The sequence below is a fragment of the Haliotis cracherodii genome, unplaced genomic scaffold, assembly GCF_022045235.1.
Source record: "Haliotis cracherodii isolate W230 unplaced genomic scaffold, xgHalCrac1.p SCAF_12, whole genome shotgun sequence".
In the NCBI taxonomy this organism is placed as follows: domain Eukaryota; kingdom Metazoa; phylum Mollusca; class Gastropoda; order Lepetellida; family Haliotidae; genus Haliotis; species Haliotis cracherodii.
Window position 1 is genome coordinate 17781524 of NW_027266267.1, and position 72089 is coordinate 17853612.

The window sequence follows — 72089 nt, forward strand, 5'->3', positions numbered from 1 at the left end:
CTCCATTGTTGGGTTATAGTAGCACGGGATATTTTATTACATCCACACGGATAAGTTGACGTATGGGGTAAATAATGACATTTCAATGTGTTTAGGTGCTGAGAGCGATTACTGATGTGTACAATCAAACAAGAAAACCACTTCTACATAAATATGATTAGGTTGTAGCTGTTCGTGGTTCACCCTTACTTCAAGGCTGTGCTAACTTATGACGAGTGATGTTGTTGCTCAAACTCTGGTTTACAGTGTTAGGTCTTGTGATATAGATCCAATTGGTGAATACTCTTATAACCTGCGCAGGTCATGTAAACATTTTAACAAACACGAACATTTTCATTGATTTAACCATATTTTATTAAGGAAAATGATTTGGCATAAGATTTCACAACTTACGCAGACCTCTCCAAAACATGTTTACAACATTGACATATATACTACTCAAAATTTGATAAGGATCGTAGATATTTTTCTTAATAAAAAAACAAAATAACTGCATAACTGGCAATATTGTGTTCAAGTGAAATCAAAAACGTCTCCAACACACTTGCACGCGCATTTCATGCCATGGGAAATGCGTTGCACATCACAGTTCATGCTTTTGCTACCATTGCACGATTTCCAATCAGGCAACGGTGTCTGATTCATTCTGAAACTTTAAACTCAATTTATCTACGCAATGCCCCCTCAACGTGTAAGGCGTCGCCTGACGACAGAACAACTGGGCAGATGTATTGGAATGCTTGATGCTGGCTATTCACAACGTGACGTTGCCAATGCACTAAACGTCAGCCAGAGCGTTGAAAGCAGGGCCTGGTACTGACAGCAAAATTTTGGTACAGCAGCACACCGACATGGGGGTGGTCGTCAGAGGTCGACAACCCAACGCCAAGATCATTTTGTGGCTCTTCAGGCACGACGTCATCCCTTCTGGACAGCAACCAGCCTACGTAACGACCTCCTGAACGCCTCGGGGGTGAATGTGTCCACTCAGACGATACGGAATCGTCTTCACAATGCAGGTCTCTACTCGAGAAGGGCATGTGTCCGAATCCCCCTGACTGTTCGACACCGGCTGGAGCGATTGGAATGGGCTGAAGATCATGTCACTTGGACACGGACCGATTGGGTTCCAGTTCTGTTCACCGATGAGTCCAGGTATTGTTTGGACTTTACAGACAGGAGGCAGCGGATGTGGCGACGACAACGTGAACGTTTCCATGATGCCAACATCAGTGAACATGACCGTTATGGTGGTGGTTCCATCATGGTCTGGGGTGGAATCAACAGAGATGGAAGGACAGATCTTCATGTCCTGGAGAGAGGAACAATGACGGGGGTGAGGTACCGGGATGAGATCCTCGATGTGTACGTCAGACCCTACGCTGGTGCTGTTGGCCCTGAGTTCATCCTGATGGATGATAACGCCAGTCCTCATCGCGCCAGGGTGGTTGAGCAGTGCCTTGAGCAGGAGACAATTGTCCGCATGGATTGGCCAGCGCGCTCGCCGGACTTGAACCCGATTGAGCATGTCTGAAACATGCTGCAGGTTGCCCTTTCACGCCGTAGAGCACAACCCACGACTTTGGCAGAGCTCGGACATGCCCTCGTGGAAGAGTGGAACAACCTTCCCATTGGGAACATCCGGGTGCTTATTGACAGCATATCTCGACGTTGTCAGGCCGTCATTGATGCAAGGGGAGGTCATACTCGATATTGACACTTCATCGACCAAGTGTAATGATGGACTATCCCTCATAACTGTGTAATTCTTTCTCTTGTTTGCTGTTAACATTTTTTAATGAAATGCCTTTTTTTCAGATTTCAAACATTCCATATTGATACAAGTTCATGCCGTTCATGAATTTTCATTCATAACATGATTAAACACGTTTCTGAGTCAGAGTCATGTCTTTTGTTATGTTTGTGGTAACTTACACACATATCACCTAGTGATCCTTATCAAATTTTGAGTAGTATATGTACAAAAGTAAATACAAACAGAGATGGCTTCACCTTTACATAAATCTATTACTGAGGTAGATATACTTATGGAGTCAAACAACTGTACATGTTCGTTGTAGCTGATATCAGAGATCTCATTTAACAATATTGACATATCAGGGATCAGCTTGGTTTTACCCATTTCAGTTATACTATTAAACATTATTGTTCTTGCAGGTTGATAAAATCGACGTTCGAACGAGTAGTGATAATCGATTTTACACGGATAACTGCAGAGACCATTACAGTTTGATGTCGCCAGAATTGTTTCATTCTGTCTGATGGTTACCTCATGTGAAAAACAAGCCTGTAACTCACAATATTAAACTGCACATGAATTATGTTGAACTGGATTTAAAAACAATATTCTACGTTGAATGTAAAGATTCACAATCAACAGTGTCATTATATGACACGTGGTTATGTCTTGGTGGATTACTGTTCTAAACTTTTGGAACCTCAGTATTCATCCCATAAATGTTTCACCTTATAGTCAACAGCCGTGTCCTCCTGTCTGAAGCTATCCCCTACAGTTGTTTGAAAGGTTCACCCTGTCACATACAGTACCACCGCTCTTATCAACTGAATCTAGTGTCAGAAATTATTAGGTGTGTGAGGGAGTGAGTGGGGTAGGGGGTTGGTGGGTGGAGAGGGTGACATGAATAAATTACAACATAAAAATGGAGCAAAAGATTGATTAATGGAATCAAATAATTCAGTGAAAGGATGGGACCAACATATGATTTTAATGTCTCTCTGGTAGACATCGCAGAGGTCAGTTTTCAACCATCGCGGATAGAAGAAGTTATAGTCATTGAGTGCAGGATGATGTACTTTGAAATATGTCATTAGGACTTAGTCGCCCTTATTGTCTTTGGGTCAAGCCACAGTAATGGGCGGACTGCATATGACAGTCGGGTGAAACAATTTACACATCTGGGGAACTGTCCTAGTTTGACTGATTCATATGGGTTTACGAAACAAGTACCAGTGCACGCACTAGTAACCAATCAGAGAGGGTTATTTTATTGCAAGATAAGACACCTGAGATGGTTCATATTCAAGTATCAGATCTACATCTCCAGCATGGAATGTGTACTCGAGGTTATCACTGTGAACCTGAATGAAGCGATAAATGTTGAATAGACTTGATTTGATCATACTGTATTTCAACGAGGAAAATTAGATGCAATGCATTGACTGTGAACATACACATTGTCCTCTATTGCGTGTATGTGTGTAAAGTGCTGAAGAAACTGTATTCAAACATATTGTAGCTTCACGAGGTAAACTGGACGCAACATACATATTGTCCTCTAGGAGGTGTATATAGAGAGTAGTTTACTGTCAATGCAAGTTGTTTGGAAAGAGAACAATACACACGTCATGGAGTGGGTGAGTCATTATAGCCATGGGGACACGTAAACAGTTTAAACAGTTTATCAGGATAAAATGTATATGTATACAAAGTACTCACAGTCAGGAACTAAAAAGACAAAATCATATGTTTGCTAAATCAAAGTTTTCAAGTTTGTGTAGGCGAAGCTATGGTGTAAGCAGATTTGAATATGCAATATGTAGTGTTTTGTTTTGATTAGGTTGCCAAATCAATGATTCTCTTTGATGTTAGGCATTATTTCAATTGATTAAATTGTACCAAACATCAGATCGTGATTGAACAGAGATATAATTTACTGACAAAACAGAACAAACTCTCCGCCTCCTGGGGTATACAGTTTGCATTTTCCTATTTTATTTTTGTTATGATGGATCGTGAGAAATATAAGTTACTAAATGAGTCACCGTTCTATAACTTATGTCGTTACAACGAGTTAATCTTAAAACGTATACTAGTATACGAGTTGTGATGAAGGCGGTATCTAACGGGGACAAGACAGTCTGGTCATTTCTTTATTATTCACTTAAATTTTTCATATAATCGATATTCAATGCCGAAACAGGACATTGTTTGTATAATGGAGGTGTATGTATAGAACATTCATAGACGATGTTTCGACCAAACCTGATCAACGGAAGTGCGTAGATTTGTTCGCGATCGATTGTAAATAAAGCGACAAAACCGATTCGAGTGTACAATTCCGACAATATCCTGAGCATGTCCTATCACTATCAAATAGTAATGTTACCAGGTGAGCGAAAAGGTGAGCGTATCCTGCCCCCATTCGGTCTTATAACAATGTACGCTGCTACTCAAACTCTAGCTACCTATGTGAAGTCTATTGTCATAGAGCCAATACTCTTACAACACAACCTTCTCTAGTCGCTTAAGCATTTTGTCAACAAAGACATTTCCATTTAAACGTATTTTATTTAAAAGGATTTGGCACAAGTTTTCACAACGTATGCATAACTCTCCGACACATTTACATGGTTAGCGTTATAAAGTAGCAACATTGACACAAGTACAAAGGACATAGTATACAGAAACATATATAAGCACAGCAACGAGTACGGTGTTTTACATTTACGTAAATCTATTATACTGTGGTTGATATACTTATGGACAGAGTCAAATAACTGTTTGAGCTGAGGTGATAGCTCCCATTTAACGACAATGACACATTAATGACCAGCTTGACTTTACACATTTTAGTGATGCTACTTAATATTATTGTCCTTGCATTTTGATAAAATGGACATTCGATTGAGTTGTGACAATCGATTTCACACATGTAACTACATAGACCCTTACAGTTTGATGTACCCAAAATGTGTTCCATTCTGTCTGATGGTTACCTCGTGCGAAAGACAAGCCTTTAACTCACAATAATCAATTGCACATGACAGTTTCTCCGACATTCCAATCCTATATTGCATTTGCTTGACCAAAAAAACACACGTCACAAGGAGCCTTCAGGGTAAACGTACATATCTGGAGGTCAACAATCTACAGTGTCATCTCACGTCAAGTGGTTATGTATGAGTGGGTTGCTGTAATAAACAGTTGGAGCCTCAGTTTTAAATAATAGTTTCCCCTTGTAATCAAACAGCCGCCTACTCCTGTCTTAAGGTATCTCCCTATGTTTGTTTGAAAAGTGCGCCCTGTCACATACTGTGACACCGCTCTTATCCACTGAGCATAGTGTCACAAGTCATTGGGTGAGTGAGTGAGTGAATGAGGGAGGGAGGGGTGGATGGTGAGATTGACATGAAGAATTTACAACATAACATAAAATAAAATAAGTATTTGTTGCAGTATAGCCCGCTGCTACAAAATGATAATGTACATAATTTCCTTGAATTTAAGTAAAGTAGTCACACAATATTTCTATATGATATCACAAACAATTGAGTTACACCTTTACTTTTATCTCAAACGGGAAGTTTTATGTGATAGACAATATAGAATATCTTCATAAGAAAGGATTTAAATTCACAACCTACGAAATCAACATGAAGTCCGGACATAAAACAATATCCCTCCCTGAAATATATAAGTTTTTAAGGTGTTTGTGGAACATTTTCTCTGCAAGTCAATTAAGTAAAGTTCATCAAGTATCTTTTTTAAATTCAGGCCAATGGCCCATAGTGGAGTTGAAAGATATATTTTATTAAAGTCAGATGTCCAACTTGGTATAGCTTACCTGGTCTTTTATAAACAATTCGCATAAACATATAGCTACCAATCGTAAAACATAAATATCACATGAGTTAAACAGATTTGCAAACGTAATTCTTCCTCTATAATAATATGTATTGAGGTAGGAAAACTACTTTTCAATTGATTATAGTTCATACATCCAAAACAGGTATTCATCCTCTACTAAATGAAGACCCGTATTTAACAACAACACCAATGTAGATATTTCATCACCTTTCCAGGTTCACTGTCATGCCTTTAGGCACTAAAAAGTGTTTTTCTTGTGGCCAATGTGACATCGTCTTATGCTGGCTGCTGAGTCATGTAGGCATTGCAGTTAACTCAAAAGCCGATGTGGCAACCAAAACAGCTCTTGACAAACCGTCAATTGCAATTGCAAGGGATTCACAATATTAAATAGTAAATCTGAAAGATGTGTTCGGACTACTGCAGAAAGCACAACATTAGCAATATGCAGTGTATATTGACTGGAAAAGAGCATTGTAACGTTATAACGATGTGAACATCAAAGTGTGATGTGTGTTATAAAAAATCACTTATGTAAATGCGTGGCCTTCTGTATATCTGGGATAAAGCAAAGGCTGGTTTGCACAAATTCTGTAAAGTGTGTCTGAGTTTGCTATTCATGTTAAACTATAGTATCTCAGTGGGCTAGCACTGTGAAACTGGCCTAAGTTCGAACCAAAACAAGCAGCCACACTCACACATGTGCATTCACGTCGCTAAATAAATGTAATAGGCTCAACACGACGTTATATTTATCCTTACCATCTCAGTATACTCAGATCTGTCAGAATGATTATATTAGTATATAACCCTGGCATGGTGTTGACTTTTAGGTGAATGCATGCTTGTTCAGTAAAACTGGCCGATCCAAAGTAAAGGAATGCAATGCGTTGAAAGTGTTTCTTGGCTTGTAACTGAAACTGGTGTGTACCCCCATGCTCCTTCACGTATTTCCATTATCAGGACCTGAAGAATACAGAACTACAGTTAACTAAACATAGAACATGACAGATTTTTTATCAAATCACACTAGGGTGAAAAGACTGTGTATTTACTTGGATCACACAATAAAGAACATGGTTGTCCTAAATTCTCTGAAACCGTTCATACCGACATGATCCACTGTGACATATTATTTCAATCAGCAAGAGTGTTTTATGTTTTGGTTACATTGAGAATGTGCTCCAGTGTTCTGGTATGGAGATGTGCTGATGGACTCATAGGTCACTGGGGGAGTCTCTGTCATGCCTTCATAGGTGCTTGTATCTGCTGCAGCATCCGCTGAAGTTGTAATTCATTACGTAGTCAACAACAAATCCAAATCATAACTCACTTCATCTTAGTAGCACTTCAATATTACCTTCACTGGAGTACTTAAAATTAAACAGTATTGAGCAAAATGACAAAATCCATATCCACCTTTTGTATTCTCATAAATCTTCAACTGATATCATTAATTATGTGTTTCAAAAGCATGTCCAAATTATAACTCCCTTCTTCTTATTATCATTCCAATATTGTGACAGTACCTACACTTAAATGCGTGAAATTCAACAGAGCTGAGGAAAATGCCAACGTCAGCATTTACCTTTTGTATTCTCATAAATCTTCAACTGTGAGTACTGTTGTTTTTCTGATTCCAACTCCAAATTTGAATACTGAGCCGGACCACTGATCTGATCTGAAAGAAATAAACGTGGAAACATAGTAATGATTACAGTGCTACACAGGTTCAGACATAATGGTAATATCAACGAAAGGGAAAATCCCCCTCCCCCTCTCCCCCCCCCCCCTCCCCAAACAGATAAATATATATGAAAAACTAACCAGTTCTTACCTAATGATGAATATCCTCTGTTGTCAAGTTCAACAGTTTCTGGATTCCTTGTGCTGCAAAATTAACAAGGTCGATTTCTAACAATTCATTATAAAATGGACCGACAAACTTCACTATGTATTACTTGTTTTTAGATAAATAAAATGTAAATGTATTTTGTACAATGGATCAAATGGCCTTATACAAATACATCTGTCTGTCTGTCTGTCTGTCTTGTTTTTAGTTAGTTGATATATCCCTTTACCTTCATCATTATTCCACATGTTCCATACATTGTTATACATGTATTTAATGTTGACACTAAGACTACCTTTTTCGTGATGCATTTCCTGGAAAACAAGAAGAGCCACATTGTATACAGTGTATATAACACATATCACACATGCCAACAAGTCACGTTAATCGTTAATGAAATCCAAAAAGAGAAGGATTAAGTAAACTGGGAATGACTAGAGATAAACAACATTTAACAAAAATATTTACTTGTACAACTGCGGCCTTTTTCAATATTAATTCCGAATTATTCTTTTAAATTAAGAATTCCTGACAATATTTCTTTCAAACATATTCCTCAATGTCATAAGACATCGTTTTGGAAATATATCTGTTGACTCTAATCCGTATCATTTTACAACAGAACGTTAACTATGTACCTTTTAGCCTATTGCCGAACGTGTATCCCTTTCTGCACAGAACCATCAGAACAATTCCCCCAATGAGCAAGGTAAGAAGAAGGGTTCCTACTGTGGATCCTGCTATTACCCCTGTACACGAACAAGGAGTTTCGAGTTTTTGCTGATTCGGTGGATCTACAATATAAACAGCATATCAGACATAACAGACGCCTGCTTATCGTTTATCACTGTATTCGGGTGAAAGGGTGTCCTAGAGGTTAGAAGACTTGTGTCTAAGCGGCGGGTAACCACACAGAATACCTCGGTTCGATTCTCAAGCTGATTATGGGTTTTGTTCATGTCAATATTGCGAAAGGCACAGCATATACCGACTAATTCGCATAAATTCAGATACACATGTTATCTTTGAATGCAAATATTTCTTGAAATCTTCATGTGATATAAAACAAATTATACATTGGAATAATCATCGCTTGTACTTGCACAAAATTATTTCTCTATATCCAAACAGGATACTGGATAACATTTTACACTATTTTAAATAAAACCTTTTGCTAAGATATGATCAATTACTTTAGAGACACATTAAACTAAGTAAGTACAAATATAAAAAAATACCCAGAGAAAATTAAGAATAATTCTTTTTGTGTGGATCAGTAAAAAATAGTAAACATCCAAAGTCTACATATGTTTTGTCTGGATAAGTAACCAAACAGTACAATTACAAAGACTACGTATGTTCATATCATAATTCCATCTGATGCTGAAGTTGATGAGTTGGCAATTAGATTTAACTGATGGTTTGATTAAACAATTTGAGTATTTGACTAACACATACCTCCAGCAGTCGTAGTTTCTACAAATACATATCTGTTAGAATCCCCATAGTCATTTTTAGCATGTAGTCGGAATACGTAAATATCTCCCTGTGTAAGACCAGTCACTTCCACCACCATCCTCTTGCCGGTGTCTGCATAACTCTTGTAGACAGTCCATGTTCTTGTAACATACTGACGATACGCAATCAGAAACGTCTGAGGGTGACCACCATTGAACCCAGGCAGCCAAGATAGCCATACCGACGACGTTGTTGCATTATCCAGATCTCCAAACTGTGTAGGTGTCTGTGGTGGTCCTTAACAAAAAAATAAGAAAACGAGTGTTATCATACTTTCATTTGAGAATGTTGAAATGTTAAGTTCATTATTTGTAAAACCACAATGAACCTAAAATGAGCAAACAACAGATAGTCATTCAATTATAAGAAAAGATTAATCCTTAAAGCTTTAAATCAGAAATCAGAAATTGGCAACTCACCCACAGACACTATGCTGAGTATGAATGCCACTGACACGCCTACACCATTGCTCACTGTAAGACTGTAGTCCCCGAAGTCCTGTTGTTGGATGTTAGTAAGTTGTAGTCTGGCAGTGACTGAGATGTCGGAGACAGGGTTGGAGGAACCAGTGAGGTCCTGGCTGGTGCTGGAGGTTCTGCTCCAGGTGAATGTAGGAAGGGGGTAGGCCAGGACTGACACAGACACGTCCACGTTACCACCCAGTCTAGAGGCGTATTTGAGTTGAGGGTGAAATGTCTCATCTAGACGAGGAGAACCTAATACAAAACATCTCTCAATGACTCCAAGAAAGATTTACACCAAGGTATTTGGTGGACAATGCTACCCCATTGCTGTACACGTGCCTGGCCTAGTCATGGAAATCACCTATGTGGTAACTATCTCATCTATCGAGTGTATACGCTACACATACAAATGAATCGAGCATTGTATTAAAATTACTAGGTATAACTACACCAGTATATGTTGTCATGAGGAAAGAATTTTTATTTCTTAAAGCAAATCAACACTCCTTATTTTTCTTATTCTACCCCTATTACTACTACTAATACTACTACTACTACAATAGCTAATATTACAACCACTACTACTACTACTGTCTCTAGTATGGTGATCACCCTTCAGTGACTGACGATCTCTAGCCCATTTATATTGTGTTGTTCTCTAATACTTACTTACTTTTAATATTCTCAACTAGTTTTAAATCAAATGTGTTATATACTAGTTATTGTACTGTCCGTCGTTGACAGGTTTTTATTTTGTCTCAATATATGTCTTATTAATGTAGTTGTCGTCACGATATGGCTGAAATACTGCCGATGTGACGTTAAATCTTAACTCACTCACTCACTACTACTATTCACATTTGACCAGCATCTCCACCCACTGGCTGCCAGGTGTCCCGATCGTGTTTGTGGCAGTACAGGAATAGTTCCCTCTTTGTCTACAGTCTGCTGACTCCAGTCTATATTCTGCTGTCATGGAGTTATCCGCCCTTGTCAACTCCTCAGTTCCATTCAGTAATCTGACGACTGACCTTGGATTACCAGCACTATCCAACTGACATCTCAAGGTTACTTCATCAGACTCATTAACTGTCACTGAACCTGTGCGAGAGTTAGCGGTGAACATACTTATGCTGGCATGATCTGAAAAAATAACCCAAAACGCTAAACAGCACATTATGTGTACATCGGATTTAGCAGGGTCAGGCACATATGATCAGGAAAAAAGACTTTTGTGAGTGTGTTTTACAAGTTATCTATCATTTGTATATCATTTCATGTAGTTACATATTGAAGTATGGAAAAGAGAGTATATTTTAGTCATGTTGCCAGGATTTCCCAGTACTAGTGTGTGACACCCACATCATGCATTGACTGTCATTAGAAACTTATACTGGACATCACCGACAACATAGCTTATACAACAATGATACTGTTTCCATCAGGAATTTCATGTTGCACATTATTATCTGTATATTACATAGCCAACCATAGTACTTGGATTCTCAGCATTCGTCAATCTGCGTGCATTTAACGGAGGCAAAGTTAATATCCTGATCTATTAAGATCCTGTAAATAGATTCTGTACTGATGTTGTAAAGCATACTTGTCAACTTTTCATAATCAGATATTACATTTACTTTGGTATACAAATATTCATAATATTCAACCAACACAGGTACCGAGGGTAATGATATGTACACACACACACACACACACACACACACACACACACACACACACACACACACACATACATGGCCAAAAATTATACTACCACTGTACATCCACTGTCATTGCCAAAGTGTCTGAGTGTGCTGGTAGCTAGCGCTGTACACACATGTGTTCAGTATTCTAACAATGATACGTACAGTGTACACCCACAGTCCCTAGACTCGTGGTAAAGCTGCTCCCCACAAGGACTGAGTGTGCTGGTAGCTCTACATACATCCGTCCAGTCTTCTAACAATGATACGTACACTCTACATCCACTGTCATCTCACTAGACTCAGAGCGAGGTAAAGCTGTCCCCCAACAAGAGTTGAGGGTGTTGGTAGCTGTACACACATATGACCAGTATTCTAACAATGATACTTACACTGTACATCCACTGTCATCTCCACAGAATCAGATCTCACTACGGATGTCCCCCCACAAGGACTGAGGGTGTTGGTAGCTGTACACAAATATGTCCCTGCCTGTGATCTCTTTATGTTACTGATGGTCAGAGTAGATCCAGTCTGAGGAGTAAAGCTGCTGTCATCTTTCTTTGTCCAGCTCACGGCTGCTGCAGGGTTGGCATCCACAGAGCAGGATATGTTGAGAGTCTGTGACTCCCTGACAGGTGTAGACTGGGGAACTGACACTGAAGGTTTATCTGGAAGCAATTACAGATCTTCATTCTAGAGTTGCAGGGGTTAAGTAATGTCCCCCTCTGTTCACACTAGTGTCTGCGTTCATCTCCCCCATAAATGCTTGGTAGCAAACCAACTGAAACAATCATTTGATTTGTGTTACGTTTTCGAAAATAAATATATTGTAAAATATGTTGCTAGTGCTCCAAAAACATCCAAACTGTCAACACCACCCAAAGTGTTAACCATAGTTCATGAAGTGAAGCTGGACTAATTGAAATTAGATATAAAGTTACCATATACGGATATCAAAGCAAACAACAAACTGACTTATTGTTTAGCTTCATATTATTGGATATAACAGGGACATCAATTTGTTTTCTCGTGGTGTTTTCAATATATGCAAATTATACGTAATCTATGGACATGTTTTCATGACGCTTACATTCACATAATTATTGCAACATAGATTATCTTAATATTTATTTTGCCACGAAATGGATTAGCTAGTTCCATGTTACTTACACTGCACCTCCACTGTGACAGCTGACACACTAGACGTCCCTACTGAGTTCCTCCCAGCACATGTGCAGCTTTCCCAACGAACACGCTCGCACACACACACACACACATTCTTGTCTTTCAGCAGTGTAGTCATGTTATATACACTGCACCTCCACTGTGACAGCTGACACACTAGATGTCCCCACTGAGTTCCTCCCAGCACATGTATAGCTTCCCCAACACACACACACATCCTTGTCTTTCAGTAGTGTAGTCATGTTACTTACACTGCACCTCCACTGTGACAGCTGACACTAGATGTCCCCACTGAGTTCCTCCCAGCACATGTATAGCTTCCCCAACACACACACACATCCTTGTCTTTCAGTAGTGTAGTCATGTTACTTACACTGCACCTCCACTGTGACAGCTGACACTAGATGTCCCCACTGAGTTCCTCCCAGCACATGTATAGCTTCCCCAACACACACACACATCCTTGTCTTTCAGTAGTGTAGTCATGTTACTTACACTGCACCTCCACTGTGACAGCTGACACACTAGGCGTCCCCACTAAGTTCCTCCCAACACATGTATAGCTTCCCCAACACACACACACATCCTTGTCTTTCAGTAGTGTAGTCATGTTACTTACACTGCACCTCCACTGTGACAGCTGACACACTAGATGTCCCCACTGAGTTCCTCCCAGCACATGTATAGCTTCCCCAACACACACACACATCCTTGTCTTTCAGTAGTGTAGTCATGTTACTTACACTGCACCTCCACTGTGACAGCTGACACACTAGACGTCCCCACTAAGTTCCTCCCAGTACATGTAACGCTTCCCCTAAACACACACATCCTTGTCTTTCAGTAGTGTAGTCATGTTACTTACACTGCACCTCCACTGTGACAGCTGACACACTAGACGTCCCCACTAAGTTCCTCCCAGTACATGTAAGGCTTACCCAACACACACACATCCTTGTCTTTCAGTAGTGTAGTCATGTTACTTACACTGCACCTCCACTGTGACAGCTGACACATTAGATGTCCCCACTGAGTTCCTCCCAACACATGTATAGCTTCCCCAACACACACACATCCTTGTCTTTCAGTAGTGTAGTCATGTTACTTACACTGCACCTCCACTGTGACAGCTGACACATTAGATGTCCCCACTGAGTTCCTCCCAGCACATGTATAGCTTCCTCCACTGCTCTTGGAGACAGGGCTCAGGCTGTACTCTCTTCTTGATGCTGATAGGATAGGAGAACCGTTGTGTGTCCAGATGTAAGATGTCACTGGTGGGTTTGCTGCCGTCACTTGACATATTAGTTGAGCATTGGGCTGCCCTACATAGACTGTGTGTGGTTGACACGTGAGGCCCAGTGTTACCTCTGGGACATCTGAAAGAACAAGTTCACATACAGGTTTAATTACATTAATAACTGAGTTAATCTTCATGTATAAGTAAGTGATATAAGTATACACTATCAATTCATGCAGCGCCTACTTCGTTAATATGTACACAGAATACTAACAATAATACTAAATATACAACTATAAAAGGTATTTCAGAAACATCAGTATGTGCTACATATTAGCCCCTAACATTATTCTTACAGCTGGACCGATGCCAATGATGCAGAAAGAAAACAAAACTTGTAAAAAAAACCCAGCTATATCCCTAACGTGACATGTGACAATGTGTAAGGAAATATAGCTGAACGCAACAGGAGGTGGTGTAGCGTTGTACTGAAACATATAGGTAGCCCAACTCTGAGACATCACTATGTCGTTTAAGACAATGCCACCTCCAACTACTATGAGTAAATATACCAGATACGTCATTGCTGTTTACTGATGGCCATAATGTATACGTGGAATACACTTCAAACTACGATATCTTCATACAAGTCAGTGCACAAGATCTCCCCTCAATATCATCAAGCTCTCATCACTGTGTATCAACCGAGAGTTCTTCGTTCAGCTGACACATTCCTCCTTGCTTTACTTCCCAACACGTGTTATGCCTTTGGTGACAGATCTTTTCAACAGATTGGGAAGTACCAAACCTCTGTCTGACATTGGAGGAGTACCCGAGTACTCGGTGCTAGGAATACAGCCCTTCTGACAATCTGTATAATGCACAAGGCTGCATTGTCTTCATATTCTCCGAAGGGGCATTGGTTGCCCAGTCGTCTAAGGCTCTGCGATTCGCTGAGCAGAGTTGCGTCCCTTGGGCATGCCAGAAACCTAAGATTATGGGTTCGAATCCCGGTACGCCCCGATTATGTTTCTTGGTTTGTCAGCACCATACCCATGCTCATGGGTTTCGCTGCATTTTTTTATTTTAATCTGTACATAATAATGATAATATTTGGTTGGGTTTGTCTAGGCAGCGCTTCATGGGAGAAGTCCCATTCGCTGTCTGGGCTGTGTGTATAATAATAATAACAATACCAATTTCAAGACAGATCTCCCTGCTATAATTATTGTTTCAAGAAAAATATACACCTGGTATATAAAATCAAAGTATATTTACTGCCATGATTGGATATCATTAATGTCTTTTACGTCAAGGTGTTGGGAGGAATGTAGTTTCAGTACAGGCGAAATACTTGATTCTCATGACCATCCTGGAAATACATTTCTTTCTTGACGTATTTCCGTCCAAAACCATGACTCTATGCATCGTATAGCCAGGAGCAATGTAGTGGCTATAAAGAAGGTTTTATGTATTCTTAATTCAGTTAACACACTGACAGCATTGTTTCCTCAGCAGAGTCACGACATGTTCAACCAATGCAAAGTTTAATATCCGGTTTTAGAAACAAAATTAGTAATCTGATGTAGTTTTCTAACCCTGCATTAACTCCCATTAATATGACCTGTTTATATTTGTCATGAAACTGGAATCTGTTTAAAAGTAAGTTTATATCTTTCTATTCTTTGTTTGGTGTGTATTAATGTGTAATTTCTTTGTCAGGCGAACCCGATATATATTTTATGCATTAGTCCATTAACGTTTATTTACGTAGATGATATATCATTGCATGTAGAAACTGTTTAAGGCATTTTCTGGAAACATAATTGTGACAATTTGTATTATTATGTGCGGCAATCCAGCTTCAACCAAGTAGTTTAGAGAAAAGTAATACTGCAGACAATACTCACACGTAACATTCACTGAAACACTTGAGCTCTCATCAGTCCCGTGTGTATTGGAAGCCTGGCACTTGTAGGAACCTGTTTGTGACCTGTCAGCCACCGCGAGAGTCAGTGTAGCTCCATCACTGCTGACTGTCCCATCCTTGAACCACTTGTATGTACACGCAGGTCTGCAGGTGGCTGAACACAGGATGCTTGGTACACGCTCTTGACCTTTCCTCCTGGTGTAGGACAGAGTGGAGGGTTGTAGGGTCACAGCATAGGGGCCATCTGTCAGAACAGAGAAACAGAGTAAACTAATGTATGTACAGACAGGTGGGGGAACACAGGATACTTGGTACACGCTCTTGACTTTCCCTCTTGGTGTAGGACAGAGTGGAGGGTTGTAGGGTCACAGCATAGGGGCCATCTGTCAGAACAGTGAAACAAATTAAACCAATGAAGATACACACAGGTTGGGGAACACAGGATACTTGGTACACGCTCTTGACTTTCCCTCCTGCTGTAGGACAGGGTAGGGGATTGTAGCGTCAAGGCATAGGGGTCATCATTAGTCAGTGAAAGTCTCGTCGAAATCGGGCCAGTGACAACAGTGCATAAATGTCAAGGAGTAGTAATTCAATACTTGTGGGAAAGCCTTCACCTGAATAGAAGCATATCATTAAGGTACATTATTTTTGAATAGGTTACACCAATACGTTAAATGGTTAATTTTAACTCATTTTAATTCTCTCTTCTGTGCTTCTAAACATAAATCATATGATAAAATATGACTGTAAAAAGAGAGATTAAGGACTCCATGCAACGTCTTTGCATGGTAAAGTGTCAAAGTTTGTTTGTTTTTAATTTTGTTTTCAATTGCAACATAAAGAAAATTGTAAAAAAGAGGGATCAAAAGTCGAATGCAATATGATAGCCTCCAATTGACATTTTTTGTGTATTATAGAAGATATTTTTTTATGTATTATGTACAGATAACTTTTGTAGAGAAATAACAAGTATTTTTGCATGTTTTGACTTTGGAAGACATGTCTCCTAAAAATGCAATAGTTAAATAATAATAATTATAATAATATTAAGAATAAGAAGAAGTAAACATTTGATATGCCTAATATCATATATACATACCACATGTGCAGTGCTGGAGATGCTGGTGGCCTTGAACACACTTGCAGACTAAATTACATTATATATGCAGCTGGCATGGCATTTCCGGAGAAAGAATGTTTTTAGTAATGACGCGTACGGACGCTGCTTAGTGTTTAAAATTCTGAGATTGTTCCAAAGAGAAGTAAAAGTGACGAATACACGTTTGTAGCCACCCTTTGTAATTTGGTGCCTGCTATGATGCACTTTGAGCTGCTTAATTCCGGGCATGTAGATCGATATCTGGTGTGTCCACAATTTAACTACACCTTGCATATCAGCTGTGATAACATAGATGCAGTAACATATAAGTAACAATAAGCCGGGAATAGTGCATATAGCGGGGGCCCTGGAACTTACAGTGAATTGTTTAATAATGAAACAGGTTTTCACCCAGTTATAACGAAATATATGCAAAATGCGTTATCTTAGCTTTTGTGCTATCCTCTTATTAGTTTCACAGTGGAGTTTTTTATTCTTACAAAAAGTATGACTATTTTAAGATTTAAACTGGAGTGAGAATAAGCATTAAAGTGAGTGGAACTTCACAAAAGCCAAAGATATGAAGTAGTTCCCTCACATCACAAGTAAAGGCGAATTCAACAATAAGCTACGTCATGTCGCATGCAGTGCAGATGTCCTCTGATAATCATTTCTGGGCGAGGAACTGAAAGGAGATTATATCTACTTATGTAACAGATCCGTTCCTTACATTGAGTGTGAAATAAATAATAAAATGGATTTAACTGTTTATAAACCCGGGCGACCAGTAATATATCTCTTTGCTTTGCATCCCCCTTCAACAGGTGTTTTAGCAAGTTAATATAGAAGGGAAAAATACATTACAAAGAAATATGATATCAGTAAACATAAGTATTATACAAGTTTGTGCAGGACAATTAGTTACGAATTAACAATAACAAGCAGATAAGTTTGGTCTTAGATGACGATTTTATCTGAACGCAACGTTTATGGGAGATCTTCCTGAAGGTCTGAGGCTAACATCTCCTCATGTTGATCACACACGCGGCGTTCGTACTGATAATCTCCTGGTAGAATAGCTCGTTTTGATCGTCTGTGTCCCAGTACATAATCTAACTAGCGTTTCGTGTGCATTCCTTTTGTTCTGACTTTTCCCCACATCAGAGACCGACAATTCTCGTGTCCACTCATCTAACTCAACGGACCATATCGTTTGACCATAACAGGATCATGGTACACAAGTTAATACATATAAGGTGTCAGGGTTTGTAGCCTTTCAGGTCCGATTTTAACGTCAAAACCAAATCCAGCTAGTCTCTTGTTTTGAGGAGAAGACTGTGGCCTGTATTGTCAGATGGTTGACAGAGGAACTTGTACAGCTTGTTGCACCACAGTAGCTTCAGTGTCGGGAGAGAGTCAGTTCATGTCCATACGAAGTCGCAATTCCATGTTGAATATATATCGAAACTTAACATAATATAGTACAAACCCGAGGTCGTATTTACTGAAAAGACGCGTTTCGCCTTTTGTTACAGAGTTCACGTCACTGTCGGAGCTCGCCTTCAAACACGATTGTTATTACACCCGTTGGGCGCTACGTGTATCCAAGCTAAAGTAATTTAGCCTCCTGGGTCAATAACACTATGTTATCCCCTCATTGATTATATAATATTGTGATAACTTTTCAAATCACGTACTTGTTGTAATAAAATCATACACTGATTAAAATATGTCAATGCTGTTGACTGCATCACGAAGGACAGAGATATATCTGTAATACAAATATTAAGATTATACATTTAATTGATCTTACACTTACAATATGTATATTAAGATTATACATTTAATTGATGTTACACTTACAATATGTATATGTTTTACACACAAGACATGTCTGTGATAATAAACAGTTACAAAAATTGAATAAAATAGTCAATTAACTACGATTTCGGGAACATGGGCGAAAACTGAAGGACTCGACCGTTTACGACCGTGGCTGACTATTACAATACGGAAGTTCAATTTTAATTCAGGACCATCTTAATGCTCTTCTAAGCAACGTTTAAAAAGTCTCGAGTAATGATTTCTGCAACACCATATATATCTTGCAAACATCATATATACCTGCAACTGCAGTTGAGAGCGCTTGTATTTACACATGGCAGCACATTCAGCCTAGTGAAGCGGCCCTTCCATGAAAGAGACAAGTAGTTCTGTCGTACCCACAATGCGTTTGCTTGTTCATTGAGATACTGTCTTGGAGACCCTTTAATCGTGTGCTTAGCTCAATTGGATTAGTGATTGTGAGTTCCCCTATACGCGCACGCGCTTTGCCTTCTGTGTGCACGTGCACCAGGTGTTGTTCAGGAAGGATGTGAAATTCCATTGGAATTAGATGTTGCGTTCAGATGCAGCGCCACAGTATTGTAAATGTACATCTACACGATAGCTACATTCAAATAATTAATTCTCGTATTTTATGTCGGTAGCGTATTCTCTGACGACATAGGTATAACGACGCTGACCCTTGTATACATCGGTAGGTGATACTCGGGTAGTGTATTTGATCCTTGCTAAGACTGGTAATCAGAGCAGGCGAATCAAGACTGGTGACATGTGGCTGTAAAACGTACAAGACCTAGGGCCTAAATTAAAGCACAAAAAGTAACTGATGCTTCATACAGGATGCTTCTGTCAAGTTAAACAGTTATTGGATGAGCAGCTGAGGAGCAGTTGGGTAACATGTGTCGTTAAATGAATGATTTTTAATTGTCTGCCCTTAGTCTTGAGGCATATGAATCTGGACTTGTATACATTGACTTGTCCTCATGTATCTGAACGATTCTCACAATGTCAGTAATTGGATTGTCTGGTCAAGACTCGATTATTTACAGACTGCCGTCATATAGCTGGAATATTGCTGAGTGGGACGTTAAATATAAATTGCCAATGCAAGAGAATAACCAAAATTCCATTTTGTGTAAAGGGCAAAATAGATGAGAAAATTAAATGAATAAACCACTGAAAATCAGTGATGACTCCAGGTCTTCACGAAAAAAGGAAGCAACAACAGCAAACAAGCCAAACATATTCGTGATTTGGGGGACAGAATAATAATGATAGAACAATTATGATAAGGCTTTCTGCCATTCTGTCTTGGAGCCCCTAAGAAAAATGGTCACAGTTAATTTTGACTTAAAGTGTATACATACGATTTATTATAGCGTTGTATTGTTAAATGGTTAAATAAACATCTATTAATACACGTTACATTACTATGGAACAAAAAAATATTGACTGTGGTGGTAATTTAAATATTTGATATGCACATGTACAGCTTCCATAAACTTACATTGTGGCTCCATGTTGTACAGCTGACTCCACTCTGACTCCAGACCCTGGTCTTCTGTTGCCTTACATCTGTAGCTGTGACTGTCCCGGGAACTCACTGTGAAGGTGTAGGTAGAACCAGGGGAGGTAACTGGCGTGTCAGTGTTGTCACGCTGCCAGGTGTAGGTCAAGGTCAGGCCATGGTCAGCTGGGACAGTGGTAGAGGTGGAGCTGCAGGTCAAGGTGACTTGAGTCCCAAACACAGGGGCTGATGGTCCAGTGAGAGTTGGTTTGATAGGTTGACCTGAAAATGTAATTGTTTCTTTCATACTAGAACTGGGGCATACGTTCAAAGACGTGGTCGTCCTGTGGTCAGAACACGAAGCGCGATAGGAACCTTGTTAACTTTGCCCTGCGTAACATGTGTTTGATGGAGAGTATATTTTGCAAACGTGCACATGAGCATGATCACCAGAAGAATCTGTTTGTGTTGTAGTGATCTCCATTCTTGACGTCCTGTAAATATTCTACCACAGATACTGCGACATAAGCAAGCAGTGATGACGTCATCAGCGATAGTTATAACGTCAGTGGTCTTCAGTTATGTTCTCGGATAACAGCAGATTCAATCCGTCGTTTCATGTTAAGAGGCAATCGTTTCATGTTAAGAAGCAGTGCCATGAACGTTTTTATAACGATGTTTCTTTGGTTCATGGTGCCTCCATAATGGTCTTTTGTGCCATTCCAACGCACAAAAAGTTTGCATCGATCCACGCAGTTGGGATATGATGACATGCATCAACCATGTCAGCGAGCCTGACCACCCGATCACCTTAGTCGCCTCTTACCACAGACATGAGGAATTTGCCCCACTTGTGATAGCATCCATTAGTACTATACGTCGATGATAATGCTTATCCACACCTCGGATATGTGGTCAATATCATGATTTGAAAAACTAGGTACACCCAGGATAGAGTGGCTCATTTACTCTCTTGACCTACTGAGATGGGGTGAGTTTCAGAATGAACCTGAATGAGGTGAGGGTGACAGTGCGCCGATGGGATCTGTAACAGGCGTGGTTGCACTATATATTGACTCGTTATTACATCCTCAGCGGGACAGCACATTGTTGTCATTGTCAGCCAATATGTCTTTATTTGTGTTTGTACAACACACGCACGCATGCACAACCAACACGTTCACGGTTATTGTATTGACTACAAAAGTGATTTTACGTGATGCCATTGGGGAAACTAAGACTGACATATCCTCATAGATGAGAACCTTTTTACCCGTATGACATAATTGTTCAGGGTTATCATGTACATTTGTTAAATACAATGTTAAAGACGGACAGCTGAAAGACAAACCATGATGCTGTCCTCCATATAAAATACTTAGCACTGCCCCAGTCTTAGAATGTCGAACAAATCTGAACTGAAAAGGAGTTTGGGATTGTACTAATAAATCGAATCGGGAACACATCACAACCGGTAGTGAAGTAAGGCAGAAGAGCCCGTTACAGACAAAAATATAGACATTGGTAATGCAAGAGAAGATTATACACGATGAATAAAATCTTTGTTCTAATACTTGGTGTTAACATTTATATTTCATGATCCCCTACTTTTTTTAAGAACATAAAAATAAAATATATTTTCAGGAAATTTAAAGTTTAGAGACTTTCATATTTCAAGAGTGTGTGAGTATGGTTATTAGCAATATTCCAGCAATATCACGGCGGGGGACATACATTGTAGCTGGGTAATTAGCAACCCCACAGGATGTATATAACAGATCCCCTGCAAATGTGGCCACCAATACATTTGAGAAACCCTCAGACCCCTCAACACCAGTCTCAAAGAACATCAGACCTCTGTCAACAAACTAGACCTGATATCCTCTATTTCCGAACACATCTGCAAGAACCAAGATCATAACAATATAGGGAGCAACCGAAGTCTTGTCTACCAACAAATAACTGGCGACAATGAAAATTACAAGAAGCCTTTGACATCAATGAGTGAGTGAGTATGGTTTTACGCAGCTTTTAGCAATATTCCAGCAATATCACGGCCGGGGACACCAGAAATGGGCTTCACACATTGTGAGGAAGTGAACCCGGGTCTTCGGCGTGACGAGCGAAAGCTTTAACCACTAGGCTACCCCACCGCCCCTCCTTTGACATCAGGAGACAACAGCCAGCCACCAAGTGACCAAGGAACCGACCTGCCCAGTGTTTGGGACTTACGGCTTTGATTTTTGTCTTTTGCCCAGTGCCATTTCTCTTCAATTACCCATCAGTGCTAAATATCCCCTGCCTCCCGTTTGCCCTTTGTCCATTGCCCATTACCAATCAGTGATAATTTAAGTCCTGGCGTCCAGTTGTCCATTTCTAAACATCACCTAATAGCTTCAAATAACTGTTGGCGTCCCTTGTTAAGTTTGCAACTTCGTTATCTTATTACTTTTGTTGTTCGTAGCCTCTGCTTTATACTTTTTAAAGTATATACTCCGAAACGTTGTGTTCCTGTTGATAAAGAAGTTAACATGCATAAATTCTCTTCCTTACTTTATATCAACATCACCACCCACGCCATTCATATGCCATTTATATGCATTATTCAGAATCAGAGACGCCTGGATTGTTTTGTTCTTAATGAAATACAAGATGTTAAGGGATAGAATACAGAGTTGACAAAGTCAGCGTATTTGAGATTAAAAATGGCCACCAACATTGCTGTTGAAAAAATATGACCAATGCATTTCTAAAAATGTGTAGTATAGAGAATTGTACATATTGTAAATATTTAGTGCTAGCGATATGTGTTGGCTTTATCTGAAACCAACATTCAGATTGTATTAGTTGAATTGATTGGTTGAATCCTTTTTATCAAGTGTTTATTATATTTTTTTTCGCAAATAATTGTATCAATATTAAATAGAATTTGATGTTTCGTCGAGTGAATCTCGATTTGTGTGTATTATAATAATTTGATAAGGTGAGGTAGAAGATGTCTTACATATTCTTTTCTGCAGTCGTTTGAGTTAGACAAAATTATCGGGAGCTCAATATATGTGGTGTCTTACTCGATACATATTTGCGTTGCGATGCTCCAAGTGAAATCCCGTAAAATACATCCAGATGATCTCAAGGGTGATCAATCCAACATGATTCGTACCTTGTTACTTCTTGTTATATGTGTTGTTAGATGCCCATGAATCAAGCCATTTACGATATTTCTTCATCAAATATTTTCCAAGAACAACCAGCTTTTGTGGTGTCATAGGTAATATAACTAACCCATATTGTACCTTGGTATTGTTATATTATTCAACTTAGCTATAAATGATGCTGTTGCAAATATTCCTACAAATAACACTTACGAGAACAACAATATCATGTTTGTTATGTAACTAGCACATGTTGTACGTTATTCATGTTGTATTATTTGACTAGACTCTGTTTCTGATATGTTCACATAACACTTACTACTACAACCAGCTTCTGTGTGTCATCATAGGTAATGTAACTAACCCATTTTACTAACCTATGAATGCCACTGTTTCTAATATGTGTACACATAACACTTACCTAGAACAACCAGCTTCTGTCCACACTGAGGTATGATGTCAGATACTCCACCATTCCCACAGGTGTAGTCCCCAGCATCAGATCTGACGACACTGCGGAGCTCAAATGCCATGAACCTGGGGTCAGCAGTTAGATTCCCGGTGTAGGTGACACGAGTTGTGTAGTTCCCGAATGTCTGGTGGTTATTGACTCTGTTGGCCACTAGTACTGCAGCTCCAGATGGACTGATGACATACAGGGCAATGAATAAACCTGGTACAGCTGGTACCTGCCACCTGAAGCTGGCTGTCTCAGACTCCCTCACTAACACAGGACTGGAGGACAGCTGAGATGATACACCTGACGAAAACAATGTCTCATGTACATAGCCACATTCTTGTGCACTGATGACCTAAACGTTTGAGGTACAATCCAGCATGCTCTTTCTTCGAAGATTTCGAACAGCACCACTCGACTCTTCCTTAAACGTACTTTGATCAAGTTACAACATTCAAGGCCTCAGCCAAGCTTTCAAAACGTTTTACGGCAGACATGTGCAGTATATTTCCAAATTTGACGCATCAGTGACCAAAATGATGTTGTGATAACTACCACAAACTAATTTGTGCATCATGTGATCGGACTTTTGTATTGTTTGTTAACAATCGCGCTTATTCCGAAATCAAAGTGCTAATGGAAGTCTGTTTACAGACTGTATTACAAAAATAAAACACATCCTACGACAACTTACACCGTGAGAAGTATCACAGTGTATGTAGCCATCCAAAGATATCCAATCTTGTGGAACGAAAGAACCATTGTTTACAAAGGATGTGTGGTGAGGTATGAAAGCCACTTCCTCTACGACCTGTAAATAGTGGTCAGTATTCGTGGAAACAATTGGAATATCGCTCATCGTTGTTAATATCCTTATAAATCTATCCCACGTGATATGACCTGAAACAGTGTATGACTCGTTCCACAACAAATCTTAGTTCTCCACCGGTTATGCGCATAGGCTAGTGTATCTCTTTGTGGGATCCCTGGTTGTAGTGCGGCTTAAAGAGCCCGTGTATACAAAGAATGAATTCTCAAAATAAACTGAATGGGATTATGCTTCTGTTATGGTGTTTGGTTAGTTAGTGACCTTTACATTGTGCATCAACATTAACAAAACCATGATTTAACATACACTACTTACGTTGGACCAACATTATGCCAGACTCATAAGATGTTTATCTGCATGTACCGCGACTCCTCTTAAACACGACACAAACCACATTCAAACATATGGCTAAATAGAAAAGTATGCCAAAAACCTAAAACGAACTCTATTTACAATTGTACATCAGTTATCTCGAACATAATTTTAATCCTGAGCTAAAGAAGTACATGATCTGACAAAAGGGTACATCTTCATAAACGCCCTAAAAGTACGGAATGCCTACGTCACTCTATATTCAAATACCTACACTGCGGTTCCTTGTGATTTCAAGTCTCGGATATTAAAAGGATTACAACGAATATTATGAGTCATAGGATTCGAACCGAGCAAATGCCTTGGCATAACACTTACTGAACATGACGGAAATTGGCGTGCTTGGATTCTACAGAAAGAAACTCCGTATGTGAAAGCTAAGATGTTACATTATGAGTATTGTGCAGTACCATAAACCTACCGTTGATGCCAATCCCGATAATATAAATCATCAAACCCGTACGCAAAGATTCCGTGATGTATCTGGTCGCAGTGGTCATGTCTCTGAAATATAAATACATTCTTGTTGAATTCATTAACAATATTGTAATCAGATATCAGGTCATAATAGGCATTTCAAAAGTCCATGGACACATTTAGATTCATGGTTATTTTCTTATATACTCAATTTCTCTTTCATTTCAAGTAAATAGATAATAGTAGATAAAGGTTTGCAATAAGGTCCAAAATATTATCTCAAAAAGATCAGTTAATCTCAGACTCTAGTTAAATACTTGAAAGATGTGAATAAATTGGATCGGCGTTCGACGATGTTCATATTACGCACAACTGGTTCGTCTTGCTACCGGACACAACTATTTACAGACCACACTGTGATATAAATAGAATAAGTGTTGATGAATATTACCCATAAGGGGCACGCATCGGTGAATTTCAGAAATTCTCTCGGGGCGTTGTAACATTGCTGCGTGCTGATTGGCTAGTTCGTTCCAATTGTTTGCTTTCATTGTTTGTGAAGATGTCCAAAGCAACGCGACGTCATATGGGCGCATACTGCAAATAGTCTTCTAGTCTTCATGGTGTCACAAACATGAGATCAGGAAACCTATATGTTTCTCAACTCACAGCTCGGAAGAATTTACTGATACTGTAATTCCTCGTAGTTAGTTCGTTCCCTAACTGCCGTGTTAAGCAATTCAATGTTACTTGTTCACGTCGTTTTACCTTAAACGAAAACTGGGGTAGTCGTCTAAATGTGCTGTGAGGAGTTGCATCCCTTGGGCGTGCCAGAAACCCATGTTTGTGGGTTCGAATCCCAGATTCGCCCTGTTAATGTCACCTGCGAAATCGTCATGTGTTGATAAAGATTATCCTTTATCCTACTAAATCAAGCTATGAACGGTATTGTAGTGTGTAAGAGACTGTACAACAACAACCTTTCATCTGACGAACACGTTTGAGGAGAACAATAACTTGTATCTGACGAACAAAACTGTTCAGAAAAGGAAGGTCGTCAGTTGAGAAAGTGAGTGAGTGAGTATGGTTTTAGCAATATGCCAGCAATATCACGGCGGCGGACACCAGAAATGGGCTTCAGACATTGTAGCCATGCCGGGAATTGAACCAAAGTCTTCGGCGTGACGAGCGAACGCTTTAACCACTAGGCTACACGACCACCCCTCGACAGTGGAACACACTTTATCATTGACATCTATAGTGGAATCGAGGAAGTCGCTCACGATATGAACTTTTTTTTTCCCTTATTTATATTCAAAAAGGCTAACGATACTCTTGACAGGTTTTACCAGTAGAGTCACCTAGGAGTTTCTGCTCGCTCACTCACTCACGCACTCACTCACTCAAAGAAAACAAGACAGGCCATTTGCTTTTGATCTGTCGATATTCACAGTTCAATCATAAGATGCCAACGTGCATGATCCTATTCAATGAGTGTTAAAACTGGCCAGTGCAAAGAAAACCGGAATTTATTCGACTGCAGACGCTGAATATTAATACAAAGCACAAATATTGGACATAACATTAAACTGATTTGAATCTAGAAACCAAACAGAGGACCGAGCCTTAGTCGCACGCCCTTACAAAATAACGATTTAGATTTAAGAACCAATGTTATTGTCGATAGAGGTGACTGAAAAGGCCAACGTCCGGTCATAGTGGATCGCTGCTCGTGCTGGTTACAGTCACTGGTTTGCTCAGGACATACTTTATTTACAGGTCGAGGTGATATACTTTGAATATTGTTGACTACGGCCATGGTTGCTGAAGTTGTTCCCGGACTGGGATCCGACTTTCAAACACCGTTTTACACAAGGTTGTATACTGGATCCCTTTATGTGTTTGTTATTCACTCTTGTGGTAGTGGTGCAATAGCGACTGATTTGGTACAGCCTTTGTATGAATGAACATTTACTTACATTTAATGTGTAGCAATGACATGCATTTGTCTAGAGTCATTATTTATGAGATGCTAATCACTATTGTATTGTACATTAACTTAGGATAACATATATACACCGTTAACAAGCAGGTGATGTACAGATTATGGTTGATCATGACATATACAGGTATGAGGCAGTGTTTATACAGTTGAGTAGATTAGGATGTATACTTAACACCACAATGTTTTTTACCAAATCTGAAACAATTTCGGTTAGCAACAGATAAAATACTGCTGTAAGTGTTCAAATGGTTTAATTTGCTATACTGACTTCAGAAAATGCATGATTTCATAAAATACATGAACATGCCAAAATGTAAATTTACAAATCAATAGCGTGTGTGTCCACCTCTGGTTGCGATGCAAGCAACACATCTTCGTCTCATGGAATGGACCAGGCGTCGTACAAAGTCCTTAAGGATATCTGTCCATATCTGCTGGGGCAAGTTTCGAAGTTCCTGGAGTATCTGTGGAACACGTGGTTGACGTCGAAGGCGCCGATTCATCTCATCCCACATGTGCTCGATTGGTGAGAGATCAGGGGAGCGAGTCGTCCATGGGATCACATTCACGTTGTTTTGTTGAAGGGAATCCTGAACAAGTCGAGCAATCTGAGGCCGGGCGTTGTCGTGTTGAAAGGTGCCTGGGCCATGACGACGCAAAAACGATAGAACAGCAGGACGGATGATCTTGCGGTAGCGCTGTCTAATGAGATTTCCCTCTACCACTATCAAAAGGGTCATCTGGCTTGCTGTAATCCCATCCCATACCATAACGCTGCCGCCCCCGAACCGATCTTCTTCCATGACACAATGACTGACGTAACGTTCACCTCGACGTCGGTACACTCGAATCCGTCCATCGCTGTGGCTGAGGTGAAAACGAGACTGGTCAGTGAATAGAACTTGTCCCCACAGCATGGCCGTCCAGCGTAGGCGCTGTCTGCACCACTGTAGACGTGCTTGACGGTGTTTTCCCTGCACATCTGAGGCGGCGACATACGGTTTGTGAAGATATTCGTCGAAGGCCAGGGATGCTCCTTGCAGTCACTGTTGCTGGCTGGAATCGATTTCGTAGGTGTGTTGTTCGAATCCAGTTGTCTTGTCGATTATTGGTTACGCGTGGCCTGCCACTCCGAGGATGGTCTCTGACTGCATTCGTATGTTGCCAACGTTGCCATACACACCAAATGGTGTTTCTGTGGACTTTAAATTGTCTTGCAACATCACGTTGACTTGATCCTGCTTCAAGCATACCAATGGCTCGCAGACGCACATTTTCGGACAGGCGTGGCATTTCGTAATGTTGAATTATTGCGTAATTTTGTTGTTTTTCTGAGTGGTTGTTGTCAGCACGATGCTAAACAATGCATATGGATCCCGTTAACGCACATGTTTTTATACCCATTCTTGGGTAGTGAAATGCATGGGGTTTGCATAAAAGTTTTGGCGTTTTCTGAGTTTGAAGTCTTTATGGTTCGGGGTGGATTTTGTTCCACTAGTTGAAATCGGCCGTATTGTTTAAATTAAATGGAAATTACGCATGTCATGTTCACAATACCTCTCCATCTCCCTCTACATATGCCCTGCCTGCCACAAACCGTCTGTTTTTGTAATTTAATACCAACATCGGGTTATATTATCGACGCGCTCGGATTGGTATCGGCTCCTACAATCCAATTAACCAAGTCAGCGAGCCTGACCACCCGATCCCGTTAGTTGCCCCTTACCACAACTATCGTCGCCTCTTACAACAAGAATGGGTTCCTGAAGACTTATTCTTATTCTAACCCGGATCTTCACGTGTCTTATGTTACGTTTTGTTGTTTTTTGTTTCGCACTGAGCAATTAAAATTTCAGCTATATGACGTCGGTCTGTAAATAATCATGTTTGGACCAGAAAATCCAGTGATTGACATCATGAGCATCAATCTACGCAACTGAGATATATGATGACATTCATAAAGCAAGTCAGCGAGCCTGGCCACCCGATCCCATTACCACAAGAACAGTCGCCTCTTACGGCAAGCATTGGTTGCTGAATTCTAACCCATGTACTTATAAGATAATTAATAATCCAAATCTGTTCTCCCCCAAGCTAGGTTGCCTCACGTTTTCGGACTTACCCTTTTCGACCAATCACTTTATGGACTGGCGGGCCCGTGCGCGAAATACGCATATGTCGGAAAGCGCAATTCCCAATTAACTAAATAAGTTAATTTAATTATTTTCTTGCTATATGTTATTTTCTCGATATGTGTTTCAGTAGAAATTTAATTTCAGATCGCACCCACTTTCTCAATGCTTTTGAGATATGTATTAGATAGTATTCGGGATTGAGAGGTAAACAAGGTTACTCAGAGAGAACAAATAAACGGTATTCGTGATTCAAGGGAGGAGGGGGTTGGCACCCTCATTAACGGCACTTTATTATAATCAATATAAGAACACAGTTATATAGAAAACTTATTTAGTATCATTCTCCCGGGCTCTCCCACCAGATGCTCCCCGATGTCGCCCGGACGCTATAGTACGTTTTACACGTTTACACGTTTTTCTCTCTCAGTGAACCATCTGGGGCCACGCATGAACTTTTGAAAACGTCTGTCTTTCAATATTACTTATAAACAAAATAGTAAACAGAATATGACACGATATGTACATTATTTTTGTTTCATAAGCAAATTTACCTTGTATCCGACCACCTCGTCAGTTGGAATAAAATGAAATAGTATTTGCTACGCAGATTCCCCATTTGAAAAGAATAGTGGTGTATGTATTTTTTGTCCAACTGTATGTTAGCTTTTATGATAAATACAAGAACACTTGTAAAACACACACCATTCCTATTATGACGCATATGACGAACTGACAACCTGGAAACTTTATTGTTTGCGCAACATAATAGATTCTCTAAATTTATATATACTGAGTCAAATTATAAACTTCACATTTTTAAAAGTAATCCCATATATGATATACAACGGAAAAATGTACCAGAGAAGGTAATTTTTAATCATTAATGTCCAAAGAAGGATTTTAATTAAAGGTGGTAACCATAATTTGTTCCAAGCACCTACGGTATTCGGTAATAACATCAACAGTTTAAATCATAAGTCCCAGCACGATAATCTGATGGCACACAATTTCAGTAGCGTGTATGGCCACCATGTGCGTTGACAACTGCCACACAACGCCTTCGCATGGACCTTGTGATGCTTGTGAACACATGATTGGGAAGACGACGCCATTGTTGCTGCAAAATGGTGCCAGGATCTTGCAAATTCTGTGGTTTGTTCTGGAGAGTGCGCAGACTTCTGCCAAGAGCATCCCAGACGTGTTCGATAGGACTGAGGTCGGAAGACCTTGACGGCCAGTCCATGACGTTGACTCCCGCATTCTGAAGGAAATTCCTTGTCAAAATTGCTGTGTGGGGTCTGGCATTGTCGTGTTGGAAGATCAAACCAAGTTCTAGGGCCAGTACCTGGTCGCGGTAAGCAGCAGCGTTGAGGTTGCCAGGGATGACAAGAAGCCTGGAACGTGCATTGCCACAGAAAGCATCCCACACCATGACACTTCCGCCTCGAAATCTGTCAACTTCCTGTACACAACACTGGGTGTAACGTTCATGACGGCGCCTCAACACCCTCGCCCTATCATCAACAAATCGAAGATTAAATCGGGATTCATCACTGAAGACGACTTGATTCGTCGAGTCGATCGTAATTGCCCACAACTGACGTTGACGTCTGTGTAATTGAGTCAGAATGGGCCCGCAGTATGACCGTCGTGCTTGAAGGTGAGCAGTTCTCAGACGGTTTCGAACAGTTTGCGCTCTCAGTCTACTCCTAAACAGTTCATTTCTGGTTGATGTAGCCGTCAAAAAATGGTTACGGAGGTGACGTAGGACAATCTGACGAACCTCTGCATGTGACGTCACACGTGGTCGACCTGGCCGAGGGCGATCAGCGGTGGTACCCGTTTGCTGTAGACGCATCTGTAAATCATAAGCAGTCCGTCGACTACAACCCATCGTCCTTGCGACTTCAGCTACGGACGTTCCCGTCTGCAACATGCCGATGGCACGTTCAAGTTGCACATTTGAAAGGCGTGACATGACAAATGGCCGTAAAGACTTTTGGTTTCTTGTGTTTTTCTTTTTTTGTTAATGACTGCTAACAAGTATGGCTGAAAACACGTGCAGTATTATGGCTACGTGACCAGTTGCACGTGAAAAAACACTTTTGCCACTATAGTTGCTGTGCACATGATTTTGATCGTTTCACCTGCACAAAAACGGGTGTAAACTGAAGACAATACGTGGCCATTACTGTTTAAATACACAATAAGGGCCCACAATGATAACTGGTCAACATGTTAAAGTTTTAGGATTGTGAAGTTTTTAATTTGGTTCAGTATATATTATACGTTAACTAATAAGCGTTTTCTTTCTGCGTTGAAACATCCAAACACCATCGCGGCTAGGGATTTATGTAGAGATATGCACTGCATCAGAACAACTAACTAATCGACGTTTGAGAACTGTGGGAAGAGTGGATCCAGTTGAGTAGTTTATATCGAATATCTGAGTAAAATAGACATTTTGTCAGAAAGTGAACTTCGTCTTCTATTACTTTATACTTGCAATATCTACACTGTCTTTCCTCGAGGTGAGTGGTTGGACGTCTGAAACGAACTAGTTCAATCTCTAGTGGCAATGTACCACAACGTAACTTCGCTAGTGTACTGCGTTGATTCCGGGTTAAGTTCGACTGGACGTATGGCCCGGTGTTGAGGTCATATTTAAAGAGCCTGTATGTCCGTGGCTGGTTTCCATTAATAAATCTTCGGTCATTCCATAGGTCAGTTGTCTACTTTCCGTAATCAATGATGATAAATTTCTGTTTGAGTAGCTCGAACTGACTGTTAGAAATGTTGTGTACATCAGGAGTACGGAGATTAAGCTAATTCAACATGGATATAACTGTGTTTGTCCACGATTTACAGAATCTTGTTGACCAATCACTCACAGTCCTGACCAATCATGATTGACTGATTGGATAATCTCGATGCGCTGTAAAGTTGATGGTAATAGTCAGCCCATTTCACCACGTACAGCAACATTTGATGTTTTACATCCTACTCCCAAGAAAATTCTGCAAACTCGATTTTGAACAACGTTTATACGTCTTGATTCTCGGATTCACCACACGGCAGATCCGTAAGAAAGTATGGGAAGGACAATATTGTTGTACAAAGTGATAAAGACATAATAAGCCATACCACCAATCAGTTTAAATTTGCTGATAATAATTCCAATAGCTCTGTTATCAGACTTTGCCAATTCTTTAGCTGTATAGTTTAGATCTGAGTTTTCCTGAAACCAGAGTCCAAAATACTTATATGCGTGATTATAAGTAATAACATCTTCTCCAATACTTAACACTCTCTGAGATCTCTCGACATGCTTCGGTCGGTAGTTGTCTTGGTTGTGTAAACTAATAGACGTCATTTGGAGCACCATACGGTCACTCAGTCCAGCATGCGTTGGAGGCCATCTTCATCTGGGGCTATGGGAGCTACGTCATCAGCATAAAGGACAAGACTTAACATGCAAGTGTCAATATCAACACCACATTGGATGACTATTAATATCATGAGCCAAGTCATTTATGAAAACTGAGAAAAGAGTTGGTGATAACACACATCCTTGTCGGACTCCAGTGGTCACTTTGAACTCGTCTGTAAATAGACCATTAATTCAAACCTGACTTGTTGCGTTATCATACATGCATAAAATAGCTTCATACAATTTATCCCTTATGCCAAGTTTCTGAAGTTTATACCACAAACAGCTTCTATTCAAATTGTCGAACGCTTTCATCGCATCGATGTAGCACACAAACGTTGACTGTCTTGAACTTTTCCTATTGTGAATCACAGAATACGGAATATATAAATGTTCAGTTCATGGGTGCTTCTTTTCCTACGGAAGACATTTTGTTCATCAGCAAGTATTTCTTGTTCTTCCAGACACTTGGACAGACGGTTGTTCAGAATATCAGAGTATAGTTTACAAGGTCTCAGCTTTCAATATAAGAGGAATAATTCCACGTTTCCACAAATCAGGGCAACACTTCATCTCGAAACAGTAGGTAAATAGCTTAAGTAAAATATCTACGCACCCATTATTTTTCAGGGCCTCTGCAGGTATCAAGTCTGGTCCTGCAGACTTACCATGCTTTGCTCTGGTAATAGCAGTTTCAACTTCAGCTCGTATGATTGTAGAATTTAAAATACTTGTATCAAAGTTAAGTTCAGGAACAACAGAGTTACTAATTAGTTCTTCGTTGTTGTTGTGGAAATGTTCCTCATCGAATCGATCGCCGTTCTCGGAATTAAACAATGAGTTATAACTTGACTTCCAGGTTTTCAACACTACTTGTCTATCAGATGAGTAGTCAATCTAATGGAATAACCCCAAGAATCATTATGTACATTTTATTTTACGAATCATTTTACGATAATCACATTAAGTCACTAGCCAAGTTTCAAAAGATGACAAACAGCATCATCTGGGCGAAATGTTCTTTTAAGCTGCACAAGCGATTCTCTACCTCTCGGTAGACTCGGTTGCTACTCCTGGGGGCAGCACTAAAGTCGATCTGTGAAATCTTGGCCCGATCAGCATGTTCAGCAGTCAATTTTTGGCAACGCGTATATACCACCGCAAACGTACTCTTGAAACAATTAGTTGAAATTGGTTTATTTAAATACTTTAGGCACATTCATGCTTCTACTTTTACACCGTTTAAAACCAATTCTGTATTTCACGGAACAGTGTTAAAATAACCTGTTTGTTCACCATTTCAGGTTTCTTTAGAAATATATGTGAAACAAACCAATCTTAAGTTATTAAATATTATCTTTTACTCAGTTCCAGTCAACCACATTGTGATATTTACCAACCAGAGCCTTCGAGCGCGGAGATTATTGTTTACTTCCGTGACCGGAAGCAGCGATTGAGATAAAATCACCCGTTAATAAATTAAGGTTTGTGGCATGCATGTAAACACGGTGTAAATGTGGTAGACGTCCAATGTTTACATTTGAAGGGGGCGGTCTCTCGCAGGCGTTTTGCCTAATTTGGCTTGGCTACAACATAATTCTATGAAGATAAACTTTAATAAAGTATGGATAAGTATTGTTACTGTAGTTTCCTATTAATAAACTCGGTGAAAGTAAATGACAGCACCAATACAAACCTTAACTTACACATTATATCATAAACGTATCGATCCCGCCATCTTGGATTCACTGTATTGATCGGGCTCTTGTTTTGACAGCTGGCCCTAGGCACCCGGATGATTGTTTCGGTAATTAGAGGCAACACTTACCTTGTTCCAGCTGGAATTTTCTTCTTCACAAACGAGGCGTATTCAAGACGATTGGAGCATACGTTAGAGGGCATGCACAAACAAACATATCACTGATAATATTACACATTATACTTCCTCATTGCCGTGTCAGGTGGGACGAGCTATTCTTAGATCGATCACAACTATGGTAGCTCAGTGGGGACACATTATACTTTTCTCATGTTCAAATGATGTGACATGCTACCTGTTGTATTATTACACGTACATAGATCACTGATAACATTACACATTATACTTCCTCATTGCTGTGTCAGGTGGGACGAGCTATTCTTAGATCACAACTATGGCAGCTCAGTGGGGACACAGTATACTTTTCTCATGTTCAAATGATGTGACATGCTACCTGTTGTATTATTACACGTACATAGATCACTGAATGTGTTGAAATGACTCGATTCTGATTGGTCAGTCAGGGGCTATTAAATCACAATAAACCCCCATTGATTGAAACAGCCGGTTTGACGGCCGCATCACCGCGGTGCATATATTCATAGAATACTAGTAGTACTTATTTCAGTCATTGTCGTTAGGCATATTTAAATATTTATATCTACAATTACAGATTACAAAATTCAATGTTGCGGTTTTCACAACATTCAAAGGATGTGTGGCAATACATTTCGTGCAGAACACATGATAGACATCTCTAAAGAGAACGTATTTCCAGTTTGGGGGACAACAGAGAGCTTACAATTTGGCTCTTCTCTCTATACGACTGTGGCGTCATATTATAACCCCACCCTGACCATAAATACTCCGCAAGCCGGCGGTGTTTTAGTTTCGAACAATTGCTGAAAATGTCAACACAACCAAGTGTTGCGAGTAGCTTTTTGAAAACCATACGGGAACAAGATCACCATCGACCGTCAAACTTTGTATCAACTTGAATGACAAACCCTGGATACCACAAATGGCTCCATATCTAGATATAAGTCAATACATTTTCTGTAGATTTATCATTAAAAAAATCGAATCGATCGTGTTTGGCGTCTATATCAATCACAGTGGGCGGAGCTTATTTACGGTTGCGCTATAAATAGCAAAGCACATGGTCATGTGTACATGTGACAAATTCAATGCATTTGTGGTCAAAGTGTATTGTGTTGTATACGTTAACGGCAGAAGAGCAGCAGAACATCAGTTTCAGTCAATGTAACAGTGACGATACTTAAATACGAAATTGACGACATGATTCTTTCAGTTCAATCAGAAAATTACAGATATTTGTTTAGTTTTGGTCATTTGTATTCAACAGTTAGATTTGTGCCACACAATTATCAGATTATATTTATAAAACTTAAATTATTACATTTTCAACTAGTGTTTAGGAAGGGGCCTAAGTTTAAGCACCAGAAGTTGCGCCAATATTTCTCTGCTTGACTACAATAGATGAATATGTCACGTGTATCAATATAACAAGGCACATAAGCAACTGGTAAATAAGTAACTATACTTGATGTTTTGACCTACATATCCAGATATATCCAGATAATATTGTACTTACGATAAACGACAACTCCAAAACACATATTCCAAGACAAATTTAATTATGAATTTCCTTTTCTTTAAGAGACTTTTCACACACAAAACTGAATTTGATCATTAGATCCACACTTGTATTGTTCGAGGTATTTGGATGCACTTCGCGCACAAGTTTTAAAATACAATCTGGGATCCCTTTCCCGTTTTGTCAACACCAATCCTTCATCTGTTGCAACGTTTAATATCCGTTTCTTTCTAGTCCAAGTATCTACGATCTCTCCAAACACTTCGTTTATTTATCTCAGTCCAGAAACAATGTGTTCACTGTTCGAGTCGACGAATTTCTGCAACATGGTGGCCGCACCATTCTTAACTGCGATTGCCTGTGTCGTGTCACGCATGGTTGACAAAAGAAGTGTGAACATACATATTCGGCTTCATCTGGTTCCACAATGTGACACTGATTCACTGATCCCAAGAATCGGCACTGAATTTGTCAGTTTCTGTTGTACTTGCCAGAGCGGGAAGAGAGGCGCCATCTTGTCGATTCGAGTTGTGAATCGAAATGATGTCATCTTGACTTTCTCCACGATAAAGTCACCAATGTCATAATCGAAATGACCAAAGGCTCCCTGGTTATTTCGGACAACCCTTCGTTAAATTAGTCTTCACATTAAAATGTTTTGTTGCTTAAATTGAAGACAAGCGAAATTGCAAAGTACTTGACAGTCGTAAACAGCAACTCGATGCGCTCACGGGGCGGGGTTGCTAGGTGATCGCGTGGTCAGAAAGGGGAAAACAAAAGGTTTTAGAAAGTAATAAAAGAAATCCGCAGTGCAATCCAAAAGTACCTTGTACAAGATATTTTTTAATAATAGTATTAACGAAAACATTTCTTTTCTAAAAATGCAAATTAATTTATTAATTCACCCCAAGGTCGTAACCCTGATCACGTGGAGGGTATTTGGAAGGAATCTTGTGATGACGCCGTGAATGAGGCCGTGTGTATAACATTGTTGAATTCAACTGACCAGGAAGGTTGTTGAGGCACATTATGACAGATGCTCGTCATGGCTGAAGAAAAACATGTATCTGAGAGGAACATAGTTGCTTTGAGATTCGAGACAAAACATGTGTTTATGCCGAAGTAGTTTACAAGACAGGATGATCTGTGCAGCCATCTGAATAAGATTGATGGAAATAATGTTGAAATTCATTTTCAACTCACATGACAGAATTAATATGAACAAATATTTATCTGAACATCGTTTCGAAGACTGTGAGCCTGTCCATATTTTGCTAACTTTATATCCATTTTGACGTGAACTAACATAATGAGTTTGTTCGGTGGCTGATTATTGCCATCTCAAAGACAGAACTGCGGAGATTGATTAGTTGCTCTGGACTTGTCATATAGTCGACATGATTCCACTGCTATAATGTATGAGAAGACAACATGTTTGAATGACAGCACATGGCGTCACAATGCAAGTGATCCACAGCATGAAATGTCATCACCTAACAAGGTGACCAGATTAAAGTATGGTGGCTGATTGATGTCATCTTGTGTTATTGCAGAGCGGACGTTTTTTTCCACCACCCCATTCCCATGACTGAATGTTTTGTTTCAACTGAAATTGGAATTAGCAATGTAATTTTCTTTATGGTAGTGTGTTCGTTTTCCATTTTCAAAACAAGATAAATCAACACTTTTATCTCATTCAGCCAGCACAGTCTTTATGATGTGATGAACCACCTCGATTGCAAATAGTCCTTGTTTGTGTGCTAGTTTTGACTAAATGTAAGGAATTCATGTAAGGGGTTCATGGAACTTTATATTTATATTGTACAACACTGTCCAGAAACGTTTGAACTTTACTGTTTCAAAATCTGTTCACTAAAATATTTATCTCGACATTGCGAATGCGTGATTGCTATGTGATGACAAGCTTGCTGGGAGTACCAGCAAATATGAAAATTCCAAATTGTCTGGGAACGAAAGCATACAATCGACGTGGTTCTTGTAAATAAAAGCAACAATAAACAGTTCCATAATCATAAGACATTTCAGCTTAAAGAAGAGGCCATGGTACAATTTCGACAATATCATACGCATGATGAATCACTATCAATCACTTATGCTACCAGGTGTTCACGATACGACCAGCGTATCCTGTCTCACCGGTGGCACCCGTCTCAAACAGCACAGACATGTACATTGTTCCCCCGAAAATACCGGGGCAAGACATGATACAAATAGGGAGGTGCACTGGACATCCATTATGTGATTGATGCCCTCCGTATGTATACAAACAAACTACCTGAAATGCTGTTACACTGATCAAACAAACTTTTTGAAATCTTCGTAGAGAGAGCATTTTCGAATAATTTGATACAAACAGCAGCACAATAATACTATTCGTTGGCTTGATTTGAGGCAGAAGTTGTGTTTTGTTGTGATCTAATTGTGTGACCTTTTGGCAGCCTTGTATGTATTGAACGGGCAACGAGATGTGGGCAGTGTGCATTCTATTGTGAAAATACCATACATAAACATTAAATCTATAGAAATGCTAACTACATTTAGTGTGTGATTGCTGATCCACACACCAGAGGAAACAGTCTAGCAAGAAGATAGTGAAACCTATTCTAATTTGAATAAAACATAGTCAGCTCACTATTGCTTACTGTGTTGATGCCACATCGTACTACTATGGTCAAACTACGACTAGCTGTGTTATTCAAACATGAACAATGTTAAACTTATCTTTCATGGTGCGTAAAAGAATATCGAATGTAGTGATAATTCATTTATTTTTAATTTGATGAGGTATCAAATCAAAGCAACAAAAACCTCACCGTATTCATAAGGCATCTGTGCCATACCATGTGAGTGAGTGTGTATGGTTTTACGCCACTTTTAGCAATATTCCAGCAACATCACGGCAGGAAAACCAGAAATTGGCTCGATACATTGTACCCATTTCGGGAATCGAACCCAGGTCTTCGGCGTGACGAGGGAACGCTTTAACCACTAGGCTACCCGACCGCCCCAATGAGCATGCGTCCATGAATTACCATCACATAGTGATGATACCAGGAGAGCGTATCCTGCCCACCCGTGGCCCCCATCACAATCACATTTAAAACCGAGTCAATTGTTTACCTTCACAAGTCAAAATAACGACTTGCATTGGACATCATTTTTGTCACTGATGCGTCAAATACGAATTTCAAAAATATAATGTAATGTGTGTTTTTGCACAACTATACACATTCTCCAATTCACGGAAAGAGTCCGCTATACATCGATTGTAGCAGTGGAATCTGTTTCAAGGTGCCGGATTAGGCGATGTGACAACATAATATTTCATGTTGTACTGAGGGGACACCACATGTGCCACATGTGCTTCAGTGTGGGGCAGGACCGAAGCCCTAGAAACTCTAAGGGGTCAAGCTCCCTACTTGTCACTGGTCCAACTACCCTCCGTGAGTCCTGACCTGCGCGTTTTGCAAATACCAAACCACGGTTTGTTAATTTCCTTTAATTCCTCACACAACACACATTGTTTTGATTGAAGGTTGTATGTGATACATGCAGGGCGTATTGGATATAAGCAGTACTTAGAACGATGTGTCAGATAGGTCGGATCAATTTGTTATGTGCTGTGTAGCTGTAGAATACATATAATCTGTGGGTATAGCGTGCTCACCTATTTATATCTCGGTGTAGTTCTGACCTACATGTTCTCTCGCCACCCGGAAGTACACTACCATTTCAATACGTACACTTGAGACGACAACACTGTGTATGTGTGAGCGCCAGCTCTAAAATGTTTACCTGTGGATATCTCAAATACATTTCGCTTCTGATTCTGGTGGATGTAGGACAGATTCCTCGTACAGGTAAGAGGACTGCTAGTTATGATCGGACCTACAGGAACACCTGAACTCGTGTATGTATGTAATAGTCATGGTATATGTGTGAGTGAGTGAGTGAGTTGGGTTTAACGCTACTTTTAACAGTATTCCAGTTATATCACGGCGTGTCAGCTTAATGTGGGAGGAAAGCCCGAAGTAATGCAGCTCTCAGACGTTTACCACTTCGGTGAAACCCAGGAGCACGGGTATGGTGCTGACAAACCTAGAAATGTAATCGGGGCGACTCAGGATTCGAACCCACAATCATAGGTTTCTGGCGTGCCCAAGGGACGCGACTCTATGCCTATGATTGTGGGTTCGAATCCCGGTTCGCCCCGATTATGTCTCTAGGTTTGTCAGCACCATACCCGTGCTCTTGGGTTTCACCGAAGTAGTAAACGTCTGAGACCTGCATGACTTCGGGCTTCCCTCCCACATTAAGCTGACACGCCGTGATATAACTGGAATACTGTTAAAAGTGGCGTAAAACTCAGCTCACTCACTCACTCACTCATGTTGCAAATAATAATAGCCCTGGTCGGACCAAGTGGACAGTCAAGATGTCGTTCTGGTGTCAGCCGATTATATCATGTGTGTTGTGAATCTTTCGTACTTTAACAGATGAAATAACTAGATGGTGTAGTGTCATGGCAAATACAATGGATTTCATAACTGATGAATCATCTGTCTGGAAACGTAATTTTGAATTGTCACAATAGTTTATAGTTAATTTTAGACGAAGTAGATATCCTCTAAAACAAATTAAATTTAAGTGGCTGTTCCTTCGATTGTTTGTACACGCCCCACTTTCGAATTGGCAAGCAGATTTAGCTCTCTCATTGATGCGAGCTTCGCTGAATGCTGAGCAATTTAGTGTAGTTTTCTCCTTGAGAGAACAGTCTATGGTCGAATCATCTAGTTCACATTTTGAATTCTTATTGTACCCTAAATTGCCCTTATACGAGCAATGTATTTCATGTTTTCAATGTTGAATAGCGATACTGTTGAATAAATATATTTCTACATTCGTCCCCGTAATATGCCGTTTTTATTACTAGTGGTGTATTCAAAAAGTGTCGTGTGTTACATGCGTTTTGGAAAACACTACTTGTATGAAATATAGCATCTAATAGGGATTTATTTAGTAACCAATATATTATTACACATCTATACACTGTATGTCACCCTTCAGAATAAGTATCTATATTACATGATCTCAAAAACAATTAACGAGAGTAAAGATTCACAAATTATTGTATGAGGGAAAGCATGTGAAATCATAACCAGTGCAGATACATTGCATGTGTGTTATATCGTTTCAGATTCTGCTGCAGTTCTTGCCACCAACAGACGTGTTCCTGTGGAGGGTGTCAATTTTAGCATCACCTGTACACTAGATGCAGCTATCACTTCAACTGTCCGGTTCTATAAGGATAATTTTATCCAGGGCGGCTGCTTCTCATCAGGCAGCTGTTCTTCTCCTGTCTCAGGATACAACGTGAGTCTGGACAGTACATCCAGGATCCTGACTCTAGACATCGCATCACCAGATTCCACCAGAGACAGCGGGACATGGAGATGTACTGCTGGTGTCACAGTGTCAAATAACATCACATTGTCACAGTTTGCAGGTACGTATCACGTATTGATTAAAGGAAATAATCTTGGAGAGCAGACAACACGTCATAACTTAAAGGACAGCTTAAGTTGGTTAGGGGCGGTCGGGTACCCCAGTCGTTAAAGCGTTCGCTCGTCACGCCGAAGACCCGGGTTCGATTACCGACATGGGTACAGTGTGCGAAGCCCATTTCTTCTGTCCCCCGCCTTGATATTCGGAATATTGCTACAAGTGGCGTAAAAACAAACTCACTCACTAAAGTTGGTTAATGCATATTAATAAAAGCGACACAATCCCTTTTATACTCATCAGAAAACTCAGCTGACAGAAGGGTCCATTGTATGAATTCAACTCAATCGCAAGCTTGTGTTTATGAATCTCTGTCAATTCATTTAATTCAGTTGAAGACAATATATGTTCAAATGTTTTCACACATCAGCTGTTATGAAGCATGCAAGTCCTGCCAGCCTGTTCTGTTGACTCAAAATATACTCACTCCAACGTTCAGTTCTACTTATCTAGGGAAATACAACAAGTGTACACAATCTCACAAATATATAAATGTTTTAGAAATAATATCAGTTTGAAAGTTCTAGTCAGATGGTGAAGTATTCAGAGCGATCATACAGTGCGGTCCTGTGTTGATATCTATTCCTGATTGACTGTGTTGTGTGAACTTTCAAGACATGCAAAGATCTCCATCAGAATCCTAATGGTATCATTCCTTCTTCCCAGCTGTCCTGGACTGGAGCTCTGTGACATTCTCTCCACAACTGACTTCTCTCCTGTCCTCGGTGACCCCACAAAACACTATCTCCGTCACAGTGACCACCCCGTGTGCTGCCCCTGCCGCCGTCATCACATGGAGATACCAACAGGTAGGGAACTGTATGTTCATCTTGATGTATTAGATCATCTTATGTGTTTGGTTTCATTTACATGATTGTTTAATTTTAACTCACCTAGACATCACCCATGGGCCCCACCACCTGTCCCTAATGACTGACTAAAAAGCTCTTCTCCTAATATACATAACGTAAATACAATTTGTTTTACATATCTCATCCTCCTCTACTTAACCAATCTCCTCCATTTTCTCAACTCTGTATATTGACCCCTGTGTCAAAACTTACACTTTGACCTTGTACTCCTCCTCCTCACCTCTCACCACCTCTCCTCACCACTCGGGGTCGGTTAAAGCTTTCGCTCGTTACGCCGAAGAGCCGGGTTCGAATCCCGAAATGGGTACAATGTATGAATGCCCATAATATAGCTGGAATATTGCTTAAAGCGGCGAAAAACCATACTCGATCACTCACTCCTCATTTCTCAACCACCTCCTCGCGCCTCACCCATCCTCACCTCTCGTCACTCCTCACCCCTCGTCAACTCTCCCGCCCTTATCACCACTCCTCGCTTCTCACCTATCACACTACTCCTCGCCTCTCATCCTCCCCCTCGCCTATGTAATAACTGTGATAGAATATGTTTCTTTCAAATTAAGGCATCATTTTTTTCACTTGTGATACATGTTCTCCAGTAATCAATCCCCTGCAGCGACTACTTTCACCTGAACATATTTACGGGAAACTTCAGGCACATCTTGGCCGAGGTACCTCTAGGGATCCACAGCTGTGCCTCACCAAATTACTTATCAGATCCAAACCCCTAATACTAACCACAGGTGCACCAACAGGTACTTGATTAGAAGCACATGAACATCACTGACTGAGTATGGTTTTACGCCGGCTTTAGCAATTTTCCAGCAATATCACGGCTTCACATATTGTACCCATGTCGGGAATCGAACCCAGGTCTTCGGCGTGACGAGCGAACGCTTTAACTACTAGGCTACCCGACCGCCCTCACATGAACATCAAACCCCTGTTTAAATATCAAAAGTCACTGAAAAGGAAACCCAACCCTACTACGTTCAGCAGCCATCACTAATATCCGTAACCTTCCTTGCAAAACAATATGGCGAGACAAAAACACAAGAGATGGGAAATTCGTCATTGAAGCCATCTGGAAAGCACATCTTGGCCTGCGTACAGGGGTACAATTGGGTTGACATTCAGCCATCAGGAAGTGATAACAAAGGGTTACACACTCCCTGGACTGTAAAAGAGCCAAAAGTTAACACTGCTTTAACATCAGAAGTCACAGAAAAAGAAAACCCAACCCTACTACGATCAGTAGCTGTCACTAAAATCCGAAATACCTGAGACAGTTGGGCCCATATATACACTGATGGATCAAATAATCCAATCAACAACACTGCTGTTTACGGGAGACATATTCATAACCAAAACCCAAGTACATTCAGTCCGCCTGCCTAACGGTCAGTCACTAGTTAATGCTTAATTGGAGGAAAGTCATTACACATTCAAACTGGAATCAGAACTGCTGGAAGACTTCCTAAGTGTACGACTAGCAGCAGAAACTCAAACTCGAGACCAAATACAGTCAATAATATTATATATATACGAATATACAAAATCACCGGACCGAGGAAAACAGGCGAAAATGTGTTTGATCCCGTCTCGCATTGATATTCATGGAAATGAAAAAGCATACACACTGGCGAAGCAAGCTCTAGACAATGCACTATGACAAGGTCTGCCCATCTTGCAACAAGCCTGAATCTATTGCTCACTTGCGACTGAAATGTCAAGACCATGCCCAAACCCGGGCTTTGTTAAAACAAGAAGCAAGAAGAATTGCAGTTAGATCAGTTGCATTTTCAACTTGTCCTCGATCTCCTGAAGCCAAGATATACAATACCGAAAGCCAAAGTAGATCAATTTCTGAGAGATGGGCAGCTTCACGAACGTAGTCAAAGATATTTTATCAATTTCTAAAAATCAACATTGAAATCATATCAATACCAAAACAATGTTTTTTTATCGATACTAAAGCTCACAATAGATACGTGTACCACACATACACACACACACACACACACACACACACACACACACACACACACACACACACACACACACACACACACACACACACACACACACACACACACACATCCTTGGTATACATAAACGTATCACCAGAAAGAGTTAATGTTTCATGTTGTGATTATATGAAATGATCAGACTCTTCATACACAACCCTCTTGAAAATAACAATGATGTTTGAACTATTATCTTAAAAAGAAATGTTACAACTAAATATTAATATGGACATTACAATATATATATTATATTAATATTAATACTACACTATCAGTTATGTAAACCATGAACTGTTAATCATACAACAAGCCCAAGGTCCATTTTAGTGTGTAAAATGTAAATACTGGACACTACGCTCAAGCCTATTTCTGCAAGAGAAAAAAACAGTACTCTTAATTTATTTATGATCTCTCAATCAGAGATGACTTCGTTTACTGTTTTATAATATTTTTACCATTATTCCCACAGTCAGATCACAACATCAGGCGAATACGATTATGTGACACTCTCTATCCACTATCATTATGTCGTAAGAAAAGAACTAGTTCTGGAATTTGACCGAAATCGAAAAAAGTATTGACTATTCAAAGCATGTTCTGAGGAAATGTTTTTTTAATAACAAACCGATTCTATCCAATTATTTGATATCATGTCTTATCACTGAATAAAGACGAGCTTCTCAGTATTCATGATAAGTATTGCTCATTTATTCACTGCCAGAAACATCAGACAGGATCTCTCTAACTACTGTTTTTGTGTTTGTAGGTTGAGTGTACATGTGGCGTTATTACGTCTTCCTCCAAAGGGGTCATGTCCATCCGGCGAGGTCCAGACAACCATCACTCTGTCTCTACCAGGAAACACAGCCAGTCTGTCTAACTACTGTTTTGTGTTTACAGCGTGTGAGTGGCGTCCCTCCCAGCAGTACATCTTCCTCCCAGGGATCATGTCCATCAGGCCAGGTCCAGACAACCATCACTCTGTCTCTGCCAGGAAACACAGATAGTCTATCTAACTACAGTTTTGTGTTTACAGGGTGTGAGTGGCGTCCCTCCCAGCAGTACATCTTCCTCCCAGGGATCATGTCCATCAGGCGAGGTCCTGACAACCAACACTCTGTCTCTACCAGGAAACACAGCCAGTCTCTACAACAGACAGGTGTCTCTCACTGTCAGTGTGGAACATGACTCCTTTGACCCGCCCACGTACACAAAGTCTGTCACTTCAAATACAATACAGTTCCCTGGTGAGTACACAGCAACACCAAGTGTCCCTGATGTTGACTCATGGCCTGTATTGTAGCAGCAAGAAAAAGAAGTTTCACGTTGTCGAAAGCAAAAAGAGTTCTTGGAAAATTCTTGGAAGTTCACAATACTATTCAAAATGATTATCTGTGTATGTCACACTGAATCTATCTCATCCAGTGTGTTTAAAATATAACATAGATGCCAGTAATAAGAAGTTACAAAGCGGGATCTATTTTACTTTTATGCCTGAACAAGGGAAACGTTGACCATGTCAATGGATAATAATTGGGATATTCTACCTATTAGGATAGTTATTTTTTTCGTAATAAATATGTAAAGGTAACATGGTGAATGACGTGGCATTGGTCAAGTATAATGTTTTAGTTGTGGATATTCCTGCTTTCGTAATTCAAATCATACCTTCCTTTATATAACTCTCTCCAAAATTGGAAAGCGCAACCCTCTAGCAGATATCCTGTATTCATTATCCATACAGTTTCATTTGAGGAAACTGAGGGAGGCAACCCTTGTAGCAATTAGTTCTAAAACATACACCACTTTTATGAGTTTATATTGTGCTACTGACACGTGTGCCAAAACATTGTGAACCGGCAAACACGACCTCACAGTCTGTAATCTACTAGTGCTAAATATACATTTCCTACTCGTCGGTTTTGTGAAAGAAGTGCTTCCTGAAAATTATTTTCTTTCGCGTCAATTCACTCATCAGCAAAAGCATGTAGATTCCACACACCTGGCGGACCAATCAAAATGCAATATTCCAAAATGTCATGGTAGAAAAAAAACCATCGTACGCATGCCGAATAAATGTGTTTATAGCCTAGTTGCTGTCACTGTTTGTCAACAATATATTCATGAAGAAGTATGTCTTATCATTAGCAGATATTCTTAAAAACAACAAAAACAGGTTGAAGTTTCACATTCGTTCAATTCCATCTTTCAACTAATGCAATGCTGTTACTATCTGCTATGACGGAAACGTGTCGATTTGTTACCCGCACATGAGGTGATATTTACTGTATGTTTTATACAAGCATGACGACATTATTACGTGTAATATTGATGTAATAATATGGCCTTGAAAAAGTAAATGTTTACATATGAGAAAGACTGCTATTTCATATTAAGTGCTAATGCTGTCACGTCTTACAGTCCCAGTAAACGCTGTGACACTGAAGAACATCAACTCTGATAATGAGACGATAGGACAAGCAGTGGGTCAACCGCTGACCTTGACCTGTGTGACTTCAGCCAGCTTCCCGACTTCTTCTGTGACATGGGTGACCTTGCCACTAGGAACCACTCCTACAGTCAGCACAGAGACGACATCTGGTGTCCTGGTGAAGACAACAAGCTCCGTCACAGTCACGGTCAGTAAGACTGACCAGGTGAGGAGCATTCACTGTCAGGCTGAAAACATCAACGGTCTGACATCCCCACAGTCTAACAGAGCAACACTGGAGGGTTGGTGTAAGTAGACATAGTCCAACATAGCCACACTTGAGGTTTGGTGTAGGTAGACATATGTCTATTAGGTTTGTTGTAAGTAATTCCCAGTCTAACGGAGCTACACTAAAAGTGTAAGCAGATATAATTATCTATCAGGAAATCAGACGCGGTCTATCAGAGCAATTGTAGAGCCTTTGTTGGAGTAGAACTACGCGAGAGGCTTTGTGTAAGTAGATATAGTCTTACAGAGCCATACTGAGACTGGTGTCGCAACCACACTGGATGTTTAATGTCGTAGATATGTTTGTATTAGTGGTCAGATACTATTCGTTATGGTGTCTTTAGTTGCCTAATATGACACGGTATACGGCAACTAAAGACACCATAACGAATTTATAATACCGAAAAGTTTACACTATTTGGTGTCTTTGTCGCACATATCATGTCAAAATGAAAACTTGACACTTACAACCGGTATAACCGACAGGACCAGTACATATGTTTCCGATACAACGCTCTAATGTAAAGATAAACGTTAACAATGGAATATATAATGCACTAAATGTAAATGTTTTAAGTACGATAGCTAAAATAGATAGAATTGTCCTAAAAATGCCCGCATGTTAACATAAATCTGCGGGCCACTGTAACTTGATAGCAGTCCACTTTCCGTAACGACGGGTTGCTATCTATTCTATTGCTATGTGACGTCATTGGCGTCACGTTTCTTGTTTGTGACGTCATCATATAGTATGTTCTATGACGTTGCTATTTGTAACTCAGTGACCTCCGTTGCAAGCTTTTTTTCTCTTTTTTTATAAATAAACCCACGAACGTGCATTCTTTCATAAATAATGTCTTTGCTCATCACAATTAATGATATTAAAAAACAAAATGGTGTCGAATAACGAATTTCTGCACCAGAATATCCATGTGAAATATGTGAGGTGGGTGTTGGAAAATTCAAAATGGCTGTTACTGACGGCATATCGTCTCATATTAGGTCAGTAACAACCATCTTGGATTTTTACTGACGGTATATGGGCTCATGTGGGTTCAGTAGTTCTACTCTCTGATTGGGTCAATCTCACTTTGAGGCATAATAAGGTCTGATATAGCAATGCTATAGCTTTCGTGAGAGCTGGAATATGTCTATCAGAACAACGCTGTATTCAGGCAGGCAACACAGTAGTTATATATCATTATTCCGTTTTCCAGTCGGACCAGAACAGGTTGACGTCACAATGCCAAACAATAGTGTAGTTTTCGAGAACAGAAACCTGACCTTAACCTGTACTACCACCGCCTATCCCAACCTGACCTTCATCTGGGACTACAGTGATGGAACACCTGTAGGTGGCAACGCAGGGTCTGTGTCAAGGTCTTCTACATGGTGGTCCCAAACCCTCACCTTCAAGCCTTATAAAGACAAGACAGCTGTGAGATGTCAGGTCAGGAACACCAGAACATCGGCAACACAGACTGGTTCTGTGTCACTGGATGTCAAGTGTGAGTGTTCAAAGATGTTTCCCTTTTATTCAAAGCATTCAGGACATTATCAGTTCCTTTATAAGTTACAAAACAGAACCTTTATGCACAACTCTTCCCCCCTGCAACGGCTGGACATCATATTGTGACTGTTCACTATATGATGACAAACGAGGAAGGTTAACTGTGATACGTTCTGTCTTCACTTCTTCATCTCTTACTTCATGCATTGTCATAGTAACCAGGGCACGGGGGGGACCAGTCGTCTAAGGCGTCCCGATTCGCTGTGCAGAGTTGCATCCCTTGGGTACGCCAGAAACCTATGGTTGTTGGTTCTAATCCCGGTTCACCCTGATTATGTTTCTAGGTTTGTCAGCAATATACCCGTGCTCATGGGTTTCAGTGAAGTGGTAAACGTTTGAGACCTGCATCAATTCGGGCTTCCCTCCAACATTAAGCTGACACGCCGCGATATGACTGGACTACTGTTAAATGCGGCGTCAAACCCAACTCACTCACTTACAGTAACCGTCTTGGTTGTTCCCGTTTCAGATCCCCCATCTGACCCTCCTTCCATCACAAAGTTTGAGACTGTAATGTTTGAAGGAGACCCGGAGACAGTCAGCTGCTCGGTAACAAGAGGAAATCCTCCAGCTACGATCAAGTGGTCCTGTCCGGGCACTGGATCAGCATCGGTCAGTGACAGTGGTCAGACCAGAACATCTACTCTCTCCTTCACTGTCAGCAGGAGTCAGAACAGTCAGGAGTGTCAGTGTCTGGGTGCGTGGCAATATGGAGCATATAACCTCTCTGATGTCAGGACCTTCAATGTCAGCTGTGAGTATCTTTTAAAGTTTCTTGAGGGTGCTATAGGTACAAAGGTTAATTCCCCTCATTAACATATGTATGGAATATGTAGCATGTCTGAAGTCAGGGATCCCAGGACATGCCACGAATTTACAGCATTGCCAAGAATAACAAAAAAAAAATGTTCATCACACCTGTTATATCACTTATTTGGCCAACAATTTGTAAAAATGATGTAACAAGAATCAACCACCAATAAGTGACGGTAGATTGGTGGCTTTAAATCTTCAGGTGTGCGATCTCCGATTGCTTGTTGAGGATAGAGTAAAAATATTTACAGGCTCTTTTACCGGAACCTATCCTGTCTCAGTGTTGTACAATAGCTAAATGTTACTGTTTATAACGATAGACCTCTGCAGAGATGCATTACTGTTATTTTATGTGGGCATGAAAATTGAAATAACTTATGTTGTCTTTGGAATCGATGGCATTTTAGAATCGATGTATAATGTATGATACCTATATCAAGCACTCTGTCTTCAGTAAATATGAAATCAATACATATTTCATGTGATACTTATTATATATTGCAGGTCCAACAAACCCACAACCACTCAATGCCGAATATAACATGGCAGGTGTAATAGCAGGAACCACAATAGGAACCCTCCTTCTCACCCTGCTGATCGGAGGGCTAGTTCTGACGGTCTTCTATAGGAAGGGGTTCAGGTTTGGAAACGTCTTGACAGGTATATTGTCAAATCTCATTTTTATCGTTTAACAGTATTACAGATAGAATCAGAAGTGGTGTGGGGATATTTACAGACGGGATATTTCCTTTCAATATGACGTCAATCACTAAACATGAATGACATGTGTAAAAGCGTAAAGTAAGTAACGAATCTAAATCACTACTAGCTGAGTGACAGAATGAGCACATCCAGTTCGGGAATGAATATAGAATTTATAACAAGATATACCGTTGTGGACCAGTAACTGCTTCTATGAAGTGTGTTGTTTTATTAAGTCATATTAAGAAATATTAAGTAATGTACATGGAAAAACATGTTTGTTTGATAAAGTCATTCACTTTTCACATTCTGATTTGTGATGTGTGTATTACAGTGTACTATATGTGAAGTCTCTATTTTTCAGGAACTACTTCACAAAAAAGGTAGACTTGATGTATGACTAAAACGTTTTAAAAAAAAAATTCTTTCCATATAAGGTAAATGTCCTTTAAAATAAAAAAAGTAATAAAATATGATATGAAAGTAACCCTTTCCATTATTAATTGTCATAAACCGATCTTACTTACTGTTGTAGCACCAGAAATACTGAAGCTGAAGAAATGGAAAACATAGGATATTCATCTTTGGGTAGGTTGAAGTGAGCACTGCCGGTCAGATTGTTTTGGTAATGAATACGCCCGAGCCTACTCCGCGCTGATACCGTTATTATATGTTCGTACTGATTTGTTACAGATCAAGTCAACAGTCCAGCTCACTGCTCAAGCATGGATAAAGAGGTGTCGGAAAAACAACATTACACACAGTTGAAGATTTATGAGAATACAAACGGTAGATTGATAATTTGACATTTTATACATTGCAGTTGGCAGTCGTAAGCTCAGTTCTGCCAGATTATCGGCATGCTATTAAACGTTGTTTTACGTTCAGACGAGTGTTCAACGTTTGAATTTCCCCTTCTGAAATGTGTTACGAATCATATTTTCAGTCGAGCCCAAAGCAGAGACAAGTACCTACGAAGACATGACTGAAGCGCCTCCTGCATCTTACGAGTCCATCAGCGCATCTCCTTACCAGAACAGTGGTGCCCAACCTTCAGGTATCCACAGCTTGTAATATCTATACGGCTCAGATGAATGTAAGCTCGAATAATAAAGTGTATACAAGAAGCGATCTACAGTTTCAAACAAATACCTTTGTTTCCTCCCCTGTTCTGTTCTGTTCTGATATTTTGACTTTTGGCATAATCTGTACTCAATAATGTGACACAATGAAATTATATTCCATTTTTCGGATGCAATTTCAGATCCTGACTATGGGAACAAGTAAACGCGCACTAGATGTGATGACATCACTGGACAGTATTGCACGGCGCGTGAACTGAAAATTGTGTTTACCATTCACATAGTATCATTTTCATTTCAATATCCTTTGTTATTTAATATATTATCTGCGGTGCATATACTAACACTTGCATGGACTATATACGAACATTCTGATACTAATTTTTATCCAAGTTTTGATAGTGTTAATCATTTTGTGTGGTTTTGGTATAGATGATCACATGCGATGAGATGTAACTATGAATGATCTCAAACAGAAAAATAAATATTGACTCTATATAGCGTTCCTTTGTACGATTAAAAAATATTTATAAAAGTAAGCAAACTTCAGCTAACTTACCAATTCTGATGAGGTTGTAATATCAACTAAATTATAAATGGTCTATCATGTATGAAATCCTGTCAGATAGGTTGGCTGGTAGCCTACCCAACTCAACATGTCAAGACTATCTCTTCAATTTCCTAATTGTACGAATATGCCTGTAAGCCCTTGTTATTTTTTTTCTCAAACTAGCGCGCTCTATAAACACACAATCCTGACATGAGCCTGACTCATCAGAACGACAGTTGTAGCCAGGTTGTGTAGCGTCAACTGCAAACTAAATGCGTTAAGTCATTTCAGCATACATGGTGTTGTTTAATCGAGTTAAGATATCTATACACCACAAAAATGATGACATTGACAAATGTTTCCAATTAGCTTTGATTCCCAAAAAAGTCAGTGGTCTGTATTTAACTCACAGGGATTTCTTGTGTTCATGCTGGAAGTGATGCGGCTCTATGTTTATATTTTGTGCATGTTGAATCCATACGCACTTTGCTTTCATTGTAAGGACACATATACATGGATTAATGCTGCAGATAATTATCCTTTGTAATAAATAGGCTACACAACTCGTGCCCAATTCAAGTCTATGTCCCTGATAAAGAATCTTTCTTAGGATCGGGACAGGTGAAACATTCCACTTGGGAGATAAATGGGATATGATATGGTCAGTTCGTTTAATACCCTATATATTTTTACATTTGAACATTCAACTTTGTGACCTCTTTTGAAGTTAACATGCAAGCTCAGCCATAAGAAATCACATTTACCTGCGTATCCATATTTTGCAAATTTTACTTACTATAGGTTATAAGGAGACATGTTCATTGTGTGTTTGCATCTTATTTCCCTTGCTAGGGAAATGATTCACATGAACAATAAACCCTGATTCACACTAAAAACATGTGTTTAGTTCATCTCTGTCAAATATTCCATATTTAATACACTACGATGGCATTACCAGCTTTACTTAAAGACGTTCGCTGGTCCGTTTTCAGACTATCAAACTATCTAAAACATGTAATATTGATCATTTACTGTCTAATCGAAATAAATGGGTTATTCTGACATTGATTGCACCAGAAACGTATATTAACTACATATCTAAATCTACACGTATGGAGCCATAATGGGAACATACTTGTTATGTTTTTATGTATTGGCATAAAATATGATGAATAACATTTTACATTGTGAAATATGTCAACCCTTGTGTAGAATGTTTAAGAAAAAAAACTAATTTACTGTTTATTGTTTATGCCGCACAGACCCAGGTTTAAAAATGTTTGTAAAATTAGAATAATCCACATTCAATACACTGCAATGGTATCACCAACTTCACCTAAAGACGTTAGCTGGTCGGTACACAGACTATCCAACGTTTTCTAAAATATGATAATAATAATATTGATAATTTACTGTGTAATTGAAATGCATGGCTTACTCTTATATTGACTGCACCATCAACTTCAACGCCAAATTCAAACTCATAGAGCCAAAATGGGAAAGTACTGCTATGTTAACATTTTCCCGTAAAATATGATGAATAATATTTTACATCCTGAAATATTTTAACATGCGTGTAAAATGTTTGGCAATTTAACAACATTATAACTAACATATCAGAAACAAAATCGAATTTACTGGAAATTGCTGCACGGACCATGGTGGGCGAACTTCGAGGCCACTCATCCACCTGTACAAAGCATCATTCTCATTTACACAATGCTATATTACCATAGTGATAGTGAAATATGTTCAAGCCATCGGCTAATGTAAACGTGTTTTGAATAGTTTTCACTATGTAGGTGTCAGAATGGGCCCCTTATCTATTCAGTCATTGAATATCACGTCGGCAGTTCTAGTGGACCTTCTGACGCCATTTAAACCTTGTTATGAACACCAGCGAGTCAGCTGTATGTGTACATTATAAGCCAAGGTCGGTAACACGGAACCACATTAATGACGTTTTGCTCGGGCATTGGTGTATCGAAGGAAAGGCAATGTGGAGAATATTCAGTTCAGCAGCTGACGCATGGTAACTGCTGTACGATCTGATAACAAACAAGGTAGTGAAATGATGGTTTCAATAGTATTCGTTGGGCAGCCTACTTTTTTGCGAAGTTTGGTGGCTGATTATTGCCATCTCTAATACGGAACTGCAGAGGCTGATTGACTTGACTTGACCCCTGACTGCCGTGGTGAATCGGAGGACACCATTCTGGGATGACACAACAACTCATCACAAGGCGTCACAACGCAAATAATTGACAACATGAACTTGATGTAGTAAAACTGTATAAAAGTTAATCTGGTATAATTTTTCAATTTGAAGTTTACATGATATACGGCTTTTCCATTGGACGAGAGGTCGGTCACGTGACCGCGAAATTGACGTTGATAAGTGTATGAACAACTCCAGCAATCTATGAATTTACTTTAGTGTCTGTTTGACGCATTCTTATTCAGCTTTAAATGATCGGCCAGTGGATCAATGATGACTAACACATCACAGGTTCATTAACAACTTCAGAAATCTTCCCCGACACGTTTATCGTGTCGGCCATTTTGACGTATTGTGAACATGGCATGCATATATTTCCATTTACAGCCGATTTCAACTTTGGCCAAAATGGCGAGTGACGTACCTTGTCTATTTATATATAAGGGTCCAGTGTTTAAGTAATATTACTGTCCTGGTTCTAGGGCCTGTGGATTATACACCCTAAAGCTGGTGTTAATACCATGGCAAAAGAACAATATGCATCGTGACATGGAAAACTCCAGTTCGATTCTAGAAGTGGGTAAAATAAGATAAACCCATCCTGTTAACATCTTCGTGTTATTAGTGGAATGGTGCTAAAATGGCACAAACCACACTTAAGCATTCACCCATCAAACCAAGCTATATATATATATATATATATATGCTTTAGACACACACACACACACACACATACACACACACACACACACACACACACACACACACATATATATATATATATATATATATATATATATATATATATATATATATATATAAACACTTTCTTCTCAAAACTCGATGAATTGTTGAAATAACTTATTGAATGTGATGAGTTATTTCACTGGCTTTGTTTATAGCGAATGGCTCCCAAATAAATAAATGTATGAATAAATATTATATTTACATCGAGAGAGTATACAGACTCACTTTTATGAAATCTTATAGCCAACAAGACATGACTCGAAGAGTCTCTTTGGCTCCCCTCACATTCACAACAAGGATATTTCCCCTGATGCGTTGAACCTTAGGTTAGGCTATTATGAAGATGTTCATGAAAGCATTTTTTTTAAAATTTTAGTGATTTAAATTATTATTTTCCCTTTGGAGATATCACAGTTTTTATAAAGAAATAGCTGTATAGCACATAGTGTAGTAACACCATGTCCGGACAATGTGTGTCATCAGCTGATCGTTCGATTGGAGGCGTCCGTAGCACATTGCAACTGTACACAATGTTTACTCTGCTATCAGACGATATCCTCCTCCAGACATAAACTATTAACATTCACGAAACAAGGCATACAATGTATTCATCTCAAAATTCGTTGTATTATTGACATATATATTTGAATTTGTTTGTGGGGTTTTGCTGTTGCAGGACTTGTGAACAAATATGCTTGCAATGGAGGGGTGCACGGACACGTTTTATTGCAGTATTACAAGTATTTGGCAGCATAACACTTCAGAGAATCGCCATAAGAAAAACGTCATGTCGAACCATCATCACAACAGTCACTTACAACCTTGAACTTCATTTCGTAAATAGTAGCCCCTGTGGACAAAATGGACAGCTAAAAATGTCAACTGATGCAATCCCCTGTCTTTAGTGCACCGTTATTGGTGATGCCAAACACTCACTACAATCAATTTCTTTATTTATAAGATCGCTTCTGTGGTCCACTGGACAGAATGTCTGCCGGAGATCGGAAGACCGTGCCTTCGATTCCCGGCCGCGTCAAGCAAGAATACATTAAAATATAGTACGTGTTGTTACCCTGCCTGGCGCTCCGCATAAAGGGTTTAAACAAGGACTGGTCAGCTAAGGGTCAGTATGCCGGGTCTGAGTAGAGTATTTATGTTAAACTGCTGTCTCTCAGGGAGCTGGAACTAAACATTTGGCATTTGTCCGGACAAGTACAATCAGCCACACACACAAACACACGTGCCTGCACTTCGTTCTATGAGTGCAGTAGTCCAGGACAAGACGTCAAACCACATTTCACCTCACCTCATAACTTATAAACTATCTGCTGACTGTGTACAATCGCATGGACATCACGACAAACGTGATTGACTGATGCGTCGATCGTGTCTCGGGCTCTCCTTACATACACATAACCGAGTTTGATACCATGCGTCTAGAAGTATAGACAATGACAGTTCTGGACCACTTCCACTGGAGCCAGATTTATACACCTATACAGCTACTACAGAGGGAACTTTTTATGGAAACATCATGATGTAATTCAACGATCGTCATCACTGGTATTCAAGAGAGCGCATTTTTCTTCTTTGGCACCCGCGATTTCGGCACCCCCCTACAATATTTTTTTTCCACTAGAGCAATAGGATGTGCCCAAAGCACATTGCTACCAGATATTTCCAAGGTAGACTATTTGGAAGGAAATCTAGGCAGAACACATCTAGAACCTTTGGAGGGGCTGCCAACTTTTGTAGACGGTATGTATGTATTTGGCTATCTAGAAGAAAACGATGTAGTATCTCTACAAGCATCTGTGTCTTGTACAACTGGAGAAAATGGATCTGCAAAACGTATTCTACTAGAGATACAAATAGCAACGCAGAAAGTATATGGATGTCGCGTGCATGCTACTATAGCAAAAACAATTTCCTCCGGAAGCAAAATACGAGACAAAATACAACAAATACAAAAACAAACAGAATACAAAGCGAAGAAAAAATGGATGGAAAGATGTTCAAACAAGAACCCAAAGGTATATTTGTACGCAAAATAGATGTCTCCGAGTTGTCCCTAGAGGAAACACAAAAGGGGTTGGATGCACTACACACGCAACTATATTCCTTCGGATACGAGATATACTCCTTAGACTATACTAGAGACTTTTCTGGAGTGCTTGATAGGGAAAGACTCGTGGAATACCTGCAAAGCCAGGGATACATTCTACAAGGTATAGAAGGAATGAAAGAAGGGCGGCATGGGGACAGAAATGAAGGGACAATTCTGGACAATTCTAGACAATACTGGTAAAAAACATAACTTTGCATTAAATCTTATTCAATGTCACAGGAACTTTTGTTGTTCAGTATATAATGAACACAAGTAAGTGATTTAAATTTCAAAAAGAACCCAACGTTTCCTCCTGTGGCCTCATGTACAATTCCTTTACTTTATAATCGTTTGATCCTGGATATTTTTGAAATTATTTTCTGGATCTTTCTTTTTTTTAAATGTGTGATGCAGTTTCAGATCCTGACTTTGGGAACAAGTAAATAAGCACTAGATGTGATAACATCACTGGACGGAAATACATAGTGCGTGAACTGGTATATAGAAGTTATCACGCGAGTGTGTTTGGAGATGGTAAATATCCTGCATTGGGAATAAACATTGTATTTAGCGAGCCTAATAAACAATTGTTTTTACTTGCCTTTTGCGGCAATCCATCGGTCTGTCCGCTAGAGTAAATGCCCTTGTCAAAGGGAAGCTACTCTAACCCTAGTCTATGAGACATCACGGCCACGTTCAGTCATTGTTGAATGTCGGCCTCTCCTGTCATAACGTTAAGTGCAGTCAGATGTACACACAGCGATAAAACGAAACAAGGTAACAGTTCAAACATATTTCGGCCAAATCCAACTATTTTAATTTGTGGAAAAGGTTTCAAGCCGCAGAAGTCGACAAGCACAGATGTGGCTACTGATCCCGCTTGGCTAGGCCTAGTGCCCTGGCAAAATCTTTTTTGAAATTTATATCTCCAAAGTTGCCAAAACTTATAAAATGTCTTAGCTACGTCACAGTTGGACACTGATTTTCATTATATATGACTGTTCTTCTGATAATGACAGCAATTATCCCTGTAGTTTATCCAGATTCCCGATGGTTAATTCTGACTCGATCGCCGAATGACAAGGGCGACGCCATGTTTGTTTATAAACAGTGAAAGTAGTCCTACTTGACCTTTGATATTTGCATCTCTATCCGCATATGCCCCCAACGGATATCGTTTTTATCCGTTGGCTTTATCCTGCAGAGAAACCTATCCATTATATGATAATTTTGTTTATCTTGCATATACTGTATTTTATATGTCAACATATGACTCTTATCTTATAGTATTTACCTTTGTTATTTTTAAATATTAACAGCTTTGCATAATATTAACACATAATATCACAGACTGACATATGCCCTAATACTTGCACGGGCTTTAATTGACTGACACAACCTTCCTGGTTACTTTTCAATAGGTTTGTTTTCAAAGAAAGGATACCTTACATGTACAGCAGATGAGCACATGCGAGGAGATTCAACTATGAATGATCTCAAAAAGCAAAATATTTTGACTCCAAATAGCATTCCTATTTAGCATTTAGAATATTGTAAGAGTTTTCTTATGGTCTGTTATGTTTGCAATCCTGTCAGGTGAGCGAGCCTACCCAAATTGACAATTTGAATCTCATACTTTCCTATGACTACATCCTTCCATTTGAGATTGTCCAGCGTGACCACTGGCTGATCTACAGGGAGGAACTTCCCAATGTCGCGAAAACTAATACCGGCGATTGTCGTCCACGTTCATGACTTTTTCATCAGCTTGCTTGTTATACAAACATGTCTATTCGTCAATGGTTATGCTGTTTCAACCCTCTGTGCTCAATAGCATTAGCAGCCAAACGTGTTGTTTCGACGATTTAAGATATTTATATATCACAAAATGTGAACTGAAGGCGAAGACTAAAGAACGAAAGTTTGCCATTTGCCATTCTCGTTTGACCTTACATATAACGACACATTGACCTGACTTAACATCATGTATGGTTTATTATCACATTTTATGACAAATTTTCTAGATACTATAAAGAGGCACGTTTATTGTTTTGTTGGTCTTAGATCCAATTCGCATTTGAAATAAACGCTGATTTCCACTAAAAATGTGCTCAATTGATGTTTGCCATTCACTTTTGTAGTAAATAAAAGCAATAACTTCCTTTTCATAGAAGGCTAGTGTACAAATCCGAGCATATCATAAGCATGCGTAAATAAATCAACATCAAATAGCGATAATACCGGGTGCTCGACAACATGTAGATGTTTCCTTCCACGCCCGTATATACCAGGCATTCAACAAAAAGGTTAGCGTATCCTTACCCACCAGTGGCACCCGTCTTGAAGGGGATCAATTCACTTTTTATAACACCTTATTTCATTTTCAGTATATGAATTGCTGCATCGCGTAATTGTGATGATAGATTTAAAAAAATAAGTCGACCCTCTCTTGCACAGTTATGCACTTCAGCAGACATCCTTTAATATATGAATCAATGGAACCACCATGCTGAATATGCTTTCACAACTTCCAATAAACTACAGTAAATTGCCGTACAAATCCACCTGGTTTCAAAATGTCAGTGCGATCATCCATACTTGTGGGCATTAGGGTTTTTCCAAGAATGGTATTTAACCCTGGTCCCAATACGAAAGGGTCCCCAGCGAAAGAACACTTGACATAATGTCCAGGCCTCCAACCACGTTTAGAGATCTCATGTCAAGTTTTATCGCATATATTATGTTGGTCATTGAACAGCTAACTTCATATAATGAAGTTCTAAATAGTTAAGAGACATCAGTGAATGTAAACATAGTTTGGATAATGTGCTCCTTATCTATTCAGTAATTTGAATGTCATGTTGACTGTGATAGTGAACCTTTTGTTGCCCGTGTAGGTGTTCTGAAAGCGAGCGAGTCAAATGTATGTGCATATTGAAAGCTAAGGTCGGTGAAACCGAACCTGATTAATCGCGTTTTGTATTGGTCTTGATATATCCACATACAAGGCAATGTGAAGACTATTCAATTCATTGAAGTGACTTGTGGTAGCTGGTGCACGATCCGATAACACACAGGGTTTTGAATGGTGAAAGTTGTCATGGCATTTTCTGGGCTACCATCTCTGGTGTAAAGTATGGTGGCTGATTTTTGTCATCGCTATGACAGTTTTTCGGAGTTCTGGACTTTTCTCATAGTCGCCATATTTACAATGCTTTGTTGCATGAGAGGAAAACATTTTCGTTTGAGAGCACAGTGCACCGCAAGGCGCCACAACGCGACTAATCCACAGCATGAAATGTCATCAATGAACAAGGCCCATCCGCATTTGTTCTGAATAACATTATTTTGTCATTTTGTGTCTACACTGGAACCTTGTCGATTCGAAAATGATTCCCTGGTTCAAAATAAAAAAGTTCTCCACAGCCGATGCTGTGTCAATAGTGATTCGCCAGTACAAATTTACACTGCCTTCCACAGTTGACGTTGTGTCAAACCAGTGATTCCCTGGTTAAAAAAAACACTGCCTTCACAGTCGATGTTGCGTTAAAACAGTGATTCCCCCGTACAAATTAACACTGACTTCCCCTGCCGATGTTTTGTCAAAACAGTGATAATCATAAACATTAGACATGTCTGACTAAAGTAAAGAACATTGTACAATTGCCTCAATATCATACTAACGGGATCGGGTGGTCAGACTCGCCGACTTGGTTGATGAATGTCATCGTTTGCCTAGTGACGTCAGTGTAAAAAAGCTTTATTGACTATTGCCACTGTCAAACTGAATAATCACTGACATTTTGACGTAATATGTTTGAGCGCACGTTCCATGTGCTTGGTATCGTTTATGAGAAGTAAGGATAGGGTTTGAAGAGAAAGGAATTCACGAATGACATCAAATTATTATCAAGTTTATGTGATTGTGAATGGTAAATATCATGTATTAGGGATACACAATATTTTCCAAGCGGGCCTTGATTATTTCCTTATGCAAGATATTTACCATCCTAAAGAACACTAGCGTCAAGACTTGGAAACGATGTATGAGACAGTAAGTTACGCACAAATAACAGCTCAGCTTGTTCTGCATTATGTATGTGCGTAATGCATAATGGTATCATCTGTGGGTCGGTCGTGCGCACTTATTTATATCTCGCTCTAGTACTGACCTACATATTCTGTCGGCTACCCGGAAGTAGCATACCAGGTAATAGGTTCTCTCAGATGACAACACTGTGTATGTGTGAGTGTAGAACTGTCAATGTTGCAGCTATACGATGTTTACCTGTGGACACCTCAATTACATTTCACTTCTGATTCTGGTGGACGTTGGACAGATTCCCCGTACAGGTAAACTGCTGATGTTGTTTACAATTGTTGGAACCATGGTACATTGGGGTTACTTCGAGGGCGTTTTCGGGTGGTAAATATCCTATTACGGCAAGCTGTTAACCTGCCCTTGGCCACCCAAGAAAACTCATGATCATGTGAGGTGAGGTGTGGTCAGTCAAATTCACTGTCATAAACAGACTCGTGTTTAAATTGTAATCAAATAGTGGATATGGTATCAATTTAGAAATTTCGAATTCTGATATGTATATTATAACATTGAATTAGGGAAAGTTGCAATCATTTATTCATATACTTGTCCACCCGTGAGCTACGATGAAGTGAACTGCTAACATCCCTGACTATGCATGGGGGCTGATCAATCGTGTCTTTTTTAAATGAGTACATGGCAGTTTCATGGGTTTATTCCACTGCTGATACTGATGGATAATGTCCCGATACGTTCTTGTAAGTCAGTGACATAGCTTGTCACCGGATTGTTTGTTTGTTTATTTGATGTTTAACGCCGCACTCAGCAATATTATGGTATATGACGGCGGTTGTCACTGGAGATAACCCGGTTGCCCATAGCTTATGTGGTGAGATAAAAACGTGTCAGAAATCTTTGATTGTTAGATTGAATCTCAGATGCACCGTGAATATGTTAATAGGTTTTCAGCAACCTATGCGAGATCCTGAATCTCACCAAGGTGGGAAACACTGAATACCTACATCACTTTCTCCCACATAACTGAAACACTGTTCAACGCAGCGATAAAATATAAACCACTCACTGACTTACCAACAACATATGAAACATGCAACCTACAAACATCTTGTTTCAGAGTCTGCTCCCATTCTTTCCACCAACAGACGCGTTCCAGTGGAGGGTGTCAGTTTCAGCATCACCTGTACGCTAGATGCGTCTATCAGTAAAACAACCCGCTTCTATAAGGGTGTTATAAAAGTCCAGGGAGCCTGCTCATCATCAGGCAGCTGTTCTTCTCCTGTCTCAGGATACTCTGTGAGCCTGGACAGTACATCCAGGATCCTGACTCTTGACATCACATCACCAGATTCCACCAGAGACAGCGGGACATGGAGATGTAATGATGGTGACACAGTGTCAAATATGATCACACTGTCACAGTTTGCAGGTGGGTTACATGTGTTTGAATCACGTGCACGTGTTGGTTAATGGCGACAATGAAACTAAGCAGAAGAACTGATTTGTAAATAAATACAATTAGAGAGTAGACAACGCGTCGTAACTTACAAGAAAGTTAAAGTTGCTGTGTGGGAAAGATAACGAACATATTTCTAAGCTAATTTTACACTGTTTACCAACCTCCCCCAATCAGCCCAAATGTTTTGAATATACCAGTCGGGGACATCGCACAAATCACTCCCAACTTTACAAACGTACAGCACAAATGAACAGAAAACAATTCTCCCACGTTAAACTCACACAACATGATATATCTGGGATACTGGTCACAACAGTGTTAAATTCAACTCATCCCCGGTCTCAATACCACGAATCTAGGCTATCAGAATAAGTGTACATTATATCTCATACATATACATTGTAATGAGATAGACTCGGATGTTTATATTCAATAATCATTGTCTTAGTTATAGTATCAGTTTTAAAAGTCCTAGTCAGATGGTGAAGTATTCAGGGCGGCCGTACAGTGTGGTCCTGTGTAGATTCTATTCTTGAGTGACTGGACTGTGTGAACTTTGATGTAGTTTATAGATCTACACAAGAAATATAATTGTCTATATCTTTCTTACCAGCTGTCCTGGACTGGAGCTCTGTGACATTCTCTCCACAACTGACTTCTCTCCCGTCCTCCGTGACCCCAAAGAACAACATCTCCGTCACAACGACCACCCCGTGTGCTGCCCCTGCCGCCGTCATCACATGGAGATACCAACAGGTAGGGGGTTGATGTATTACATCAACTTGTGTGATTGATTCAATTAACATGATGTAATGATTGTTTCATTTCAGCTCACCTTGACGTCACCCATGGGCCCGTCCCTCCTCCATTTTCTCATCTCTGGGTATTGAACAAATACTATGACTTTGTACTTTATACTACTACTCTTCAGCCAACACACTCACCCTCTCCTCACCTCCTGTCTCACCCCTCCTCACCTCTCCTCCCTCTTCACCCCTCCTCACCTCACCCGCCCTTATCAGCTCACCTTGACATCACTAATAGGCCCCACCACCCGTCCCTCATGACTGACTAAAAAGCTCTTCTCCTGATATACATAACATAAATACAATTTGTTTTACATATCTATTCCTCCTCTACTTCACCAACCTCCTCCAATTTCTCATCTCTGTCTATTGACCCCTCTGTCAAACCTTAAACTATGCCCTTGTACCTTATCCTCCTACTCTTCAGCCCTCACACTCACCCTCCTTCTCACCTCTCACCACCTCTACTCACCTCTCACCACCTCTCTCTCCCCCTCCTCCTTTCAGGGGCGGTGGGGTAGCCTAGTGGTTAAATGTCCGCTCGTTACGCCGAAGACCCGGGCTCGAGTCCCGAAATGGGCACAATTTCACAGAAAACCTACAAAGCCCTAAAACTAACCTCAGGTGCAGCAACAGGTACTTCACAAGAATCACATGAACATCAAACCCTGCTTAAACATCAAACGTCACTGAAAAAAAAATCCAACCCTACTACGACCAGCAGCTATCCCTAAAATTCGAACAGCCTGGGACAGCTGGGCCTATATATACACTGATAGATCCAAGAATCCTATCAACAACAGTGAGGGCTACCAGAGGCATATTTATAGCCAAACCCGAGGTAGATTCGGTCCGTCACTATTTACTGCTCAATTGGAGACAACTCATTACACACTCAAAATGGTACTGGAACTGCTGGAAGCCTCGCTAAGTGCACGTTTAGCGATCAGCGGTAGAAACTCAAAACCGAGACCAAATACAGTCAATAATATTATGTACGAATATACAAAACCAAAGGACCAGGGAAAACAGGCGAAGATGTGTTGGATCCTGTCGCACATAGATATTCATGTAAATGAAAAAAACAAAAAAACTGGCGAAGCAAGCGTCTTTCAATAAACCAGAATCCATTGCTCACTTCCGACAGGCTTTGTTAAAACAAGAATCAGCATGAATTACATTTAGATCAGTTAGATCCGCAATTTGCCCCAGATCTCCTGAAGCCAAGAGATACAATAACGAATGCCAAAGTAACTCTCTTTCTGAGAGATGGACAGCTACGCGAACATATATGAACACAGCAGCCCAGGAAATTCTATCAATTTCTAAAAATCCAAATGAAAATCATAACAATACCATAAAAGACAATCCTAAAACTCACAATATGCATGTGTACTCAACTCACACACATCAATCCCAAAGAGGACAGGTCGGCTGTAATTACTGGGGGCACAAGGTGACCTTTTAAATGCTTAAAGTAACAACACAATCCTTTCCCCCGTGTAGGTTGTATGTCATTATCAATATTAACATGCTATGTTTATCAAGCAGGGTGGGGCCCTGCCCTTCGCGTTTTTTTATAAATATGTATCACCAGAAAGAGTTAATATTTTATGTTGTGATTATATGAAATCATCAGGCCCTTTATGCACATCCCTCTTGAAAAACAAAATGACGTTTGAACTGTTGTCCTGAAAAAAACTGTTACAATTAGATATTGATATAGACATTACAATATATATTATTACTACAATGTCAGTTATGTATACCATGAAATGTTATTCATGCAACAAACGCAAGGTCCATTTCTGCATAAGGGGAAACAGTGCTCTTACTTTATTTACGATCTATGAATCCGATATTTCTTTATTCTGATGGAGTAAAATTAATTATTTTACTGTTTTATGTTATATTTACCATTATTCCCTCAGTCAGGTCACACCAACAGAAGACGAATCTGATTATGTGACACTATCTATCCACTAATTGCTATCATTATGTCGTAAGAAAAGAAATAGTTCTGGAATGTGACCGGAATCGAAAAAGGTATCAACTGTTCCAAAGTATGTTCTGAGGAAATGTTTTTTTAATAACAAACTCTTTCTTTCATGTCTTATCAGTAAATAAAGACGAGCTTCTCTACCTGCAGTACTCTGGATAAATATTGCTCATTTATTTACTACACTGCAGTATCAGCCAGATTCTCTACTACTGTTTTGTGTTTGTAGGTTCAGTGTGGCGTAATTACATCTTCCTCCCAGGGAGCATGTCAATCAGGCCAGGTCCAGACAACCAACACTCTGTTTCCACCAGAAAACACAGCCAATTTCTGTAACTACTGTTTTGTGTTTACAGGGTGTGAGTGGCGTCTCTCCCAGCAGTACATCTTCCTCCCAAGCATCATGTCCATCAGGCCAGGCCCTGACAACCAACACCCTGTCTCCACCAGGAAATACAGCCAGTCCCTCTAACTACTGTTTTGTGTTTACAGGGTGTGAGTGGCGTCCCTCCCAGCAGTACATCTTCCTCCCAGGGATCATGTCCATCAGGCCAGGTCCTGACAACCAACACTCTGTCTCTACAAGGAAACGCAGCCAGTCTCTACAACAGACAGATGTCTCTCACTGTCAGTGTGGAACACGACTCCTTTGACCCGCCCACATACACTAAGTCTGTCACTTCAAATACAATACAGTTCCCTGGTGAGTGCACATCAACTCCAAGTGTCCCTGATGTTGACTCATGGCCTGTATTGTAGCAGCAAGAAAAAGAAGTTTCACGTTGTCGAAAGCAAAATGAGTTCTTGAAAAATTCATGGAAGTTCACAATACTTTTCAAAATGATTATCTGTGTATGCCACACTGAATCTATCTCATCCAGTGTGTTTAAAATATAACATAGATGCCAGAAATAAGAAGTTACAAAGCGGGATCTATTTTACTTTTATGCCTGAACAAGGGTCACGTTGACCATGTCAATGGATAATAATTGAGAAATGATACACATTCTTGGTTGGAGTTCAATATTTGTAAGTATCAGTTGATCTGAAAGACAGATAATTGTGTCGGTATTAGCCTTCACAATATATTAAATGGTCGATTTGAATACAAATAGCAATTATAGAAGTAGGAGATGAACCTTTTATATTTTCAGTGTTGACGTATTCTGCCTATGAGGATACGCGACCATTACAGTTAATTATTTCGTAATAACCATGTAAAGGTAAATAATGAGTGATGTGGCATAGGTCAAGTGTAATGTTTTAGTTGTGTTGAATGGAGGCTGTCACCATATGGATAGAGTTCATTGTGGGTATTCCTGCTTTTGTAAGTCAAACCATACCTTCCTGTATTTAACTCTCTCGAAAATAGGAAAACGGAACCCTCTCGCGCAGATTCCTTGTATTCATTATCCATACAGTTTCATTTGGGGAAACTGAAGGAGGTAACCCTTGTAGCAATTAGTTCTAAAACATACACCTCTTTTATGAGTTTATATTGTACTACTGACACGTGGGCCCAAACATTGTGAACCGGCAAACACGACCTCACAGTCTGTAATCTACTAGTGCTAAATATACATTTCGTACTCGTCGGTTTGGTGAAAGAAGTGCTTCCTTCTTTGGGGGCATTTCACTCATCAGCAAAAGCATGTTGATTCCACACGCCTGGCAGACCAATCAAAGTTCAGGATTCCAACATGTCATGGTAGAAAAAAACATCATATGTATGCCAAATAAATGTGTTTATAGTCTAGTTGCTGTCAGGTTGTCAACAGTATATTCATGAAGTAGTATGTATGTCTTACCATTAGCAAATATTCTTAAAAACAATAAAAAACAGGTTGCAGTTTCCCATTCGTTCAATTCCATCTTTCAGTTAAAGCTATGTTGTTACTATCTGCAAAGACGGAAACGTATCGATTTGTTACCCGTACATGCAAGCATGATGACATTATTACGTGTAATATTGATTTAATAACATGGTCTTGAAATAGTAAATGTTTACATATGTATGGTCCAGACTCGATTATTTACAGACCGCCGTCATATAGCTGGAATAGTGCTGAGTGCGGCGTTAAACAACAAACCAACTAACCAACTATATGTTTGATGCAAGCATGACGACATTATTATGTGTAATACTGATTTACCAAATTAATTCAGATATATATTATGATATGGCCTTGAAACAGTAAATGACTAGATATGTAAAGGACTACTATGTGATATCAAGTGCCAATGTGTTCACGTCTTACAGTCCCAGTAAACTCTGTGACACTGACAAACATCAACTCTGATAATGAGGAGATAGGACAAGCAGCGGGTCAACCGCTGACCTTGACCTGTGTGACCTCAGCCAGCTTCCCGACTTCTTCTGTGACATGGGTGACCTTGCCACTAGGAACCACTCCTACAGTCAGCACAGAGACGACATCTGGTGTCCTGGTGAAGACAACAAGCTCCGTCACATTCACTGTCAGTAGGACTGACCAGGGGAGGAGCATTCACTGGCAGGCTGAAAACATCAACGGCCAGACATCCCCACAGTCTAACAGAGCAACACTGGAGGGTTGGTGTAAGTTGACATAGTCAAACATAGACACACTTGGGGTTTGGCGAACGTACACACAGTCTAACAGAACTGCACTGGAGGTTTTGTATAAGTAAACATGTATCTATAAGGTCTTGTGCAAGAAGTCCCAGTCTGACAGTGCTACACTACGGGTTTGTCGTTAGCAGATATGTATCTATGAGAGGATCAGACACGGTCTATCAGAGCAATGGTAGAGCCTTTGTGACAGTAGATTATATATCATAACGTTTGTATAAGTACGTTTTGTCTTACAGAGCCATATATTAATGTCTGTGGGCACAGGAAAACAGCCCACTGAATGTTTAATGTAGTAGATATGTATGAGTTAGTGGTCAGATAGTCTGATTTAGCAATGCTATAGCTTTCGTGAACACTGACATATGTCTGTCAGGGCTACGCTGTAATTAGGCAACACAGTAGTTATATATTTCAATATTCCGTTTTCCAGTTGGACCAGAACAGGTTTACGTCACAATGCCAGAGAACAGTGTAGTTTTCGAGAACAGAAACCTGACCTTGACCTGTACTACCACAGCTTATCCCAATCTGACCTTCATCTGGGACTACAGTGATGGAACACCTGTAGATGGCAACGCAGGGTCTGTGTCAAGGTCCTCTACCAGGTGGTCCCAAACTCTCACCTTCAAGCCAAATAAAGACAAGACAGCTGTGAGATGTCAGGTCAGAAACACAAGAACATCGGCAACACAGACTGGTTCTGTGTCAATGGATGTCAAATGTGAGTTTTCAAAGATGATTTCCATTTATTAAGGGCATTCAGGACATTATCAGTTTGTTTAGAAGTTACAAAACAGAACCTTTATGCACAACTCTTCCTCCCTGCAACGGCTGGACATCATGTTGTAAATCTGTTCACTATATGATGACAAACGAGGAAGGTTAACTGTGATACGTTCAGTCTTCACTATTACATCTCTTACTTTATGCATTGTCATATATAGTAACCAGGGCACGGGGGGCTCGGTCGTCTAAGGCGTCCCGATTCGCTGTGCAGAGTTGCATCCCTTGGGTACGCCAGAAACCTATGGTTGTTGGTTCGAATCCCGGTTCACCCAGATTATGTTTCTAAGTTTGTCAGCACCATACCCGTGCTCCCGGGGTTCCCTCCCACATTAAACTGACACGCCGTGATATGACTGGACTACTGTTAAAAGCGGCGTTAAACCAAACTCACTCACTTATAGTAACCGTCTTGGTTGTTCCCGTTTCAGACCCCCCATCTGATGCTCCATCCATCACAAAGTTTGAGAATGTGATGTTTGAAGGAGACCCGGAGACAGTCAGCTGCTCGGTGACAGGAGGAAATCCTCTAGCTACGATCACGTGGTCCTGTACGGGCACTGGATCAGCATCAGTCAGTGACAGTGGTCAGAGCAGGACATCTACTCTTTCCTTCACTGTCAGTAGGAGTCAGAACAGTCAGCAGTGTCAGTGTCTGGGGGTGTGGCAGTATGGAGGATACATATACAACCTCTCTGATGTCAGGACCTTCAATGTCAGTTGTGAGTAAATCTTACAGTTTCTTGAGGGTGAGATAGCTGCAAAGGTTAATTCCCCCTCATTAACATATGTATGGAGTATGTAGCACGTCTGAAGTCAGGGATCCCTTGATATGCCACGGATTGACAGCATATCCAAAAGTCCCCCCCATCACTCATTGTCTAACAATTTGTAAAAATGATTTAACACGAATCAACCACCAAAACTTGACGGTAGATTGGTGGCTTTAAATCTTCAGGTGTGCGATCTCCTGTCCGATTGCTTGCTGAGGATAGAGTAAAACTATGTACAAGATCTTTTACCGCAACCTATCATCTCAGTGTTGTACAATAGTTAAATGTTACAGTTAATAACAATAGACCTCTGCAGAGATGCATTACTGTCGTATGTGGGCATGGAAATGTATGTGTTGTTTTGGCATTTTAGAATCGATGTATGATGTATGATACCTATATCAAGAACTCTGTCTTCAGTAAATATGAAATCAATACATATTTCATGTGATACTTATTATATATTGCAGGTCCCACAAACCCACAACCATTCAATGCCGAATGTAACATGACAGGTGTAATAGCAGGAACCACAATAGGAACCCTCTTTCTCACCCTGCTGATTGGAGGGCTAGTTATGACGGTCTTCTATAGGAAGAAGATCAGGTTTGGAAACGTCTTGACAGGTATATTGTCAAATCTCATTTTTATCGTATAAAAGTATTACAGATAGAATCTGAAGTGGTGTGGTGATATTTACAGACGGGATGTTTCCGTTCAATGTGACGTCAATCGCTAAAATGTGTAAAAGTGTAAAGAAAGAAACGAATCTAAATCATTACTGGCTGAGTGACAGAAAGAGAACATCCAGTTTGGGAATGAATATATAATTTATAACAAGATATACCGTTGTGGACCAGTAACTGCTTCTATGAAGTGTGTTGTTTTATTAATTCATATTAAGAAATATTAAGTAATGTACATGGAAAAACATGTTTGTTGGATAAAGTCATTCACTTTTCACATTCTGATTTTTGATGTGTGTATTACAGTGTACTATATATGAAGTCTCTATTTTTCAGGAACTACTTCACAAAAAAGGTAGACTTGATGTATGACTTAAACGTTTTTTAAAAAAAAAATGTCATATAAGGTAAATGTCCTTTAAAATAAAAAAAAGTAATAAAATATGATGTGAAGGAATCCCTTTCCAGTATGAATTGTCATAAACCGATCTTACTTACTGTTGTAGCACCAGAAATACTGAAGCTGAAGAAATGGAAAACATAGGATATTCATCTGTGGGTAGGTTGAAGTCAACGTTGCTGGTCAGATAGATTGTTTTGGTCACGATTATGCCCGAGCCTAATCCGCATTGATACCGTTATTATAGGTTCATATTGATTTGTTACAGATCATATCAACAGTCCAGCTCACTGCTCAAGCATGGATACAGAAGTGTCGGAAAAACAACATTACACACAGTTGAAGATTTATGAGAATACAAACGGTAGATTGATACTTTGACATTATATACAATGCAGTTGGCAGTCGTAAGCTCAGTTCTGCCAGATTATCAGCATGCTATTAAACGTTGTTTTACGTTCAGACGAGTATTCAACATTTGAATTTGTTCTTCTGAAATGTGTTACGAATCATATTTTCAGTCGAGCCCAAAGCAGAGACAAGTACCTACGAAGACATGACTGAAGCGCCTCCTGCAGCTTACGAGTCCATCAGCGCATCTCCTTACCAGAACAGTGGTGCCCAACCTTCAGGTATCCACAGCTTATAATATCTATACGCTTCAGAAGAATGTTAGCTCAAACACTAAAGTTTATACAAGAAGCGATCTACAATTTCAAACAAATACCTTTGTTTCCTCCCCTGTCCTGTTCTGTTCTGATATTTTGACTTTGGGCACAATCTGTACACAATAATGTGTCACAATGAAATGATATTCCGGACCTTCATTTTTTCTGATGCAATTTCAGATCCTGACTTTGGGAACAAGTAAACACGCACTAGATGTGATGACATCACTGGACAGTATTGCACAGCGCATGAATTGAAAATTGTGTTTACCATTCACATAGTGTCATTTTCATTTCAATATCCTTTGTTATTTAATATATTATCTGCGTTGCATATACTATCTCATAGCATATGACATTGGTATATATTATAACACTTGCATGGACTATATACAAATATTCTGATACTAATTTCGATCCAAGGTTGGATAGTGTTCGTCATTTTGTGTGGTTTTGGTATAGATGAGCACATGCGATGAGATGTAACTATGAATGATCTCAAACAGAAAAATATATTGACTCTATATAGCGGTCCTTTGTACGATTACAAATATTTATAAAAGTAAGCGAACTTCAGTGAACTTACCAATTCTGATGAGGTTGTAATATCAACTAAATTATAAATGGTCTATCATGTATGAAATCCTGTCAGATAGGTTGGCTGGTAGCCTAACCAACTCTCTTCAACTCTAC

The 72089-nt window shown here is 39.8% G+C and overlaps 4 protein-coding genes across 4 annotated transcripts; 3 read left to right on the top strand and 1 right to left on the bottom strand.

Moving 5' to 3' along the window:
• Positions 1–6572: 6572 nt before the first annotated feature.
• On the bottom strand, positions 6573–28019 carry LOC139457126 (nephrin-like). The gene is made up of 14 exons (XM_071238557.1): positions 27730–28019; positions 25216–25298; positions 23558–23896; positions 19982–20263; positions 15508–15771; positions 10322–10606; positions 9419–9715; positions 8940–9236; positions 8120–8275; positions 7777–7795; positions 7467–7519; positions 7218–7310; positions 6800–6910; positions 6573–6595 (listed from the first exon to the last, which is right to left on the bottom strand). The coding sequence occupies exons 1-14, from the start codon at positions 28017–28019 to the stop codon at positions 6573–6575; spliced, it is 2592 nt and encodes an 863-aa protein (XP_071094658.1).
• Positions 28020–39966: 11947 nt separating this feature from the next.
• Positions 39967–47387, top strand: LOC139458212 (transcription initiation factor TFIID subunit 12-like). Its single transcript, XM_071239558.1, has 5 exons — positions 39967–40039; positions 41377–41685; positions 42408–42550; positions 45677–45887; positions 47062–47387. The coding sequence occupies exons 1-5, from the start codon at positions 39967–39969 to the stop codon at positions 47385–47387; spliced, it is 1062 nt and encodes a 353-aa protein (XP_071095659.1).
• On the top strand, positions 47312–51760 carry LOC139458213 (sialic acid-binding Ig-like lectin 8). Its single transcript, XM_071239559.1, has 9 exons — positions 47312–47379; positions 48577–48867; positions 49399–49683; positions 50247–50402; positions 50809–50827; positions 50980–51032; positions 51138–51233; positions 51391–51501; positions 51709–51760. The coding sequence occupies exons 2-9, from the start codon at positions 48603–48605 to the stop codon at positions 51729–51731; spliced, it is 1008 nt and encodes a 335-aa protein (XP_071095660.1). The 5' UTR covers positions 47312–47379; positions 48577–48602; the 3' UTR covers positions 51732–51760.
• Positions 51761–62543: 10783 nt separating this feature from the next.
• Positions 62544–71599, top strand: LOC139458214 (uncharacterized). Its single transcript, XM_071239560.1, has 12 exons — positions 62544–62637; positions 63281–63423; positions 65965–66175; positions 67733–68050; positions 68517–68807; positions 69301–69591; positions 70113–70268; positions 70665–70683; positions 70835–70887; positions 70997–71092; positions 71250–71360; positions 71577–71599. The coding sequence occupies exons 1-12, from the start codon at positions 62613–62615 to the stop codon at positions 71597–71599; spliced, it is 1737 nt and encodes a 578-aa protein (XP_071095661.1). The 5' UTR covers positions 62544–62612.
• Positions 71600–72089: the final 490 nt, after the last annotated feature.

What these genes read in the sequence shown, in the direction of transcription:
- LOC139458213 (XM_071239559.1), top strand. Translation starts at nt 48,603, where the DNA reads ATGCCAAACAATAGTGTAGTTTTCGAGAACAGAAACCTGACCTTAACC. An exon ending in TGTGTCACTGGATGTCAAGT is followed by an intron (nt 48,868 to 49,398) that starts GTGAGTGTTCAA and finishes TTCCCGTTTCAG; the next exon opens with ATCCCCCATCTGACCCTCCT. An exon ending in GATTTATGAGAATACAAACG is followed by an intron (nt 51,234 to 51,390) that starts GTAGATTGATAA and finishes TCATATTTTCAG; the next exon opens with TCGAGCCCAAAGCAGAGACA.
- LOC139457126 (XM_071238557.1), bottom strand. Translation starts at nt 28,019, where the DNA reads ATGGAAGAAGATCGGTTCGGGGGCGGCAGCGTTATGGTATGGGATGGG. An exon ending in TATCGGGATTGGCATCAACG is followed by an intron (nt 23,897 to 25,215) that starts GTAGGTTTATGG and finishes TGTTTTCGTCAG; the next exon opens with GTGTATCATCTCAGCTGTCC. An exon ending in ACTCAGCATAGTGTCTGTGG is followed by an intron (nt 9,237 to 9,418) that starts GTGAGTTGCCAA and finishes TTTTTTGTTAAG; the next exon opens with GACCACCACAGACACCTACA.
- LOC139458214 (XM_071239560.1), top strand. Translation starts at nt 62,613, where the DNA reads ATGATCACACTGTCACAGTTTGCAG. An exon ending in TCACATGGAGATACCAACAG is followed by an intron (nt 63,424 to 65,964) that starts GTAGGGGGTTGA and finishes TTGTGTTTACAG; the next exon opens with GGTGTGAGTGGCGTCCCTCC. An exon ending in CAGGACCTTCAATGTCAGTT is followed by an intron (nt 69,592 to 70,112) that starts GTGAGTAAATCT and finishes TATATATTGCAG; the next exon opens with GTCCCACAAACCCACAACCA.
- LOC139458212 (XM_071239558.1), top strand. Translation starts at nt 39,967, where the DNA reads ATGTTTACCTGTGGATATCTCAAATACATTTCGCTTCTGATTCTGGTG. An exon ending in TCACATGGAGATACCAACAG is followed by an intron (nt 42,551 to 45,676) that starts GTAGGGAACTGT and finishes TTGTGTTTACAG; the next exon opens with GGTGTGAGTGGCGTCCCTCC. An exon ending in AAATACAATACAGTTCCCTG is followed by an intron (nt 45,888 to 47,061) that starts GTGAGTACACAG and finishes CACGTCTTACAG; the next exon opens with TCCCAGTAAACGCTGTGACA.